The 72,089-nt window shown below is 30.7% G+C and overlaps 6 protein-coding genes and 1 non-coding gene across 10 annotated transcripts; 3 read left to right on the plus strand and 4 right to left on the minus strand.

The window, feature by feature from the left end:
- Positions 1-1,076: 1,076 nt before the first annotated feature.
- LOC8279634 (14 kDa proline-rich protein DC2.15) lies at positions 1,077-1,543 on the minus strand. Its single transcript, XM_002529731.2, has one exon. The coding sequence runs from the start codon at positions 1,476-1,478 to the stop codon at positions 1,077-1,079; it is 402 nt and encodes a 133-aa protein (XP_002529777.1). The 5' UTR covers positions 1,479-1,543.
- Positions 1,544-7,983: 6,440 nt separating this feature from the next.
- Positions 7,984-8,795, plus strand: LOC8279653 (lipid transfer protein EARLI 1). The gene has a single exon (XM_002529729.3). It carries the CDS (start codon positions 8,104-8,106, stop codon positions 8,521-8,523), a length of 420 nt encoding a protein of 139 aa, XP_002529775.1. The 5' UTR covers positions 7,984-8,103; the 3' UTR covers positions 8,524-8,795.
- A 17,743-nt stretch (positions 8,796-26,538) lies between these two features.
- Positions 26,539-27,284, plus strand: LOC8273012 (lipid transfer protein EARLI 1). Its single transcript, XM_002533253.4, has one exon. It carries the CDS (start codon positions 26,646-26,648, stop codon positions 27,045-27,047), a length of 402 nt encoding a protein of 133 aa, XP_002533299.1. The 5' UTR covers positions 26,539-26,645; the 3' UTR covers positions 27,048-27,284.
- Positions 27,285-34,223: 6,939 nt separating this feature from the next.
- On the plus strand, positions 34,224-35,144 carry LOC125370008. The gene is made up of 2 exons (XM_048373569.1): positions 34,224-34,403; positions 34,479-35,144. The coding sequence occupies exons 1-2, from the start codon at positions 34,224-34,226 to the stop codon at positions 35,142-35,144; spliced, it is 846 nt and encodes a 281-aa protein (XP_048229526.1).
- LOC112536902 lies at positions 34,587-34,693 on the minus strand. The gene has a single exon (XR_003080820.2). It is a non-coding gene; the product is annotated as a small nucleolar RNA R71 (small nucleolar RNA).
- Positions 35,145-42,517: 7,373 nt separating the features above from the next.
- On the minus strand, positions 42,518-46,308 carry LOC8273010 (transcription factor AS1). Of its 4 annotated transcripts, XM_048375045.1 has the most exons (3): positions 45,726-46,308; positions 44,476-44,601; positions 42,518-43,868 (listed from the first exon to the last, which is right to left on the minus strand). In XM_048375045.1, exon 3 carries the CDS (start codon positions 43,816-43,818, stop codon positions 42,769-42,771), a length of 1,050 nt encoding a protein of 349 aa, XP_048231002.1. In that variant the 5' UTR covers positions 43,819-43,868; positions 44,476-44,601; positions 45,726-46,308; the 3' UTR covers positions 42,518-42,768. The 4 variants fall into 4 exon arrangements, with proteins under 4 accessions (XP_048231002.1, XP_002533297.1, XP_048231004.1 ...); XM_002533251.4 differs by lacking the exon at positions 44,476-44,601 and having other exon boundaries at positions 45,726-46,307; XM_048375047.1 differs by lacking the exons at positions 44,476-44,601; positions 45,726-46,308 and adding an exon at positions 45,477-45,668.
- An 11,931-nt stretch (positions 46,309-58,239) lies between these two features.
- LOC8273009 (36.4 kDa proline-rich protein) lies at positions 58,240-59,334 on the minus strand. The gene has a single exon (XM_015727853.3). The coding sequence runs from the start codon at positions 59,176-59,178 to the stop codon at positions 58,417-58,419; it is 762 nt and encodes a 253-aa protein (XP_015583339.2). The 5' UTR covers positions 59,179-59,334; the 3' UTR covers positions 58,240-58,416.
- Positions 59,335-72,089: the final 12,755 nt, after the last annotated feature.

The raw sequence follows: 72,089 nt of genomic DNA on the forward strand, positions 1-72,089 counted from the left end.
ACTTAATGATATTCTTTGTACTAGATGAAATTTTTTTTATTTATAATTGGTATTATTTATATTATTTCTATTAATTTAAAAGGATATATCGATTTGTATGTTAATATATTAAATGGTTGTGTTATTTATTTAATAGGTTAAATGGGTAGTGTAAGGTTTTATGATCTACACACGACCCACTTAACTAAACGTATTATGTGTGTCGTATTCGTGTCATCCGTTAAAAATTTGTGTCGTATTAGGATTGAAATAAAATAATACGAATAATAAATGAATCATGTTCGTATTGACCTTAATCGTGTCATCTGAATAAGTCAACCCACCACGTACACGACCATTAACATATTTTGACACCTCTAACTTACTGACCTAAGCATCAGAGGAGTTTCTAGAGAAAGAATCTGATACATTTCTAATTTTCTTTGTTTTGCAGACTATTTGTGTTGGCACAGTCCACTAAAACGACATCATATAAAGCAATATATAAAAGATTCAATTACATTTTATTTTCACTTACAATGATTAACTTTGGTTAGATCTCGAATTTAATATTGAGATTCTGTTCATATTTTAATTGTCCTAAAATCAAATCTGCCTAGTAATTTTGACATTAAGCAGGACAGAGAATAAGTATTCAAACCGTGGTACCTTAATATTTATTTTAGTAGTTCTGACATTACTCAGCATTCGTTGCCTAGTTTGGTGATGATTACTCAAGTTGGAATCTCTTTCCTGGCCCCTTTTAGAAATGAAAATAAACTAATAAATACTCAAATTTTCACAAAATCAATGTGAATCCCATATAATATTCTGCCAGCTTTTTGTCACTACACAGAGACTAAATAATTCATGGATGCAATTGCTGTGCTTAACAATTTTGGAAAACAAGTCAATCCAAGTACTCTCAGTTACATTGAAAAAAATGTAGTCACAGTCTAAGAATATTGAACAGACACTTGTTACATGACATAACTCAAGTTGCTAGGCAAAGAAAATGGAAATTAAACGTAACTTAAATCAAAAGCAATAATATACAATGCCAAACAGAGACATATGAAGAAACTAAAATACTTGAATTAGGCACAAACAAAGTCAGATGGGAGCTGCTTCCCACAAGTGTTGATAAGCAAACTCAAAGAGATGAGAATATTAATGTTAATGATAAGAATGTTAGCTTTAATTGCAGTACAAAGGCAAACTGCTGCTTCAAGATCAACGAGGCCTTGAAGTACTGAGCAACAAGGTGTGTCCGGTGGGTTTCTAATAACTGCACCAACGGGACCATTGAGCAACTTAGCACAGACACCTAGCTTTAGGGTATCCCTTGGGCAGCTTTTCTTTGCGGAGTTTAGGTTAGGGGTAGGGGTAGGGTTTGGGATGGGCTTTGTTTGAACACAGCTGTTGCACCCACTTACTAGGGCGAAGAATAGAAGGTTGACAAAGAGGAAAAGGGCAGTTGATGAATTCTTGGATTCCATCTCCTTCTAACTTCACTCTATCAGTAAGTCGAGTTGTTTCGTCGAACATATGTGCATGGAAATATATAGAGTGAGTTGCTACAAATAATTTATAACAAAATTAAAAAATATTTCTGCAATAAATATTAGATTTTACAATCCAAGTAGAGTCCACTATAATTGAACCAATACTTTCAATAAAATATTGAATTAATTGAGAGAGGAAACATGTGAAGCAAGGGTGGCAATGGTACAAATAAGTAGGAGGGGTTTTTGTCATTTCTTGGTGTTGTATAGAGTAAGTATATAAGTGAAAAAGTTTTATTGGCTGGATCTTGAAGATTTGACCTGCTGCTGGTGGGTATGCTTTAGGGACTCCCGTGACCACATTCCTACCTTTTCTAACGGTTTTGTGATTGGTTTATGTGTGCAATTCACCTTTTTTTTTACAATACAACCAATTAAAGGTCGGCAATGTGCATGTTTTGGATCAGAGCATATGTTCTGTTTGTCTCTTGTGCTTATTTTTTGCCCGAAATTTGTAAAAATGAGGAAGGGAAAAAGACATGTCTCCTGTTGTTCTGGTTGGGATTCTTCCAGGTAACTTTACTCGTTACATCCCTAACCTCAAAGCTTAGTAGAATCATCCCTCATCACCCATCCATGTCTCTACAATGCCAGGATATGGTTCTTTAATCTCTTCAATTTCAACATACAAGTTCACCATTCCCCCCCATCAAATCCTCTTTCTGTTTCTTCATAGTAAAGATTTTCTCCCCCTCTCGACTGGATATATAAGCAAGAACATATTTTTACTTTCTTTTTTATATTTCATTTGAATACTATGATTTAAATTTGAAATGTATAATTTAAAAATATTTTATTCGGATGACAAAAATATTTTTTTTTAAATTGAACTTCACTTTTTTTTTTCTTTTTGTAGTTTGGATGAGTAATCTAGTAGTAAAGTGTATTTAATTTGGATCTGAATTCTGTCCATCAAGGTAAAGAAGGATTTGTAAAGCAAATTATGATTAATTTATCGACGGCCTCTGGATTCAGTTGGGCCATAATAAGTATTACAACTCAGTCCAGTTCAGAAGAATATCATACGCATGGCCTGAATTCTAAAATATATATTTTCAGGCTCAGCCCAAGGACTGATTCTTCTAGTTTTTGATGTTTCTATTTGATCCAACAACCCATACCCAAAATCGAAAGCCCCTAAAAAAATATATTAATACCCTTATGCTAGCCTAGTGTATATATACCACACCTAATAAAAAAATGACATATATATATGAATATTTTATATTTTAATAATAGATGATTGACACATACTTCATTATTTAAAACTAATGAATATATGTCAATCTATCAGTTTAGTGTAGAGGTAGAGACATACACCAATACGCTAATCCCAGACAAAATTTTTTTAACAAATAAAATCATTTTTTTAGCTACAATTTACCACATAAGGTTATTAAAACATGACATCTATCATTTTCTTATAAATACTAATTTATAAAAAGTAATTCTTTCTCAATCAATCTATAATTATAATAATAACAATTTTTTAAATTTAATTTTTTACATACACTTCTTTTATTATAATCTTAATTAATTATTTATTATTATTTTATTTTCATATGGTATCTCTTGGTATATTATAAAATTTTTTGCTTTAAATTTGATTATTCATTTCATTTTCATTTTTTATTTACTAATTTTAAGTTCATTAATGAGTTTTACATTCATTTTTCTATAATTTAATTACTTGTTTGAATGTTACAGCGGAAACAAAAAAGAGGAGATGCCTTGGGAAATTAACCCATTGATAGAGGAAATAGTGAAGCTTGCAATACTCATTTATTCTGTTCCTTTTTTTTTTTTTCTTTTTAAAACATACTAAGAGATTAGAATCGAATGGCTGGCTGGATTATTAAAGACTAAAATTTATCTGTAATTCTTGCTGATATGTGTATCCTTCTACTGATCTGAAAAGGCTTTTAGCAGCGGGTGTAACTTCTTTTAACAGTGCAATGAATTTGATACCTTTCTATTTAGAAAGAAGAAAAGAAGTAATCCCACATTGTCTAAAAATGAAGCTTTGTAATGTTTCATTCTAACCCAATTAACTAAAAATTAGTAGGACTTGTATTAGTTACTCCCTTTTGCCAAAGATATATTAAATACCAGTAAATTATTAAAAATAAGTTACCAAGGATAGTATCTTATACATCTCTCATCATGAGAGTCTCATATTTAATTTATTGTTTTTGGTGAAGTTTATATGACATATTAGATGCACACATGATTTGCTAAAGTCCTAAGTGTCAAGTAGAGTTGATTCTCATATATATATATATATATATATATATATATAAGAGTATATGATTTGTTGTTTGCTGATCATTTATTGAATTGAAAACTAAGTATTTAGCTTTCATTTTGTAATGATTTTTTTATATATATTATATTAATGGGTGTTAAGAATTTATATATATTCATTTCCTATTTTTTCATAATATTTTATTCTTTATAAACTTAATAAATTAATAGATACAATTTCTAATAATTGTTTAATAATTAAATATATAAATGGTAAGAGAGTAAAGTAATTTGAATACATCTGGCACCCCAAATAAATATTTATTTCTTAAAGCTGGGTAATTGGATCGTCTGAAATGAGAAGAGTAGAAATTCGTGGTGGTGGGGTGAGGGTATCTAGCCTGATGGATGGTCCAGTTTGGTTGGAAGAATGTTTACATCCTAGCATTTGAGAAGATTGGGCATCAAAGTTGGTGCCACCAAATGCTAATATTAATATGGAGCCCACATTTTTAATGGCAAACAACGCACACTTAAGGTCCCAGGGGGCTGCTACATTGTTCTTTCTGGTAGTTTGGGTGTGCCCATGTATATATTTTCTTAAATTACGCCAAAAGTAGCCTAAATTTGGAGGACGAATTCAACTATATCCAAAATGTATTTACTTCTTAAATAGTATGCGTACGATGATTGATTGAGATATGATATGCTAATCGTTTTCATATTAAATGCTTATCATTTTCTTTTGTGTGAACTGAATTTTTGGCTTTTAAGATCAAATACTCACTCTATGGAATATATTCCAAGTAAAAGAAAAAATCAAAATATTGTAACAAGAAAATGGAGATTTCATTCGAATTGAGAGTCCTGGAATTATGTATATATAAAATATTATTTGTTTAACGGTATTATAAATAATATAAATCTCCAACTGCAAATGAAACAAACGCTCAAGTTTTTCAGAACTAACAGGCAGCATGAAAGATGGCCGCAAGAGTTCTGTATGTTTAGATTTCGTCTCAGCCAACAAATATGTCGATTTATACAATTGAATTTTTATATACCATCTCCTTCGTTTTTCTGTTTACTGGTTCCTATTACAAAAGAATGTTGTTTGTTTCTCCAATGTCGTCTATTAACCAATGCCGACTCACCAACAACATGGCCGACACAACAATCCAAAACCTTACAGTGATCGCCAAGACTTCAAAACATGCTCGCTCCTGTTTGGAACTGATCAAAGAACTTCACAAGCGTACATGTTGTGCAGTAACAAATGAACAAGAAGTTTGTTGTACACAAACAACAGAATCGAATAAACTAACAACTGCCATTTCCGACAATTAAACATGCATCTTGTTAAATTTCTATCAACCGAGTGACAGCTTTACCTGCGATTCCTTGTCCACAGAATAGATTAATCATATGTATGAAAGATCAAGATGTAGTGTCTTGTGGAGGCCACTTAATCTTCAGTTGGCAACAAATCAAAGATATAATGGCTGTCAATTTCCTGTACCAAAAAATTAAGCCAAGGAAAAGTACTGCATGATTAACCATCTTTTTTGCGCATCAAACTTTGAATTTGTCTAACCACAAACGTTTTCATTCCAAAGTATAACCGGTACATTTTAATCATGTCTGGATGTAATGAGGTCAAATCATAACATTTAGAGGCGTAATAATTTGGTTTTTGACTTGATTAAGCAATGTTAATTTGTATGGGCGAGGGAAAAGATACAAGAATGGCTCCACACGGTGTGAATATAAAGAAATTTAGCAAATCATGACAAGGATTTCAGTTGATTTTTACTTTTCTATGAATGCATAATTTCGTACCAGTCTCTTTAGTGGAGCCCAACGGTAGGTTCTAGGTTTGCCCGTGACATTCTCTTCCAGCAAGCAACTTCCACCGAGCCAAATAAGCCAAGATTAGAAGTCTATTCATTGCCCCTAAACTAATGGAAAGGACCGAGTTTTATCACTTATTTTAGTACTAAATTAGCTCCATGCTTAAACTGGAAAAGTTAATTAACCTTTTCACTTGTTTTACCGCACTGCAGTGATTATTTGATGCTCAGGGGAAGAAGGATGCATATGTTTTCTGCTACTCTGAAAATTTTAAAGAGAGACGACAATTACTCGCATATTGAGTCATTATTATAGTTGGGCACTGCCGTTCTTTTTAATTTTATAAATTTTTTAATTTGTGTAATTTAAATTAGATTTTTTATTATTAACAAAAAACAAAATTAAATACATACAATAGCAATTAAATAAAAGCTGTATGTAGTATAATATAAGAAAACCTTATTTTTACTAATTAATGTATTAATTATATTTATGTAAGTTAAAATTAAAAACATTGTTAATATACCAAATTTAGGATTAAGAATATTTGCTTGATTAGAAAAGGTAACTTATCAATTAAATTATTGATTATATGCTATTTTTTAGAGTTAAAACTGTTATTTAATTAAGAGATAAAATATTAAGAATTATAATATTATTCATAACTCAATTAAACAAAAACATGACATATGATTATTATATCTATATATAAAAAATAATGATACGTATAAAAATTTGTATCTCAGTATATATATAAATAGATATTTATCTACTTTGAGTATACTATATCTAACGGTTGAATATGCGATAGCTATTAATTAATTATAGTAAATAAAAGAATTTGACAATCTCTGTATTATTCAAGTGTAAACGCTTGGAATATATATTAGTAATTCAACATTTTGGTGTCATACATATGAGAGTGCCTCAAGTGTATCGCAGCAGAAAGTTTACACGTTCTCCCCAAATTATTCTGACGAAATTCTTTTGAAAAACCAAAAAAACGCTGACGAAACGTAATAATTACATTAGCTGGTTTTATGACAATATTTTTGGACCTACTTAGTCATGGAGTATAGCAAAATAGTACGTGTTAATGTGTGAGGAAGGTTCTTTCTTTCTTTCTTTCTTCCTCGAGATAAATCTCTAAAAAGAGGAAAATCAAGGAAATGATTTAGGATATGCAAGTTGCGTGGTATGGATACCTATCAAGTAAAAGAGTGAAGACAAAAGTATAGCCTAAAATGTTGATTAATAAAGAAGAAAAAGATACGGTCAATAAACGAATATTTTTATATAGACTTAGTGTATTTTTTTATATATTAAATTAATAAATAATTAATATATATATTTATTAATTTTAAATAATAAAATATATATAAATATAATACATGTTATTTGTCTATTTTTTATAATATATATATATATATATATATATATATATATATATATATTCAGTTTATATAAAAAAAATTTCATACGTAAGACGTGGAAAGGAGCGAGTATCTGGATAAATTGAAAATTACTGAAACATTTTGTGGTCGGCCATTGTCATACTAACTTGATGATTTGAAAGAAACTGTAAGAGATAACCAACTTCCATATTAATTAATTAATGACAGCCGAGTAGAAGTAATTGATTATTTGAGCTATGGAAGTTTAGTTAGAAGACGGAGAAAGCTTTTAGGATTATATGTGCAATTAGCAAATTGCATGTTAAGTGAAGCAATTAACTACCCTATAAACACCATCATCCAATAGGGACCCACGTTTACAGATGAAGAAATAACTGTTAGCAGAAATTCAAAAGCAACATGCAATTCGTATCTTATATTTAGTCTTCGCCACATGTAATAATTCTTTAGTATAATATTGGAGAGCTCTAGATTTGAGAATGTGTTAATGCTGTCAAAACTTTTAGACATTGAAAGAGTTATCCACCAACAGATATGTCTCGTATTACAGTAAACAGCACTAACTCTAATAGGACTCCAACCGAAGAAAATATTATAAAATTAAAAACATCTTAAACTTAGCAATTCTGTGGATGGACACAGGATCGGTGGAATCATTACAGTGAAAGCAAAAATTTATGCAAGTATACAGATCCATGGTGTACTGATCGTATATTATGGGAAGGGATATAGCAATTTGCATATATACCCCACCACACAAGCATCCAAAACAAATTTCCCTAGAGCTCTGCTTTGTCTGCTGCCAGCTAAAATCCCAAGTGTACACATGGGCTCATGTCAATTTTTCTACTATTTGCTTTCAATTATTTCCCATGTATTAACATCAAGCTCACCATATACCCTTCCATAGCCCTATAAAAACCCACCCCTCCTTGCATATCTTCCTCACCCATCACAATACTCTTCTCTTAGCTACGCAGTGCAGTAGTATTACTATACCTTATAGTTCAAAGAAGCTACTAGCTAGCTAAGGTCTTAACTTTTAAGAAATGGAATCCAAAAGAACATCATCACTTGCTCTCTTTCTTGTTCTAAATCTTCTATTCTTTACCCTAGTAAGTGCTTGCGGTGGTGGCTGCCCTTCTCCTAAGCCTAAGCCAACCCCAAGCCCAAGACCAAAGCCAACACCAACTCCATCACCTTCCACAGGAAAATGCCCAAGAGATGCACTTAAACTAGGTGTTTGTGCTGATGTTCTTGGTTCTTTGCTTAATATCACCATTGGTAAACCTCCAGTTGAACCTTGCTGCTCTCTGATCCAAGGCCTTGTTGATCTTGAAGCTGCTGTTTGCCTTTGCACTGCCATTAAAGCTAACATCTTGGGTATCAACCTTAATATTCCACTTTCTTTGAGCTTGCTTCTCAATGTTTGTAGCAAGAAGACACCCTCCGATTTCCAATGTGCCTAAGCACGATAGATTTCTTTTCTATCATAGTCTCTGGTGGGTTCTGTATGTTGTTTTATAAGTATGATCATAAGTCTTTGGGACGTTCAGTCTGTGATTTAAGGTTGTAACAGTTTGTTTCTTTTCTATTTTGTTTAAATGTTCTGTTTGTTTAGTGGGGGGTTTACTATAAATAAGTCTAGTTTCCCTTAGTTATGTTTAAGAGGTTTAATGGGAAATTTTATTTTTACTCGTATAATCAATAAAATATTGTCCCAAATCTTATTTTTGTTGAATATGCTCTTCTTTTAAAACTTATGCGGTGCTGTCATAATTGCAAGTGAAAAACTTTTTTCTAAGCAATTTTCAAATTACTTGATTAGTAAAGACTAAGAACGCCATAATAAAAGGGATTTCATTGGATTGGCTGGCCGGAAAAGATTGTAATGAGTACTTCAATTTTTTGCTTTTGCCTTTTTCCTTTTTGGATAATTCCCTTCCCTTGATATAGAAAAAATAATGCAAAATTTGCATCAAAAAATCCATTATAATTTAAGCAAATGCAAAATCCAACAGTATTATATTATCATTTTGCACCCCAGCATATAAACTAGCTAATTGATATGTGTCACATAATTATCCAAAATTACCAAAAGGAAAAAGGTCTATTTTTTGCCCCTAAGCAAGGAAGCATATTTGTTCCTCAATTTTGTTTAGTAAAAATATACCCAAGAGTAAGGAATTATGTTGCTTTCGCCCCCTCAATAAATGGAGCTCAGAATCCACGTTAATGATTATTTGGCGATGTTGATGCCTGAGGTGTATGGGTGTCGTATTGCAGAAACATCATTTTTTTTTCTCATTTATTTGATTTTCTTTCTCTCTTTTCTCATTTCTGCCGCTTAATCTTTTTATTTTATTTTACATGACACAGTAAAAATAAAACTCTAAACTCTCAATTTCAAAATCAAGAAGAAATAAATTACTAATTTAGTCGAAATAAAACTTCTTAATAGCTTCATCATCATTTTTTATATTATTAGCCGGACATATTTTGTGATTGAATATAAAACTTTATTCTAAAGAAAGATCAAAACACTACAAATATTTAAAATAAAATTTTAAGGCGAACACTTTCATGGTGGACTTCTTATACAAATGATATATAGAAAGAAGATTATATAGTTATTCTAATTATGCAGTATTGTAAAATTTCATTTATTTCTTTATTAGTTGTGACATTCTTTTGACTTTGGATAACGGATATTTTAACTGAAATTGCAAGTCAATGCATGTGGATTTTTATAGTGGCGTGATGAGCCATTGAACAATAGAGCTAAGGATGTCATTACTGAATTGCAATCGGGATAAGGTAACGATATCTAAAAATGAAAAGCTAAAGAAACTGGAATAAGATTATAGTGTCTAATGTTTTATTGACGGATGTTAACGTATTGAAGAAAGCTAATGTAATAGAGGTTTAGTTGGCAAGAAAAAGGACTGATGAGGGCATATCTGTTCTTATTGTAACATTGTTGGTATTGTATGTACTTGTGCAAGTAATTACTATTAGTAGCAGCATGTTTTAATGTACGAAACTGTGATGTTAACTTTGTAATGGAAGTTAATATTAATGATAACATTTTGATGTGCGAATACTTTTGTTTACAAATTAAGTCATCGAGATTAGTAAAAGACACATCAATTTTGTAAGCTGGTTTCTTACGAAGTCAAATGCATAAGTTATTGAGGAAGATACCAACAATGCATGTTCATGTAATGGAACATTGCCTTGCCAAAAATTAGTGCCATCCGAAGAAAAAAAAAAAACAAAATAAGTACGTTGTAAGCATCTACTGTCGTTGTTTGCTTGTATGTTTGCCTCTCACATTTTCTATTTGCTCTAGCAATTAAAGTGCAGTGATAGTTAGACTTTCATTTTATTGTAGCCCTGGTGCTTAATATGGGAGGTCGATTCCATATGTCACCTCTATCATCCTAAAATTTATACTTTAATTACGATTTTGAAGCAATTAGCAGTAGATTTGACAAAAACATTAATGCATTTCATAAAACATGCTAACCTAGTTAAATCTAAGCCTTACAAATTATTTTAAATGCTAACCTTAATTTCTTAATGCACCCTATTTTTTTGCTATATTTTTATCGATTTTTTTACTGTGAAAATTAAAATTTATACAACAAAAAAGAAAACACATATATAGCATTTCACATGAAAACAACAATACAGACATGTCGCATCCATCAAAAAACGAAACCAAACAATATTAAATCTTACATGAAAGTGCTTTTTCCGTTTCTTTCACTTAATCCTCTCAGTACACAATAGCCACCTCCAAACGTGAAAATTAGGCTCCATCAATTTAAGACTTTCTTTATAAATCTATCATTTTATTAGGGAATGAGAAAAAAATATAACATTGTGACATAACTACCCAAGCCAATATGCTAAATTATTTACACCCAAGATCCTTAATAGCACAATGTTTTGTGAAGAAACCCCAAGAATAAGAAAATCACGCATCATGAAATATCTTATATATTATAGAACCAAAATGAGCAGTATAATGAGAAAATCACGCATCATGAAATATCTTATATATTATAGAACCAAAATGAGCATATAATGAGCAAATGGAGCAACAAAATCAACATTGTTGTCTACTCGCAATCAAGAGGCAAAAATACCAGAAAACCAGCATTATTCTATCCACACAATGAAGTTGCAACTTTAGAATTCCCTTGCTTGATTAGACAATTTGCCATAGCATTATTCTTTGTAATTGTGTAAACTTATTTAGGATTTAATCCTGTAAATTTATTTTCTAAACTAATCAAATGTCATTTAGGGTTAGAGAGGAGGAAATGAATTTGGAATTCTTTTACCCTCTACGAGGTGGCTGAGTGAAGAGCTTAAACATGGTAAAAAGTTTTACTTGAGAAGTGATAAAATGAGTGACGTGCTTTTCTATATGGAATTTACCTTCTTATTTTAATTCAATTATACGTTATGTGACATAAAACTCAATGGCTCATTAACATCTATTTTGAATTCTGTCTAATGAGCGGCCAAAAGTAATATATTTTTCACTTTTAAATATCTTTACACAAATAAAAATTAGAGAGCAAATGTGCTTCTCCCGAACGTTAAGAGGAAAATGCATCTTTGCCAATCAAACGTTAAAGAAAGGTTACCTTTTAGAAAAGCAAAAAAAAAACTATTTACCTATTCGCTCGAAGGCCATTGGGTTATTGTAATGACTCTATTCTTTGCATGTGTAAAGAAATAGAAAGCGCAAATATAAGGAGAATTTCTCTCCTTTTGGTAGAAATATATATATCATCCACATCTTATATATCATTGACAAATCTTTTTGTTTTTGGTACATAGATATCATTGACTATCTCTTTCGGGTACACAATATATCATTCGCAATTTGAGATGGTCGAATTGGAATATAAGGAAATTCCTATTTTATACAATACTAGAAACTTCTAGAAAGAGGAATATATGAAAATGAATTTCTTTAATCCACCAAACTAACTCAATTGGTAAAAACGCTGAATGCCTCACCATAAATCTCCACATATAAATTTTTGAAATATAAAATTTTTTAAATATTATTATTTTGATACATAAAAGTTTTCTTTTGATATATATTTCCACATGTATGAGATTGATGTTGACGTATAGTTTTATGAGATTTTTATATTAATTTATTAATTAATAAATTATTTTTAATTAAATAATAGTATTTTAATTTTAATTTTAAAATTATATTAACTTATAACTTAATTTTTTAATTAATTTATTATTCTGATTTACAGAGAATAGCCTTTTGATATATAGTTTCAATACTATTAATATCAATTAATATTAATATTATTTACTTTCTATATAATTAATGGATCACTTAGTAAGAAATTTATAGATAGTTTTAAATTATTGTATTCATATAATTTTAAAATTTTAGAAAACAAGAAATTTAGAACACTTTAAATGGTTATTATTTTTAAAAATGTAATAAATAATTATAAAATATAAAAAAAATTATTTGTAAATTCATTTTATATTATTTATTATAATCTAAATAATAAAAACAATCGTATAATATTTAGATAAACCATAATTAGAGTTGAAAATGTGTTTCGGTTCTCCTCAGCAATAAGAATTTGTATAAAATATTGTACTATATGAAAGTAAAACGATGAGTGGGCGACCATACTAACCTTTCTAAAGTTTAGTTACTATAACAATAATCAGTTCCGAGTAAGGTTTCATTATACAAATATAATAAAATATTCTATCTATCTTAGTACTATCTATTGATGGAGAGAAACTTTATATTATCTATTAATAAAACTAATTACATATTTAACTAGTATTATTTATTAGGTATAGTATTTTATATTTATTGCTTTTAATCATATATAGTATAAATAGTAATAAATAATTCGATCAACATAAAATATATATGCGTAATTATTTTTATATATCACGTGATTTAGAAAAAAATAAATTACACGTTTATATGTGATTTTTTATGTTAGTATTTATATTAATTAATTTTTAATTATTAATAGTTAATAATAATAAATAATTCAATTACTGTTAAAATATTACACTTAATAAATAATATGACATATAAGCATATAACTAATCTTATTTACGAATAACGTGATAGATATATAATTACAATTGTTTATAAATAACATGATAGATTTAATTATCATATTATCTATCGAAGAAACTAGTTGTATATTCACATATAATATTACTTATTAAATATAATATAAATTAATTTTATCTATAAATAACATTATAGATTAAAAGAGAAATTTCATTAAATAAATGTGTAGTTTTAACGTATTTTTATTTTAGGGTATATATAGTTTACTTTTATCAATTTTAGTAACTTGTAAATATCACTGTTAGTAAATAACAGCTAAATCGGCCAGCACCGTTACGTGGCAATTGAAAAAATAGTGGCTATTGCGTGTAATATCATAAAGCAATTTGTCCATTATTTACAAATAATTATATTTATAAAATATTAAAGTGATAAAAATAAAAATTATGAATTTTAAAAGAAAAACACAATAAATCACGAACTAGTTTAATAAAAAAATTTCGGCACTAGATTTACTTAAAATTGGTAGAAGGCGGACAAAAATATCAGAAAGAAGTGATCACAACTTCCAATTGCCATTAAATAGAAATCAGTCCCCTCGGTGATCGAAAGCTCGAGGCTACATCAGTGCTGCAAACAGCAGAAAGTAAATCCCTATCCCAAGTGCACCGCAACCAACACATAATACAAATCATACAACACTCACATCCCAAACTTTATTATATTACGATTACATGAGTTTACTTATTCTTCTGTACTCTCGTCATTCTTTCTATTGTCAATTTTGGCATATATGCAAAAGAATCCAGAGAGTGATAACTAAGAGTTAACCCAATCTCTTAATAAATAAACGAGCAAGGCCTAATGAAGCCAAAACCATGCATAATTTCTTGGGTAACTTTACTGGAATGCATACATTTATCTTAAATTGTCGTATTTGTTAAGGATGTGATTACTAAAAATATTGAATACAAATCTCTTCTATTATAGATGATAATTAATTAATCTTACAATGAGAATTCTTTAAAAACTATGTAATAATATATAGAATCTATTTATCTTTTTGCCTTCTCATAACTGAAAGAGGAGAAAAGAAACGTAACATTTACCTCAACTTAGTGATTCCGCATTAATGCTACATATTGACGGATTCAAAAGAACAAACTTTATTATAATCTATATATAGATAAAAACTGGTTTTTCAAATTTCTGACATATATCAATTATTTAACATACATGCACAGCAATGACGCATTATTTTTGTATTTTTATATTATTAATTTTAATTTATATTCATTAATTAATTATTCTAACAATTGAATAATGATTTTAATTCTTATAATAATTGATGTGTCTAAATTAATATTTGCAAGTGTACGAACCAAATGATAGTTCAGACAAGTTCATCGCAAGATAGATCTCACAAAAAATTATAGAGAATATATTATAAAAATCAACTATCACACAAAATGCTGAAAACAAATATAAACACTCTAAGCTAATGTCTTGAGAATAATCTTAAAATTTATAAAAAAATTAAATAACCATAAAATAAATATACAACTAGAATGATTAATGTGAACTATATGATAAAATAGCATTTAGTCTAGCTTATACTTAGTAATCCCTTTATTTTTCTTAAGTCCAAATCTAATAAATAAGATGGTAATATGCATTTTTCCTAAGTTACTCAAGCTAATAATGTAACCTAGGTTTCTTATACTAACATAGATTAAAATAAAGTTGATGTTTCTAATACTTTTAGCATAAAAATCTTTACAACAAATATTACTATTAAATTAATAATGATGGTCAACCAATAATAATAGATGAAACTAATACATATATGAAGGTAAAGAAATCATTCATTAAGTTCATAATATATAAAGTTCATACATAAATAAAAAGTCAAACTAAACATTTATATAACTTAGCCCGCCATACTTAATCCAATGATCAATGTAATTAAATAGAAAGACATAAGATACATAAAACAGAAGATTAAAACTCTTTCGAAATTCAAAGGCCCTTTAAGTAATGAAGAAGATTGATCATCTCTCTTCACGTCTTTAAAAAACTTCTTTGATTCTTGAAAAAATAATACAATAAAACTAATTAGATGTAGAAAATGATAAACTATAGAAATTCATGCAGAAAGAATAGTAGTAGAAGAACTTCCTTGTTTTAATTAACCTCTACTCCTTATAGAGATCACTTTTCAGAGTTTTTCTCTCAGCACATAACTACTATAGTTATTTCTTATTGTCCTAAACAAAATAGATAACTTAAAAAAATAATTATTTATAAATTACATCATAACTACTTAATATTTCCTTCTTGGGCCTTAATGAATTCGGCTAGCCCCAAACTATTAATAGCCCACGCATCTGATTTCCAAGTCTCTTATAGCAGTCCACTTGAAATCTATCAGTGCATTTTTAGCTCAAATTCTCTTTTTTGACGATTATTTTTTAAATTTAGATAAAAAAAATTAAAGTGAGATAAAAACATATATTTTCATCATATTATATATAAAAATATACTACTAAAACTTTAAAATACCATTAATATCTATATATAATTTAGACCGATCATAATATATTATAAAGTTATAGTCATAAACATAATTAATATATTGATTAAATTCTAAAAGTACTGTATCGATTATGTTTTATTACGAAACTATAAATGTAAAACAATTCACTAATTATACTAATAAAATTCTAATAATTGTAAATCAAGAAAATGTAAAAATAAAAAAGAAACACAATTATTTGTTAAATTTTTTGGAAATAAAAAATAATAATTTCGTAACGCTCGGTATTGGAACTTGAAATGGGGGTGACGATTGATGGGATGAAAACATCTGGAAAGGTCAACAGCTTAAAAGTGAGGGATGGCTGAGATCAGCTAAACCAGATTCTCAGATGACAACAGTTAAGTCTTCTTCTATTCCCTTTGGAATTTTTCTCAAGGTCTAACTTCAACCACACACTACTGCCATTCTTTTATTATAAATACCCATTTTTAATGGCTGAAAATAGTAATAAAAGCAAAAGTCAATTATGACCACCATCATTGCCTTAGTCCGTGACTTCCGAACTATGGCGTCCGATAATTTGCATCCTCACGTTTTAAAGGCAACGACTTTAATCAAGAATTGTATAGATAATATGGGATTTTTCAGGTTTAATTTTGAATTTTAATTTTTTTAATAATTTATCTAATTATCTAAAAATTATAATTTAAATTTATCTTTAAAAATATCTTTTAATAATAATTTTAACAAAAAATAACATGACAAGTGAACAGTATTTATTAAAAAATATAAAATTATAATAATAAAATAAATTTAATATATAATACAACCATTAAAATCTCATATATATATTATATTTTATATTTAAATACAATAAAACCTATTATTAGACTAATTTTAGATACATATAAAGAAAAAACACAAGAAAAAAAAATTATGTTTTCCTTCTTAAATTAAAAAGGGGTGGAATATTAAAAGTTGATTTCATTTACCGATTCTATGATGTGTTGAAGAAGTCAATCATGGTGACCACCGATCTTACCTGATAATAATATGTCTTCGACATCCCCCCCTTTTGCATTAGTGGGATATTATTTAACAGACAAAATATTAATATTATAAAATGAAATATTGTTTTTTCTTTTTTTGATGAAATGCCATGCGCTATTGTTAATACTGTTTTTTCATATCATAAATTCTAAAGAATAAATAGCATCCAGGATTGCGTATCAACCTGATAAAATTGGTTAAGCTTCAATTATTACTTACCTTTTCCTAGTTTTTCAAACAGCTAGTTGCAACTTGCAAGTTTTTAATATGTTGTCATATAATTTTTTTGGTTTATTTTTTATTTATGAACAATTATTATAACTTATATAAGAAAAAAAAAATCATTTTAAATATATTTATAAAATGGTAAATAAGTGAGTTGAATAACACTCGAATAAGATCGTTTCAGATTTCGGGTCATTGCAAATTTAGAACAAATCATGTTCAGATAAAACTTAGTTCTAATTGCTTTGGTTACAAATCAAGTTTTGGATTAATTTATGGAGATCAAATTAAATTATAAATTTATTTATTTGATTTTATTTTTTAATTTTTAAATTTTATCCAATAAAATTTTATATACTTAATCTTTTAAAAAATTTCTAGGTAAAAGTTTAGAGTTCAAATTTTTTTTTTGTATTAGCGGTGAATCATTTTCTGCCTCATATCTGCATGGTCCTCTCTTTGTTAACTATCATTTTTGTTTATCTTAAATTTTTTTTAAAAAGTTAAGAAAATAGATAAAAAAATTATTAATTTTAAGAATAACTAACTTCATTTTAATTTATTTATAAAATATTTCGATAGATAAATAAAAAAATTAACTTTAAAATAGTATTAGTATCGAAAATTTATTTAATTATTTTTTCATTATTAAGTAAGTTTTTCTGGTCTTTTATTAAAAAAATCAAAGATTTTAAATTTAATTCTTTACTAAAATTGTAATTTTACTTTCATATTCAATATTTTCATAAATATAATATAAAACAATTTCACCTTGTTTTCTTTCTTTTAAAAGAAAATTAAATGAAAATTAAACCAAATTACAAAATAAAAAATTTAAAGATCTATTTCTTAACTTCAGCTATTTTATTTAATCACTTTTAATATTTTTATTTTTGATATTATATATATGTATATATTCAAATAATATTTTATTTATTGATTAATAATATCTAAAATAATAATTTTAGGAGATTGAAATTCTAAAAATGATATTACAAAAAATATATTAACAAATTAATATCAAAAGTTATTATATATGATAATTAAATATCAGTAAAATGCTATTTTTGTTTTAATTAAATAGTATGTCTCATATCATTTGTAATTTTAAATTGGATTATATTGGTTCTAAATTTGGGTACGTGTTTCAAATTGTTTCAGGTTTGGATTACTATTCTTTTTATATTCTTTTATATTCGGATTATCTTGATCTCATCTCACTTAAATTTTGAATCATTTCGCTCTCGAGTTGTTCCAAAGCTAAGTCATTTTGAATTTCAGGCGATTTTAATTTTAATCATTTCAAGTTCAAATCTTTAATTTTATATTAAAATTCAGGTTCACTTTAGACAAATCAGATTGAATTTCTACAAATAAGACTTGCCATATTTAATACTTACTACGAGGACAATAATTCACTTTTGGTCGTGATGAAGATTTTAGTATTTTTTTATTTATTGATATAATTTTTAATTTTTTTTTAATAATATCTAAAATAATATATGTTTCTAAATTTTTTAATAAAATGCCAAATATCCTTCAAAAATTGATGAAATTATTAGTTTCTATTCAAATAGAAACCAAGGCAGAATAATAATGATGTAAGGAACCTTGAATCTTCTTTTATTTTTCTATACAAAAATCAGTCTCTTATTTTCGCGCTGGTTTATAACACATTTGAGACATTGTAGCAACATCTGCTTTTGAAAATATTTTTTCAAAATCTTAAGTGAGGTTTTTTCCTATACGAAAAATATAAAAAAAATAAATTATTTAAAGGCAATAATTTATTATAATAATTTACATCTAAGTAACTTCTTGACCAACTGTAATTCCTTTGGTATTTTAAACAAAGAGATAGGTTGCATATGTAATATAAGAATTAAAGGAGACAGTCAAAGCAGGTATTGATTGCCACCAAAAACCACTAGACAGGTACCTTTCCTAAGCCATTTGAAGCAGACAGACAGGGAAAATGACTAACCTGTAATTCGAGATATTAATTTATATTTTATTAATTGTATTATTTTTATTTTTATTATGCAATCTATTTTTATTATTTTTTTATTATATATAAATATGTTATTATATATAAATTTTAAAAATTATATATAATTGTCATACTGTTATATCTCCACATTCACATATTTATTATATTATATTACAGGTTTTTTCTTCTTTTTTTTAAATTTTATTATTAATATCATTATCAAAATCACTTTTTTAATTTTAATTTTATATAATAATTATTTAATATATCCTATCAATTATTTAATTTATAAATGATATAACAGGAAATAAAAATCTCCAATTTTATATTTATTATTATGCAATGACAAATCTTTTTGTATCCAAACAAAAAATATTTATACTCTATAAATATTTTATTCTTTAAAAATTAAATAAACAGATGGTTAATATTAAACGATATATTGAAACATAAACAAATAAATAAAACACATTAAAGGTAAAACACCTGTGTCGTATATATGATGAGTTCGAGTTTCATTCAGTAGACACTCAAACCATCTCACTTAAAAAAGTTAAAACTTTCTTATTGATTTCCATCGCTTTGTTCATTTTGTTATCACATAATCTTTAAATATTTAAATGTTTAAATAAATGATTAAAATTTCTGTAGCTTCGAATTGAATTATAATAATTATTAACCAATTGGAATCCCAATTCGGATGTATTATTAAGAGATGTGGTCAACAACCATATACCCTTTGTTTGCTCCCGTGAACCATACTTATATACTTTTTTGGAAAAAGAATAAAGAAAACATAGTGTATATATCGGACAAACAAAGTTGATGTTACCACAACTGGAGCTAGATCATTAACATAATTATTTTTAATTAAAGAGAAATATTTTTTAAATCATTTTATTGAATTATATGAATTAATCAGATGGCTAGCATTTCCAATTTTATACAGTTCTTTTTTATTTTTTTAATTTATGGGTGGTTCAACCATCTATACACTATATAACAAAGAGTACTTATTATAAAAGTGCAATCTCATTTAGTAAAAGGGTGGTATCTAAATGCAAGATCTCCACCTGTCTAAGTGTTTCTTTTTTCTTTTTTAATTAAATTCAAGGGAAGAAGACAGCATTCAGTTGCATGTGAATGGTTTCCTATTTTTAAAACCATGTATAGTACATAAAGATTACTATAATAATACCACTTTTTATTCGGTGATCCGTCACATGGCTTTCACAATCCTTCGAGTTCTTCTTGTTGGAATTAAATATTTGGGTGGATTAGTGTTTAATATTTCATTTTTCACTCGTAATTGACTATGTAATATTATTATTGTTACCAATACCTATTTAGTTAATTCCTTCTAGTCTATAATATACCATTAAACATTTTAAGACATAAACATCTCGATCTAAACCGTAAACATATCTGATATTTAAAATTGACTTCTAATTTGTATTTTCTTGCATAAAATTTCATTTAGCAGCATTTTATGAAATTATATTGTATAATTGTTTATTGAAGAAATAGCGTGTAGCTTTAACATGACATGCTCATATAACAATTAATTCTAAAGACATAGCGAAAAGTTAAATGTGACATTAAATGCATAATGAATATGATAAAATTTATAATATTTTTTTTTTTGAAAGTATGGATTATTATAAGCATATACTCATTGTAGTTACTATTGTAAATCTTTTTATTGTATGACAAAATACATGTTTACATTTATATATATGTAAAAATTAAAAAAATAGTAAAAAGTTTATACCTTTGCTGATATTTCTCGAGAATAATAAGAAACAACATGCATATAAATATCATTCGTAATTAAATGTTTTAATCACTGTATTATGTCATTCATGCAACTCCCCTGATGTTAATAATATGTTATTGCATAAAAATCCTAGCAAAAGATGTGGAAATATGAAATATCTTCATCATTGGCATTTTGGGTCGGTAAGCATTATTTAACAATGTATGAAGTGGTTCTAAATGATCCACCAATATCATGGGTCAAAATGGACCTATCTCACTCTAAATCTCTACTATCACAAAAAATCGTTGATGGAATTTCTCTCTGGCTGTTACTAGAAGCTATAGATTTTTGAATCCATATCACGAGAAAATAATAACCAGAGACCAAGCTGTTCACAGACATTGTAAACTGAATATGTTGACATTAGTAATGAAAGAGAGCTTTCGTGGAAAATGATAATCTACTTGCTTCTCCGTTACATCGGATGTATGACTTAGAAATTAAAATATAATAAGAAAAAGTCAATCAAAGTGTATACTTTAATGACAAATATGTTATATAGTCTCCAAGTCGTAGCGCTGCTTAGAAAAATAACTCAACAAATCCTTAGAGATGCCGCATCTTTTAAGGAATAAGAGATATATAAAATTTATAAGGGTTTTAGTCATTTTGGTATTAGTTGTACTCAAACTCAATTAAAACTAATTATATCAATAGTCAACTAACTTACACTAAGTTTCACTTTAGTCATATAATTATTATTTTTATTTTATTATAGTTATTTAATTTTAAGCTGGGTAATAAATTGATCATTTGTCTAAAATCTGATGATTTATTCATTAGAAAAGAAAAGAAGGAAATATCTAAATATCTTAAATCTACAATATAGAATCTCTAATGCTATAAAATGAAATTTCCAATTCTGAAGCTTTGAAGCGAAATATTAAATTCTAATTCTCAAAAATCAATGGACTGGCGTCATAGAGAACTAGAAGAAAATACATTTATATACATCGAGTTCCACATACTCCTTATTTTGTAACTAGCATTCAGATTTAATTAATTTGGTGGTCAGATACTCGTTTGATATTGAAATTTTAATTAAGCTGAAAAGAGAGAACGTTATTATAACAATAAATAAAAAGAGAATAGAAGATGAAAAGAAAAGAAAAAAGAACAACAACCAAGATTTATTATTAAAAATCTAGAGGATTTTCGAAGCCTAAAATTGGATATGGTTTTGGATTAAATTAATAGTTTGGTTAAATGGTTTGATGATTATGATAATGGCTTGTCAATTTTGAAAATTTGTATTAGTCTAACGTTGGATGCTTTAAACATATAATTATTCTAGCAAATTAAACCACTAGATCTTAGATAAGTGATTAATCTACTACACAATTTAAATTTAAATGAATGTAATAAAATAAAAAAATAAAAAGGTATATGACCAAAATAAAACTTAGTGTAATTCTAATAGTTAAACTTTAAACACACTCATTCATAGTTTCCATTTTATTAAAATTAATTTAAATTCTAATATAGTATAAGAGCATATCTAACCCGATTTTTTAATTTTCAATTTCAATTGCTAGAGCGTTAAAGTTAAGTACTAGCTGCAGTTGAGAGGGGTGTTAGACATCCCATATTACTAAGGATCAAATAATTTACTCACTCATTCACTTAACGCCCACCTTAATCAAATTAATTTCAATAAAAACCTATTCCTTCACATATATTAAGAATGCTGAAAATCTAGAGTGAGCACGGTTTAGGAGAATCTGAAAAGTTGAGAATCTCTAAAACCATACTAAATGTCAGGAATTTCAAAATTGGATTTCCAAAACTATATCATAATATAAAAATTATTATCCCGAACTATAGCAATTTTTCGGGACAATTCGATAAGAAAATTCAGGTCTAATGAGACAGTTTGGTTCAGTACGAGACGACACAATGGAGATTCATAAATTTTCTATTTTTAAATAATTAAAAATATATTTTTAGCTTATATTAATTGGACTAAAATTAATTTAAAATTATATAATAAAAAATAAAATCATTACAATTACATTATACTTATATTCAACAACTACATAATAAAGAAGTTTATTTTCAATCCACAAAGCTAAATAATCGCAATACTTCATTATCCAATTGATAAATATATTTCATCTGACCCCTCTAATATAATATATTATTATTTTATTAAAAGACACATTATTAATAAGAATTATATTATGAACACGACTAATATCTTATTAACACTATATCATCATAAGTTAATAAACTAATTAGTTTGGTACCATAATAATTTTTCATTATTAAGATTTTAAAAAAAATTAAGTCCTACATTTCTTAATTAAATGAATGATTGTAACTTTGATAAAAAATCAAGATAAACTTAATGAATAATTAATATTGTAATAAAATATAAAATTTAGTACTTCTATTTTAGTTAATAAGTTTAAATTTTGTTAGAATAAAATTGTTAAATTCGTATTTAGTAAGATATTTTATACTTGATTTTAAATTTAAACTTAAGAGTTGAACTTATTTATTAAAAAATTATCACATATATATAAATAAATAAAATTTTAAATTGATTTTAGTTTTAATTTTTTATTTTAGAACAATATGAGATGGTTCAGTATGTTCTCGATATATAAAACTAAAGAGATTTAGAACTATACCAAAAAGAAATTTTAGCATAGTCTGGTTTGAAAAATATCAAATGATCGATCTATATTTTTTATTCTGAATATTTTCAATTTAATTTTTTGTTACGGTTCGAAATCTTGGTAATCAGCCATATTAAAAAGTGAACGCGGCAATATCATTCAAAGCACAAGCAATGACTTTTGGAAATTACATTAGAAGCATAATAAGAAAAGGAGAATACCGCAATGTTTGGAAACATTAAACTGGGAACATATGCACTTAGCTAAAAGTTAAAATTTAGAGAAGATGTTTATATTGTTTAGTCGTGCATGATTACTAATACATGGATGATAATGCTCCAAAGATTATTCTTCTTTTATTAATATATCAAGTGGATTCATATATGGCCAAAGAGAAGGCAAAACAAATTGTTAGCCAGCGTATTTAGTTGACAATTTAAGAGTTTTCGGTTGTTCAATTTGACATAGTTTATGTGGTTTCTATACTAATACTATTTAACCTTTTTTAGCTTAAATTTTATTTATTAAAATTTATATTTAAATTGATAAACTGCAAAAATTGACTAAAGTGATAAATTAAATGTTTATTGTTGCTATGATTGTTAATATATTTGTTTGAGAACATAACTGGATGATAAATTAAATAAATAGACAAAATAGTAAAATTAATTTATGTGATTCTGCATGTAAATCTAAATTTATTAATGAAGATGGATAAAGTTTATCAATTTAATTGAAGAGTACAAAAACAGAAGATGTTGAATAAAACTCAATCCAATCCTAAAATACATTGAATAAATTTACTTTCCTAAATGTACATAATAAAATAACAAGACATTATTAATTCAACAAATCAATGCAGTTAATAACTGACAGTTAATAGTTGATATTTTTAAATATATTTTATTTTATTTTATTATTTTTAATAATACAAAATTAATAAAAATAATTTATATATATACTTAACTTATCCATCTAGATGTCTGGAGATATAGCCTTTTTAGATGAGTAAAGCGTTTATATTATAAAAAAGTATGTAAAAACAAATTAGATTATGTTTCCTCTTCTTTTTATTTGATTTGTTCATAATGTGTCTCCCTTCGATCAAAAAGAATGTTAATTCTTCATATATAATAATTTAAAATATTATAATTAATTTTATTTATTGTGAAAATATTTATAAAAATTATTTTAAAATAAAATTAAATATAAATTTCACTAATAAGAAATTTATAATTTTAAATGTTATAATGATATCATTATTTAACTATTAAATATAATTTTAAATTAATAATTATAAGTTAAAATGAATTATTATTGATAAATTTAATAAGGATGAAGATGTTTAAATAAATAAACAAAATCAAATAAGATATTAATTTATAAGAAAAAAATTCTAAAATGAAGTTGATACAATCAACAATTGATTTAGACTAAATTAACTATTAACTGTTAATTTTTAATTTTTATCAAACACTTCAAGAAGTGTTGAGTGACAAATAATAAGATATTTATAAAAAAATTCACTCAATTTTTTTTATGTGCTACTCTCTTATTCAATATTGTCAGGGATTTCTCACTCATGTAGTCTCATGTGCTATAGTCTAATGACTTCTAAATCTAACACCTGTGCCTGTAATAGTAGATTCAAAAGAAAAATATATGCAAACAGAAAAGAAAGAAAGAGTTATAGCTTTAAGAATCATTGAAGATCCACCAGTAAACATATTCTGCACAAGCAAATTGTTCAATCATACTGATGTTCCATTTGGAGTAATCTAACAAATTCATTCCACATTAATCAATGGATTTAGATTTACTCCTACTTAAAATATAACTATTATCACTTATATAATGATTCATATAGGTAAAAGAAGTAATTTACTTTATTCTTTATTATTAGAATTGTGAATTATACACATATTTATCAAGCTTTCCAATCAGTATTATTCTCAACCTTTCCTTAAATAAAGAAGAAGATATCTCTCAACTTCTACCTTTATTTAACTATGCAATTTTAATCATTATTCTTCTATTTTTAAATTATTTTTCTTCTTTTTTGAAAAAGTTGCCTGTAATTTATAGATTCAATAAATAAAAATGCATGAATATATAATTAGTTTAAATGTTGTAGCAACACAATATAATGATATATATCAACACTATTATGTTAAATCCAATTATACATAAAATTCATACAATGAACTAGGTTATATTATATATTTATGTTAAAGAAACAGAAAAATTGTAAATGGTGTAAAAATATTTGTATGCAATATTAAATTATTGAGAATTAAATTGTAAATTGCGTCAGATTGTGAACCTTACCTTATGGTTATGGATAAGGAAATGGGGAGTAAAGTAAAATAAACGAGCATTTACATTGTAGAAAACAAACGTAATAAATGTTTAAACAAATGAATAAGAACTTTAATAGGTACTAATTTTTTGATTAACGGTCATGATTTATCATGTCATATCGACAGAAAATAATAATATAATATTAATATCATCGGACGATGAATACCTTTATATATTCTTTTGAATAAAAATTATAAAATTTTATATAAATTTATACAAAATATATTTTTCCTTTAAAAGTTTATGTAAAAATATTTTAATATGTAATTTTATATAAAAATTATATATTAAAATATTTTATATAACTTTTATAAATTTTTATAAATAAATATATAAAAATATTGGAAATCGTTGTAGGTACGATGCTCTAAAATTGACCCTCGCAATAAATGTATCCCCGTATGTAAATAATAGTTTAAAGTTTTAGGGTCAGCCAGTTTTTAGACAACAAAATAATGCGTAACCGGAAAAGAAAAATAATAAAATAAAATCTTAATATTGGCAATTCTGCGGATGGAATCGTTACAGTGCAAGCAAAAATCTCGCAAGAGTAGACAGATCCATGGGAGTGCTGATAATGGCAAGGAATATAGCAATTTGCATACCCCACCACACAAACATCCAAAACAAAATTTTTCCAAAAACTCTGCTTTGTCTGCTGCCAGCTAAAATCCCCAAGTGTACACATGGGCTCATGCCACTTTTCTGCTAATTTCTTTCAATAATTTCCCATATATCAACATCAAGTTCACTTCCACAGCCCTATATAAACGCACCCCTTCTTCCATATTTTCTCCACCCATCACAACACTCTTCTCTTAGCTAGTCACTTCTACTATAGTTCGAAGAAGCTATAACCTAGCTAGCTAAGCTTTTTAACTTTTGAGAAATGGAATCCAAAAGAACATCTTCACTTGCTCTCTTTCTTGTTCTCAACCTTCTATTCTTTTCCCTAGTAAGTGCATGCGGTGGCGGCTGCCCTTCTCCTAAGCCAAACCCAAACCCAAAGCCAACCCCATCCCCTTCCTCTGGAAAATGCCCAAGAGATGCACTTAAACTAGGTGTCTGTGCTAATGTTCTTGGTTCACTGCTTAATCTCAACATTGGTAAACCTCCAGTCGAACCTTGCTGCTCTCTTATCCAAGGCCTTGTTGATCTTGAGGCTGCTGTTTGCCTGTGCACTGCCATTAAAGCTAATATATTGGGTATCAACCTCAACATTCCACTTTCTTTGAGCTTGCTTCTCAACGTTTGTGGCAAGAAGACCCCCTCCGGTTTCCAGTGTGCCTAAACACATAGAGATTTCACTTCCGTCATAGTTTCTCGGGTGGGTTTTGTTTGTTGCTAATTTAATAAGTATAATCCAATGTCTTCTACGTATTATCAGTTTGTGATTTAAAGTTGCTTTTTTAAATGTATTGTTTGTTTAGTGAGAGGCTTTACTATAAACAAGTCTACTTTCCCTAAGTTATGTTTAAGAATTTTTATGGGAAATGAAATTTTATTTTTACTCGTTTAATCATTAAAATATAGACCCAAATCTTATATTCTGTTGATTATTTCTTGTAAAATACTGAGATGCTGTTATGATTTGTATCTCTCACACGTGACCATATTTTAGTTTCTTTTTCCCTAAGAATATAGAAGAATGTCAAATTTACATTGTAATGAATGCAAAATGGTTTTTCACATTCTTCTATTATTCCATGTTAATATATAAACTAGCTACTTGATGTAACTCATAACCCAAAATTGCTGAATAAATATACAAAATGAGAGATAATAACTACTAGCTTGTTAATTTCGCCAAATAATACTTATAAAATGAGAGATAATTATTAAAGTATTAGCCATTAAAAATAATCAATATAATTACTTTATAAATAAAACAAATTATTGATAAATCAAGATTGTCTAAATCAATTAATAGTAAAAGAAACAAATTATTTTTCTTTTAAATGGAGGGGAGAGAGAAAGGGAGAGATTCATGAAAGTGCATTAACAAAACGTTAACTATTAATCTCTTTATGAATTAACTCCTTAAAAGTCTTAATCCCTTACCCTTTGTTTAGAAAATAAGGTTAGAGAAAATTATAGAACATAATATCTATTTTCTTTTGACTTATAAAATTAGTATGTATATAAGGATAATTTTAGAAGTTAATATAAATTGATACAAGCCTGTTATTTATATTTAAATTATAAAATAAAATATATCTATAATATATTAAATATTTTGTTTTAAGAATTAACTTTTTATAACTAGAAATCATAAGAGTGAAAAATATTTACTTATTCAGTAGCTTGTAACCAATTAATATGTGGCAAGTTATTATTTTATAATTATTAAAATAATTAATATTTTATAAAAAAATGATAACTTTTATGAAATTTAATAAATTATAAAAGAGTTGACAAATTTGTAAGAAATATGAATTTTTTCGTAATCACGAAATATATTGTTAAACTACGAAAAATGACAATCATCTTCATATTTTTCACAAATTAAATTAATCTTTTGTAAGTGTTATTACTTACGAAAAAACGAATGGTATTACGAAAAGATAATTACTTTTACGAAATTTAATGATTTATGAAAAAATGATAAATCTATGAAAAATATTAAATTTTTTCTAATCGTGAAATTGTTAAATTACGAAAATTGACAATCTTTTTCATATTTTTTATAAATTATACTAATTTTTTTTATAAGTGTTACTAGTTACGCACAAATGATTGATATTACAAAAAAAATAATTACTTTTGTGAAATTTAGTGATTCACGAAAAATATTAAAATTTTTGAAATTACAAAATATATTATTAAATTATAAAAAATGACAATTCTTTTCATTTTTTCTATAAATTACATTAATTTTTCATAAGTAAAAATAGTTATAAAAAATAAATAATATTACAAAAAATTAATAATTTTTACAAATTTAATGATTTACGAAAAAATTGGTATATTTACGAAAAGTACTAAATTTTTTCGTAATTGCAAAATTTATTATTAAATTATAAAAAATGACAATTACTTTTATATTTTTTCACATATTAAGCTAATACACTAACAGGTTAGTAAATTCTTTTAAAAAAGTTATATAAATTGTCATTAATCTCATTGGTGAGTTAAAATAAAGTATAATTACTTTTTTGATAAGAAAAATAACTTCATTAAAACTCAGAAGAAAAAACATGATTTAAACACGCAGGAGGGACACTACTCCACTCCATAAGATCTTACCAAAAAATAGATGCCCTGCCTAAACAATGGGCGACCTCATTCGCAGACCTTTTGACAAAAACAACTGAAAAGTTGGTGAAGACAGAACTAAATTCCCTATAATCATCAATAACCAACCCAATACTAGAACAGTCCACATCTTTACTGTAGAAAGCTTGAACAACCAACAAAGAGTCCAATTCAAAGATCACATTATCCCACCGTTGTTCACGAGCCCACCATATAGCATCCCGAAAAGCAGTATGGTTACTTTATTCTAAAACAAAATTACTATAAAATTTCTCATACATATACATATTAGATGTACTAATGGATAATTATATTAATTTTTTTTATTTTTAAGTTTGTTTACCTTACTGTGAAAATGGTTGATAATAATATATTATATTATAAGGAGATTTGTCATTAACTCATTTAACAGTTTACTTCTGTTGCCTGATAAAATGAAGAATAAAAAAAGAGAGCACATAGGGGAAAGAAAAGAGAGAATTAAAGAGAGAGGAAATGAAAATTCAATTATAAACTTCACACCATGCAATGATTGAGCAGCTGCAAAATATCCGTTGCAGGCTCTATCCACTACCAGCTAATACAATAACAGAATATCAACAAAAGAAATAGGAAGCAATGGTCACCCTGCACGTGTGACACCCAAAATTAGTGACTACCACTGTCAATAAAGACTGAACTATATTACTTAACAAAAGCAAAACGACAACGACAAATATTTTCCCACATAACAATCCATCCTCCTTAAAGAACCTTGTCCACAAGGTTCACTTGTGGGAACCTCTCCTTAATATCGAATAGATATTCCCAAGTAGCTTCTTCAGGTTCTCAGTTTGACCATTATATCAAAACCTTTGTAGCAGCGTTATTTCCCCTTTTTACCAGCTTTCTGTCCAGAATAGCTATAGGTACAGGTGGTAAAGTTGGAGGAGGGGGAAACTCCAATGAAGGGGTAGCATAAGAAGGAACTATCCTCCTTAGATGAGAAACAAGAAAACTGGGTGTATGCTAGAATTAGGAGGCAATTTGAGTTGATAAGCTACTGTACCAATCCTATCTTCAATACGGAATGGACGAAAATAGAGAGGAGAGAGTTTGTTGTTGTGCCTACAGACCATACTTTGCTGCTTGTAAGGCTGTAATTTAACATAAACCCAATCTCCAATGCTAAAAACTCTATCAGAACTATAGGAGTCTACTTGCTGCTTCTTGTGATGTTGAGCTTTATCCAAATGGTACTTCATCAACTATAAGGCAAGCTTTCTATTTTGGAGGCATTGGTCAACTGCCGCAATTCTGGAATCACTAGGGAAGTAAGGAATGTGCAGAGGAGGTGGGATTCCATAGACGATCTCGAAAGGAATGGTGTCAATGGTAGATTAGTAGTTAGTGTTGTACCATCATTCAGCCAAGGCAACCATTTTACCCATTGCTTGGGATTGTCTACCGTCATATATATCAAATAAGTCTCTAGACATCGATTCACAATCTTAGTTTGTCCATCTGTTTGGAGGTGATAGGTAGTGGATTTATATAGTTCCACCCCTTATAACTTGAATAACTCGTTCCAGAAAGCGCTGATGAAAATAGGATCCCTGTTACTTACAATTGAATTTGGTAAGCCATGAAGCTTGATGATATTATCTAGGAAGAGTTGTGCCATAGTCACTACTATATAGGGTGGCTCAGAGCTAAAAATTGCACATATTTGCTATATTTATCCACAACCACCATAATGACCTCCTTGCCACTAGATTTGGGTAAGCCCTCCATAAAGTCCATACTCATATCATTCCAAATATGACCAGGGATTGGTAGTAGTTGCAAAAGGCTTAGAGTACTCACATTTTCTAGTTTGCAAGTTTGACATGTAGTGCAGCCCCTCACATAATTCCTAACATCTCTCTCCATTCCCTTCTAATAAAAGAGTAGTTGCAATCTCTTATAAGTGACTTGAACTCCTGAGTGCCCTCCCATTGGTGAGTCATGTATCAAGGAAAGTAGCTTCCAAGTGTATCAAGGAAAGTAGCTTCCAAGTGTAAGGACTATTACTTAACTTTCCTTGTTGAATGGCCTGTATGACCCCTTGAGTATTAGGGTCCTTGCTCTAGCTAGCTTTTACCTCAAGAAGTAAGCTATGTATTAGAGTAGAAAGAGTTAAACCATCAAATTCTAAGGCTGAAAATCTTGAGAGTGCATTAGCTACCACGTTCTCTTTGCCCTTCTTATACGAAATCTCGAAGTCATAACCAAACAATTTGGCTATGTATTTTATTGAATGCTGGTGGTAATTCTCTATTGTAATAAAAACTTGAGACTTCTGTGGTCTGTCTTAATTAAAAAGTGTCTGTATGCTACATAGTGATCCCATTTCTTGATGGCATACACAACTGCCAAAAGCTCCTCCTTGTAAACAGACAAAGATTGATGTTTAGCAGCCAATGCCTTGCTGATGTAAGCAATTGGATGACCTTCTTGCATCAGTACTGCCCCAATCCCTATTCCACAAGCATCAGTCTCAATTACAAACTCCTTGTCTACTGAAGGTAATGCCAAAAATGGAGTTGAAGTAAAGGCACTCTTCAATTAAGTGTCCACAGAAACACATCCTTCCTGAGCAAATCAGTGAGAGGTTTGCTAAGGACTCCATGATTCCTTATGAATCTCCTGTAATACCTAGACAACTCTAGGAACCCTCTCAATTGACTTACATTAATAGGAACATGCCATTTAAATACTGCTTCAATCTTTTTAGGATCTGTAGCTACTCCTTCATTGCTTATAATGTTACCCAAATATTCAACTGAGGAACTACCATAGGTGCACTTGCTCATCTTGGTAAACAATTGATATCCTTGGAGCTTAATGAACAGAGAGCTTAAATGCTGTAAATAGGAATTCAGGTCCTTACAATATACCAAAATTTCATCAAAAAACACCAGGATAAATTATCGAAGGTAAGGCCTGAATATGTCGTTTATTAAGCTCTAAAAGGTAAATGTCATTGGTTAGCCCAAAAGGCATAACAATGAACTTATATTTCCTTTTATGGGTCCTAAAGGCTGTTTTATGGATGCCAGGGGTGTACATCCTAATTTGGTGATAGCCCAAGGTTGAGGTCAATTTTAGAAAAGATCATAGCTCCATAAAGTTCATCTAAAAGCTCTTCTATTATTGGACTTGGGAATCTATCTTTAATATTTTTGTTGTTGAGGGCTCTGTAATCAATACACATTCTCTAGTTATTGTCCTTTTTCTTAACTAGAACCACATGTGAGAAATTTGGGCTAACATTATGTTGTATCACACCACTATCCAATAGTTCCTATACCATCTTCTCTATCACACCTTTTTGCGAAGAGGAATGTTTGTAGGGTCTAACATTAATAAGTTTAGCCCATCTTCTAAAGTAATACTGTGATCATGAACCCTATAGGGATGCAATTGGTTGGGCTTTCCAAACAAAAATTGAAATTCAACCAGCAGATTATTAAGCTCATGATATTTTACCATTATGTCTGTTATTTGTTTCCTAAAATGCCCAAGGTTTGCAACTGATTGCACCTATGCTACTGATAGATTATAAATAGTTATACTTATTGTGTTTAATTTCCTTACATTTTGATTGGATATTATGCTTAATTGTGAAAATTGTATTTATTTTAATCTAGATGAATATCAAGGATTAAGTAGAATTCAGTCTAAAGACATGTTTTAAGGCATCACTTTTCAGAAACCAAGTCTTTTGGAGGAAGAGCAAAAATTTGGGTAGAAGATCATTTTCAATAAGGCGTGACCACGCGTTACAATCTGTGAGCTGCTGGAATCTGCAGAAGAGAATTTTGAATTTTCAAGATAAATTTGTGGTGGACCCACTTTTATATAACTTTTTTTATTTATGAAGTGCTGGATAAAAAGAACTTACTCCCATGTATTTAGGATTTTAATTTGTTTAGATTTCCCTTTATCTTATCCTTCTTTATAGGGATGAGATCATATAGGAAGTTTATTTATTTTTTATAAGGATTATCTTATTAGGGTTTAGGTTTGATTTCCTATATAAGGAGGCTAGTTCTACCAAGTAGAGGACGGTTGAGAGTGCCTTGATTATTTATTATTTTTCTTCTTTTATCTTCTTCTATTCTTTTCTTGTGAAATTTTATTCCACTATGTGTGGCTAAATTTTTAGTTTCTGATTCAAGAGTGAATAAATTCCAATTGTGATTTTGTGAGGCTTTGTGCTTAATAGAATTCTTCTTTAATTTAAGTATTTTTTATTTCTTATTTTTATTATTTATGAATTTTTTATATTGATTGAACTGACGACTCAATTTTGATATTGATTTTTCTATTGCTAAACTTTGAGTTTGTGATCCGTAATTGTCATGAACGATTGACACAAGTAGCAAGGAGCTGGCTCATGTGTGTGTGATTGCAGCCTTTTCGAATTACATAGCTTACATGATAGGCTCAGGGAAATAAAGGAACAATATTAATTCAATTGCAGCTATCTCAATTAATTAATATTGGTTTAGTCATTCTCACTATTCTTAATGCTATCATTGAGTTGATATGGAACGCTATCGTGCCCAATTGACTAATGGTAAGTTTTAATTTGGATGCTGGGTTTGAGTCAATTATATTAGGAGAATTTAACTTATTGCGGCTGTTCTGAATAAGTAGACTAATTACTTGAATAGAAAAATTGATATTTTAGCCTATGATCACGATTACAATTGGATGGAATTAGCACTCTTGAATTGGAAGTTTGTTAAAATTGATTTTTTATTTACTTTAATATTCAGCTTTCATTATTTTTTGTTTATTTATAATTTTGGTTCAAACATTCAAAATTTCCCATTTTTATTCAACTTTGAGAAGCTATTCACATTGGTTCCTTTGGGACTTGACCTGGTTTCACTATTTCTACAAATTAGTTTAGAAAAATCAGTAATTTATTTTAAAGGGCTTAGATAACCTGTTCAAATTTGGCGCTGTTGTTGGGTAGCCTATTTTAGTTTCTCATTGTTTAATTTATTTGTTTATGCCTCGTCCTTCTCAGGCTATTGATTTGCAGTATAATTTTGAAATTGAGAAGACAGTGCGTCGATTAAGAAAGGAGACTAGACAAAGAAAAAGTTATCTCATAGAGGAATTGAAGATAGATCTGGCTATTGGTGACACATCTATTTTTCAAGAAGTTTCCGAAAACATGGCGAACAGAACTCTCAAAGAGCTAGCCGCGCCGGATTTGAATCAACAATCTTTATGCATTACATTTCCTAATATTGCAGTTGATTTTGAATTAAAATCTGGCTTAATTCACTTACTCCCTTCTTTTCATGGATGTGCAGGTGAAGATCCTCATAAACATTTGAAAGAATTCCATATTGTATGCTCTGGAATGAAGCCACATGGTGTGACCGAAGAGCAAATAAATCTTAGAGCTTTTCCCTTTTCTTTGAAGGATAAAGCAAGAGATTGGCTCTATTATCTACCCTCCAGTTCAATAACAACATGGAATGAGATGAAAAGATTATTCTTAGATAAGTTTTTCCCTGCAACAAGAGCTGCAAACATCAGAAAAGAAATTTGTGGCATAACACAGTTCACTGGAGAAACATTGTATGAGTACTGGGAAAGGTTCAAGCAATTGTGTGCTAGCTGCCCACATCATCAAATTTCTCAGCAACTCTTAATCCAATACTTCTATGAAGGATTGTTGCCAATGGATAGGAATATGATTGCTGCAGCAAGTGGTGGAGCTTTGGTAGACAAGACACCTAAAGAAGCCAAGCAATTGATTTCAAACATGGCTGAAAATTCTCAGCAATTTGGTACAAGAGCTGATGGAGCTATAAGGCGAGTTAATAAGGTAAGCACTAAAAATCTTAAAAATCAAATTTCTGATTTAACTGCTTTGGTTTGTCAAATGGTTGTAGGGCAATTGCAAATGGCAAAAGTTTATGGAATATGCTTAGTTCAAGGACATCCCACTGATATGTGCCCAACATTGCAACAAGACTTGATGCAAGAGGCTAATGCTTTAGGCGGGTTTACTAGTCAACTTCAAAGGAAGTATGATCCCTTTTCTAATCAATATAATCATGGATGGAGAGATCACCTGAATTAAGCTATAGAAACCAAGGAAGACAACAAAATTATCCTTCCCATAATTTCATTAGACCACCTCAAGTTCTCCAAAAACCTCAAGCTTCAAATTTAGGTATGTCTTTGAAAGATATTGTTAAAAGTCTTGCTAACAATGCTCTTCAATTTCAAAATGAAACAAGGTCAAGCATTCAATATTTAGGCGATCAAATTACTCAATTGGCTACCTCAGTTAGTAAATTGGAGGCTCAAAATTTTAGAAAACTGCCTTCACAACCAGAGATAAATCCAAAGGAGAATGTTAGTACAATTTTTCTAAGAAGTAGAAAGGAGATTCCTTGAAGGTCGATTCCATTTAAGAAAAGTGAACCGAACAAGGAAAAGAAAGAAGAAGCTTCCTCTAAAGCATCATGTGGGGTAAAATTCGATCCTCCTCTATCTCTTTCATCTTACACTCCATTACCTCCTTTTCCTAGCAAATTAGTTAAGCCAAAAGAAGATGAGCAAGAAAAAGAGATCTTGGATACATTTAGGAAGGTGGAGATAAATATCCCATTATTGGATGCTATCAAGTAAATTTCTAAATATGCAAAGTTCTTGAAGGAATTGTGCACAAACAAAAGAAGGATGAAGGAAAAGGAGAAAGTGGTGGTAAGTAAGAATGTGCCGGCTATCTTGCAAAAGAATATATGCTAGAAAAATGCAAGGATCCAGGTATATTTTCATTACCTTGTGTTATTGGTAATACAAAAATTGAGCGTGCCATGTTAGATTTAGGAGCTTTCATTAATGTCATGCCATTTTCTATTTATCAAGTGTTGAAACTAAATAACTTGCAAAAGATCGGTGTAGTGATTCAATTAGCTGATCGTTCTTATATTCATCCCCTTGGAGTTATTGAAGATATTTTGATGCAGGTTAATGAGCTCACTGTCGACTTTTACATTTTGGAAATGGATGGTGATTCTTTATCAAAATCAACTTTGATTTTATTAGGATGACCATTCATGAAAACTGATAAGATAAAAATTAATATAGATGAGGGTACTCTCTCCGTAGAGTTTGATGGAGATATTGTTAAATTTAATATTTTTGATGCAATGAAATATCCTAATAATGTACATTCTCTTTGCCATATTGATATAATTGATCCAATTATGCAAGAAGTATTTGCAAAAGAAAATGTTGGTAATGAGCAAGAATTAGATGCAAAATCTAATTTAGAAGGAATTGATTATGAGATTGGTCAAAAAGTATTATTATATAATTCTCGATTGAAGCTTATGCCTGATAAATTTCGTTCTCGGTGGATCGGTCCATTTTTTGTTACTAATGTGTTTCTCTATGGTGCAATGGAAATTAAAAGCTTGGATTCAGATAAAATTTTCAAAATGAATGGTCATAGATTGAAGATCTTCCATAAGGGTGAAATTGCTCCATATCTCATTAGTTTTCCTTCGGATCACCTCATTTATTTGGATGACTCAAATGTTTCATCATTCCGTCGAGCACAACGACGTTAAACAATTGCGCTATTGGAAGTCAACCCAAATGCTTTCTTTATTTTTATTTATACTTTTTATTTCCTTTCATTTCATTTAGTTTATTTTGTTTTTAGTTTTTAGTTTTTAATTTTTTTTGGGCAGGAGACTAATTTCGATAAGGCGTGACCACACCTTTTTACAGCTCTCCCAGAAGCATTAACTGAATTTATTCTAGAAGCTCATTTCTTATAAGCCATCACCAAAACTTTCTATCTTCACTGGGCGGTTCTACCTCCTTGCCCACCATCACCATTAACCACTCAGTCCGAGTTGCTCGCAAACTAGGGGAGTTTCATATTTCTTTTTATTTCTTTTGTGAGCCATTTTCTTTTTGATACATTAAGGATAATGTATAGTTTAGGTGTGGGGGAGGAATATGATAATTACATGATTTTCTTTTCTCTTTGAAAATATTTTTTATACTTAGAATTAAGTATGCTTTAATTCATATGTGCTAATTCTTTTTTTTGCAACATTGAGTTTTGTTTTGATAACCTAGAATACCATGTAAGTTAGAGACACATTTTTTGTTTGAGTTTTAATGCATGAAAGGGATAAGCATGATTAGTATTTCTTTAAGATTATCTGATGGTATCTTATTAGTTTATTGATTGAAAAATGCACAAGACTTGATACAAATTTAAACATTCAAGTGAGCTTTTGAGCCTAATAGCAGTAAATTATATTTTACTCTAATTATTTTTGTTGAGTGTTATCAAACTTAGTATGTTTATTCTAGAACTTGCTTGTAAATGCATGTTGAGACCACATCTTTAGATTGATGCTTTAATATGATAAGGGCAATTAGGATTAACCTATTCTTAGACTCTTAAAAGACCTACCTTGTTGATTTTCTTTTTAGTTAGCCACTTTGAGCCTATTTTCTATTTTCTTTTTCTTATTTTTAACACATATTGTTCAACCCAAAACCTTTCGTTTGCTACCCCTATTTTTTCTATCCTTGTCAAGACAAGAGGAAAAGTGTTGCATGGTATAAAAAGAAACAGAAAAATACAAAAAAAAAAAAAACAAGAAAAGAAATCAAAAAAAAAAAAGAAAAAAAGGAAAGAAAAATTTGATATTTATTCCTTTCATGAAAGAGAATAATTGGAGAAGTATTCATTAAATATATTGAATTGAATTGTTAGATGTTATTTCTCCAAAGTTCTTACGCTAATATAAGATGTGGGAATAAATTTCAAAGTTTTTGTAGTGTGTTTTATGGTTATGTAGCATAGTTATCATTCAGGTAACTAACCTTTTTGTCTTGATTGTGAAACACTTTAATTTTTTTCTTTTATCTTACCTTTTTCTAAGCCCTATTACAACCCTTGTAAAGTCCCTTTGATTTTTGCATCTAATTCATGTGTAGTGGTGGAGACTTGATTCATTAGTAAGCTTATGGTAATAACATACTATGATTTGATTCTGAGAGTAAATGCACCCTAAACACTTTGAGAGTATTGAGTGAAACCATGTTAGAGTGTTAAGTCTTGTTGCTTTGATTTTGATGAATTAGTGAGATACTTATTCTTTTTATAAAATTTATCCTATGAGTGCTACTCTCTTGATTGTCATTATGATTCAACTCATTGATGTATGTTTAACTTATTTGGTATTTTTGAAAATTAAAAGAGATGAAAAGGAAGTAGAAATGAGAATTGGTATGTTGAATTGAGGTATGCTTGAGGACAAATATGGATTAGGTGTGGGAGAATTTGATAGATCATAAATAGTTACACTTATTGTGTTTAATTCCCTTACATTTTGATTGGATATCATGCTTAATTGTGGAAATTGTGTTTATTTTAATCTAGGTGGTGAAATATCAAGGATTGAGTAGAATTCAGCCTAAAGACATGTTTTAAGGCATCACTTGTCAGAAACCAAGTCTTTTGGAGAAAAAGCAAAAATTTGGGCAGAAGATCATTTTCAATAAGGCGTGACCATGCGTTACAATCCATGAGTTGCTGGAATCTGAAGAAGAGAATTTCGAATTTTCAAGATAAATTCGTGGTGGACCCACTTTTATATAATTTCTTTTATTTATGAAGTGCTGGATAAAAAGAACTTACTCCCATGTATTTAGGATTTTAATTTATTTAGATTTTCCTTTATCTTATCCTTCTTTATAGGGATAAGATCATATAGGAAGTTTATTTCTTTTTTATAAGGATTATCTTATTATGGTTTAGGTTTGATTTCCTATATAAGGAAGCTAGTTCTACCAAGTAGAGGACGGTTGAGAGTGCCTTGATTATTTATTATTTTTCTTCATTTATCTTCTTCTATTCTTTTCTTGTAAAATTTTATTCCACTATGTGTGGCTAAATTTTTAGTTTCTGATTCAAGAGTGAATAAATTCCAATTGTGATTTTGTGAGGCTTTGTGCTTAACAGAATTCTTCTTTAATTCAAGTATTCTTTATTTCTTGTTTTTATTATTTATGAATTTTTAATATTGATTGAACTGATGACTCAACTTTGATATTAGTTTTTCTATTGCTAAACTTTGAGTTTGTGATCCGTAATTGTCATGAATGATTGACACAAGTAGCGAGGAGCTAGCTCATGTATGTGTGATAGCGGTCTTTTCGAATTACATAGCTTGCATGATAGGCTCTAGGGAAATAAAGGAACAAAGTTAATTCAATTGCAGTTATCTCAATTAATTAATATTGGTTTAGTCATTCTCACTATTCTTAATGCTATCATTGAGTTGATATGGAATGCTATTGTGCCCAGTTGACTAATGGTAAGTTTTGATTTGGATGTTGCTTTGAGTCAACTATATTAGGAGAATTTAACTTGTTGCAGCTGTTCCGAATAAGTAGACTAAGTTCTTGAATAGAAAAATTGATATTTTAGCCTATGATCATGATTACAATTGAATGGAATTAGCACTCTTGAATTGGAAGTTTGTTGAGATTGATTTTTATTTACTTTAATATTTAGCCAGCCTTCATTATTTTCTGTTTATTTATATTTTTGGTTCAAACTTTTAAAATCCCTCCATTTTTATTTAACTTTGAGAAGCTATTCACATTGATTCCCTTGGGATTCGACCTGGTTTCACTATTTCTACAAGTTAGTTTAGGAAAATCAGTAATTTATTTTGAAGGGCTTCGACAACCCATTCAGCTACATATGCAGTAGTAGGGTTTTGTTGAATCAACTTAAGCATATTACCTTGACGAATCTTCTTAACAGAAGTAGCCGTGACTGCCTAAAGCTGATGCACAACATTTCCAATCAAGTAGGACATTTTCAATGAAATTCCTGATGATATCTCCTAGAGTAGCCAGCCATTGGATTCCAAGCACCATTTCACATCCCCCTAATGGCATTACCAAGAAATTAGCAACCAAACTATGTCCTTGTACCTCCTAGTTGAATTGCTCACAAAGATGAGTACAAATGATTTCTTGTCCATTTACTACTGTGATGTACACTAGGTCAATGATTTTCAAAGGGCACCCCAATCCCTTCACAAGTGCCATGTCAAGGAAGTTGTGAGTACTTCCTGAGTCGATCAGAATGTGTACTAGTTTCTTTGTATAATAGCCAATTACTTTCACAGTCTGATGGTTAAACTCAACTAGACCACCAATGGCATTGAGAGAAATAGTTGGAGAGTCTGAGGGCTCTTCGTAATTCACGAAAATTCCTCAGTATCTTCTATGTCAGGGAAATCCTGCACTACAGCCATATGGAGTTGTTTCTTCTTACATTGGTGACCTGTGGAATTTGTCATCGCACCAGAAACATAGGTTCTTAGCTCTCTTATTATTGATTTCAGCATCTTTGAGCCTCCTAGTTCTAGGTATAGGTAATAGTAGTGGTAAGGCAGGTTTGGGCTGGTTTATTGCCTGAGTAGATGATGATGGTAAGAAAGTTTATTGTAGTAAGATTTTTTGGTTCTTGTTGCGGTGAGGTATGATTCTTGCAATCGAGCGAGAGTATATGCTTTTTGGAGGGTCTTAGGTCCAAACATTCTCAAAGGTATGCATATTTCATCCTTGAGGCCACAAAGGAAACAACTAAGGACATAGTCCTCAGAGAGAGTTACCTTATGTGATAGAACATCAAACACTTCAAAGTACTCTTGCAATTATCTAGTTTGTGTGAGGCCCTTAAGGTCAGCCATCGGGTCCTTGTAAATTCTCTCTCCAAATTGTCCCTTGAGAGCTTCAACATATTCCTCCCAAGGAGGTTCTTCGAGTTTTTCACTGTTCTTTAGAAAGGATTAATGCCATTGAAAAGTTCTTCCTTCCACATGAATGGCAGCCAGCTTGACTTTAGCATTAGCAGGGGTAAAGTCAATTTGAAAAAATCGGTCACATTTAAAAAATCATCCGTCAAGATCTGCACCGTCGAACCTGGGAAACTCGATCTTAGTGAATCGAGTGGCCAGCTGGTAATTGGTGTTTTGGGTATTTTGAGTTGCTTGGCTCTAGTTTATCGGGTTGATATCAATAAAGGTGTTTGGATTAATGGTTGGTTGGGGTTGATGGGTAAATGGATTTGATGGGTTGGTGGAGTGAACATTTGTGGGTGTCGAGGAAGAAAAAAGAGGTGCTTGTGTCCCAGGTTGGAGGTAGATAGCATAGTTTTCATTTCATTAATCATGATAGCTTGTTGCCTATTCATCAACTCAGCGAAGCTCTGTTTGTGTTTCTTACTATGCTCTTGCAGCATTCCTTTAACCATATCTCTAATGGATTCTTCAAACTTTTTCATTTCCTGGAGTCGAGTGTTCTCAGCTACTGCCATGGTGCAACCAGAGTTTTGGATATGACGGGATGATAGAGAAGGATCACAACTGCTCTAATACCAAATGTTGCTTGATAAACGAAGAAGAAGAAAAGAGAGCACACGAGAGAAAGAGAAAAGAGAACTAGAGAGAGAGGGAATGAAAATTCATTAACAAACTTCACACCATGCAATGATTAAGCAGCTGCAATATATCTGTTGCAGGCTCTATCCACTACCAGCTAATACAATAACAGAATATCAGCAAAAGAAATATGAAGCAATTGTCACCTTACACGTGTGGCACCTAAAACTAGTAACTACCACTGTCAATAACGGCTAAACGACAATATTACTTAACCAAAAGCAAAACGACAATAGTAAATACTTTCCCACATAATAACTTCTTAATGAGTCTGTATATAAAAAGACACTCGTGATTGTTAGATATTTGGAAAACAATAAAAGAAATTGAATTTGGATTCGTATTTGATAAATCTTTATTTAAATAACAAATAGATTTGCTAATTAAACAATAACTTTTATCATAATATTACATAAACATAAAAGAAATACATTTGGAGTTTGATTTTTAACTGTTTTGTCGGAGTGTTATAGCTTTCAAAACTGTTGATTGAATTACTGAATAAGAAAAGATTGAACTAAGAAGTTGCTAAAAGGAAGATTGGATTTGATTGAAGCGTAAGAATGGTCGAATGTTGATTATTGGAAATTGCAGTTTTTCTATGAACCCATTACAGAAAAACAGTTTTTAAGTCACTAGAAGCTGTCATGGAGCACTTGCGACTGAAAACAGCAATAGACATCCAAACTCGCACTCATGTAATTAAAAGTAACTAAATATATCCAAGAAGACCCCCCAAAAAAAAAGACATTGCAGGATAGATATTGTTTTCCATCAATTTTACTTGATCAATTTATGTATAGCAACACCTTAACCCTTATGGAGGTTATGCCATGTATCTAAAACAATTTGTTTTCATAAAATGACACTGGCAGCTTTCAATCTATGAAGTAAACCCATAGTAAACTAGATCTTCCTACAAACAATCAACCACACAATCTCTTGTCTTTTTCAGTTGGAGGCCAAAATTAGTTTCAAATAATAGTTGGCGTCAAATAATGACATTTTTCGTAAAAGAGAATGCACAATATAGAATGTTATGCTAATTGTACCTTAGTTGACCCATAAGCAGACAATAATAAGTAGACATCTATAAATAGAATTTTCCTAAACGTTGCAGCCTTTGTGAAACCGGACAAATCAGGCCACAAACCTAGTGCAGCTAGATAGAACCAATTTTATCATCAGCCATTAGGCTCTGCAATCCTAGGCCTGCACGCCAATCTGTTCAAGAAACTTGGAAAGACGCAACTGCTTTGATGCCCATTGCTCGGCCAGTTTCTGCTCCTTGGCTTCTGCATCTCTTCTTAATTCTGCTAATTGTTCCCTGTATTCTGCTTCTATCCTATCAAGAGAAGCCTTCTCTTCTTCCCTAAGCGCCTTGATCTTCGACTCTATCTCTTCCATTTTCTCCCTCTTCCGGCAGGACTTCTCTGATTCCAGCTGCAATTGTACTCTTCTGAGCCTCCAGGCAGCTTCCTTCTTATGTGCAGCCCAAGCACGATAGCCTTCTTCCAACTGTCTGCAACAATCCACTAACTCAGATACCACCAAATTCTCACCGCAAGAAGGGACTGATCCATGAGGTGGCAAACTGCTTAAAACAAGAGGAGTGTTATCTAGTAGTCCCTCAGTTTGCAACCAAGGGATAGGAGGTGGTGCTGCAACTGCCGAAGATGAGAGGCTTAGAGTTACAGATGGAGAGGGTGGCCTGACAGCAGATATGCTGCTAGAAGTTGATAGCCATGGGGGAAGCGAAGTTTGTGCAGGTGCAGGTGGATCCGTATGAAGAAAGCCCCCATTGGAAGTAGCCATGACAAATGCTGGAGCAGGGCGCTCTTTCACTAGCTTTTCTGCAAAAGTCTCAAGAATCCTGTCGTACTTGCCCTCCTCAATTGGTTCGACCGTCTTATTGTTTTCCTTCTGCTCCCTCTGCTGCTTTTCTTTGAACACTTCCCACCACTTACCAAGTCTCTTTGCAGTACGACCTGGAACTTCAGCAGCAATTTTCTTCCATTTGTTACCGTGTTTGGCCTGAAGTCGGATAACAAGACGCTGCTCTTCTTCAGTAAGGGATCCTTTCTTTATACCAGGCTTGAGGTAGTTCTTCCACCTTTCTAAGCAGGATTTGGCATCCCTGTTTAGGGGTGTGTTCATGCGCTGTGACACAAGATTCCACTCCCTTGGACCATATTGTTTAACGTATGCACGTAACAAAGCATCCTCTTCAGCTCTCCAACGCTGCCTCTCCTTCATTTCCAAGTGCAAGCACAACTGCCCATTGTCTTAAACTCTTCATGCTGCATCTGAAATTATTCATTTCAAAACATTAGTCAGCTTTAACCAGAAATAATTCAATAAATCACTCTAATAATATGCAATCACATAAATAAGGAATGGAGACAGGATTAGCCAAAGATGGACATATAATGAGCAAAATGCAGAGAAAAGGTAGTTGCTGCTTTGTATATGTTTAAAAAATGAGAATAAAGATATCAAACTTAAATTGCTAAAAGTGCCATGCACCACACAAATACCACCTAAATACCTAAGAGAGGCATAAATATAGAATATTTAACCTAATAATAGAATAAGCCAGCTAACAAATTTGTTAACCAAAGATTTTAACTAGGTTTGTGAAATCATAAAAAGTATATTACAGAAAATAACTACTGAACATAATAAACATCCAACACTCCCAATCTTCCACTTCTATCTTTGGTACAAGCCTAAATGGATTTATCCCATCGGAACAGAAAATAATAGCAGACCAAGTAACTCATGCATACTGATGTTTGGATTTTCCAACATGTACAGAACAAGATGACAATTGAAGTGTACGACAATTATGAAGTTCACAAAGAATCAACAATATAACATCATACACGGATCGGGATAGTGAAAGATTATTACATTGTGATATTAAGTTTATTTCAGTCAATACTTCAAGCATTAGTACGACTGCGCATGGATTATGCTGGCAAATCCGAGTGCACGATAGACATTACTGAGACTTTACCAATTCAAATATATGTAAACCTGAAATGATTTAGATGTAAAAAGGGACAAGGAAAAGGAAAGATGAAATTCACAAAAAGCATGAATAAATAAGGTATTAACTCTGTTTCAGACGTGCTATCAATGTATCAATAATGCAAGCAGTAGAAACCAGCAATTCAATGAGATAACATAGATATGGCCAACGCTTCAAAAATTAATACAAAACCAGCAATGCAATGAAATAGCATAGATTAAGGCCAATGCTTCAAAAATCCAAGACATATTAAATTTGCTCAGAGATAATGAATTCAAGCTGTCCCTGGATCTAGTATCCCTAATATGTAACTGCCATCATATTTATAATGTAACCCCAAATTGGGGAAAGGAATTGCTCTTGGTGATATTACAACCCCAAATGAATGAAAAATTGATTTTAGTAGCAAGCATTTGTGATTGTAGGCCTAGCAGCATAACTAATGAAACCAAAAGAAAAAAAAGGTTAAATTTTGATTTCATCAGAGACGAAGTTTTGCAAGAGAGAATAATTGCCATTTTTAGATCTAAAATTAGAATTACTAAATGAATAATCAACAGATAATTAAAAATGATAATAAATTTATTACTGACCAAGAATGTCAAAATTGGAAGCAAATAGCCAATTATTCGGAAGATAACAATAATAAAACTCTTCATCATCTGAGACAAACATATTCCAAACGTGGATTTTGTTTTCTTAACTTTAAAATGAGACTCAGACCCCCACCAAGAAAAAAAAGAAAAAAGAAAAAAATGAGACTCAGACCAAATACAACAACTTTCATTATCAGATTCTCTCAAAAAGAACAATAAACAAGTAGAAAAGTAAAGGTAAAAAGAAATAAAAGTAGAATCTCCTTAGTTGCTTTAGAGCCAACCTTAACTTTCTTAGCTACCAAATTATCCATATACTTGTTCAACTTTGACAATCAGTACAGATGGTTTATATACTTGTTCAAGTTTTTCAAGATCACCGACACACCATTTATTGGCAGGCTTTTTTTTTTTGAAAGGTCAATGTGAAAGCTCTAAAATATCACTTAATTACATGCAAGAAAGAAGATGAAAACTAAAATTATCTCTCGGCAAAATGAACCAAAGAAAAGGAAGGAAGAAAGAAAGCTTACATTTATTTTCTTTCATGGAATAATAAGAACGGAGATTCTTCGTCGATGCATATCAATAATAATTCAAAACGAACTAATAAAACCAATTCAGAAGCAGAAAAAAAAAAAAAAAACCTGGGTAGAGAGAGAAAGAAAAAATAACTGAGCTAGAAAGACCAACAAAGATTAGAGTGGAGAGGGAAACATGTAAACAAAATAAAGAAAGAAACAAGGTCAGAGGCCGAGTTGGTGTCGCGGAGGGGACTATAGTCCGGGTTTCACGGCACAAGGAGACGAAGGTGATAGCGACGGGACGTTCTGGTGCCGCTTGCAGTATTGTCAGTGATACGTTATGTCCTAATGGTGGCCTTTTTTTTTTTTTTTTTTCCTTTTGAATTTCTGAGTTTCACAGTACCAGTTGCTACTCTTTCCCTTTCGTTTCACCCCTCCAGTTACCATTATATTACTGAGTTACCCTTTTCGTTGCAAGAAGTTGAGAAAACTAAAAAATTTTAGTTGCATAAACAGAGTGAAGAAGACAGTCAAAAGAACGAAAGAAATTAGCAAACGAGCGAAAGAGGAAACGAGAGGTAATATGCACAGCGTAGGCTCGATTTCAGCGCCTAAACTGCATCCCCCTCGTTTATGTTCTTTTTCCTTTTCGGAGGGAAAGTAAAAACTCAAAAACACCACTTTTGTTTGTCACATGTGTTTCTATATAATATTTTTATAAAATTATTTTTAATTTTAAAATATTAATAATAATGAGAATAATAAATAATATAATATAACATATGGGCAATAACTGAAATAAAAATAAATAAATAAATGTAACATTTCTATAATAGAGTAGTGCCATTTTCTTTTTTTAATTTTTCTATAAAAGTAAATCATTTAGATTAATTCAATATAATTAAAATGAATTTAAATTAGGTAAAAAGTTCAGCTTGATAAATCATTAAATCAAGTCCTTTATGCATTCAGGAACTAACTTATAAACTAATGCGTTATAATTTGAGATTTAAGTAAAATATTGTTGTATATTTTTATTTATATTAGATATAAAATTTTCCATCTAAACAATATTACTGGAATGGAATTCTAAATGTTACTAAATATATTATATAATTTTATACAGATTTTTCATTTTTTTTCTAATAAATTAGTGAAGGGGGCTTGGCCTCCCTCCCTAAGTTGGGTAACTGTTGAAAGTAGTCTTTTGTTGTTCTTTTATAAAATTATATTTAGTTTAAATGCTATAGAGTTTGACTTCTTTTTAGAATATTTGTCAAATGAGGTCTAGTTTAACTTGATTTAATAAACTTCTAAAGAATGTATAATCTTTTTAAATTTTAAATAGAAAAAGTTTATGCTTTCTAAAATTTAAATAAAAAACTTTTCACTAAAAAATTATAAAAATTATTTAATCCAAAAGTCATATACAGTCGATAGTAATGTATTCGGTTATATAAAAACACAATAAAAGAAAAAGAAAAAAAAAAAAAGGCAGTTAAATTATAGCCGTCAGAATCTCTGGCATTTTCTTAATAAGGTCAATGTTTCATCAAAGACATTCCAAATAATGAAATGGGAGCCGCTGGATAGCTCTCGGGATAGAATTTGGCCCATTCCTAACATTATTTATACGGGAGCGTGCGTACGCGTACGTGTCAACTCCACTCGCTTGATAATTACTATTTTACATATAGGGAATATCCATTTCAAGTCCCTAATGTTTGTCTTAATAGCCATTTTCATCCTTATTGTTTTAAAATTAAAAACTTCTCATCTATGTGTGGACGTTTACCAAAAGCCAAAAGAAGAGTACAAAAGTGCTTGTTCAGGTAAAATCTGTTTTTGGGTTTGAATCCTACCCGAAGAAAAACGAAAAAAGTTATTATAAATGAAATTCTTAAATATAAAAATATAATTGAGTTAAACTCACATTTCTAGACTTTTTTTTTTATTTCCTATTTGTTATATATATATATATATATATATAATGATTGTAACATGCAATTTATTCTGAGATTGGCGAGATTTAGATATTATAGTCCATTCTTTAATAACCTCAGTTCATTATTAAATTAGAGTGAAACATATAAATTTTTTTTTTAAAAAAAAAAACCACATTGTAAATGTTGCCCAATGCGTTTTGATATCTTAATCTTCTAATGGTTTTACATCTTACAATATAATTGGGCCAGGCCACTTCCATTGGATCTGTCCTAATTCTGGAGTTATATGACTGGACAAGAACCCCTATTGACAAACATTAATAATCGGGCCGATTTATAGACCGAAATTATGTGGATGTCTGTAAAGAGTAAAAAAAAGAAAAAGGAAAAAAAAAATAAATAAGGACAGATGTGCTCCTTGTAATTAACTTTACGTACAACGATATACTGCAAACAAAAATGTGCTCTTTATTATTGAATAATCTTTTTAACTAAATTCGGAATAAATTGTTCAACCAGAATCATTCAATTACAGAAGCCAAATCAGTCAGCAATTGGTCCAATAACTAATGTTTTTATCTTTTTTGTATAGATATTGTTTCTATAATTTGGCAAAATGATTCTCTTTATTTTAATATTCTATTTTTAAAGTTCACTCTCTCTATCTTTCAATCCACTTCTCATTCTTTTCCAGCTTTGATGCAAATACTGTGAACATGACTGTATATGAAAATTGATAAGAGAGAAACAAAGGAAAATAGAATAGAATCACAGCGTATTTATGACAAACATTTATATTTATTCATCTAATTGTCCAATTTGAACAAGATTGTGATAGTGCTCCCCTTCATCATCTTTCCATGCAGTCCTTTTTCATTTAACCTTTTGCTTTGATGAGTCCCAAGAAAAATCTTGATGCTGACTAAGGACGTCACAAAGAGACGAATAGGACACTCTGATAGTTTCTCATTGATCAATGTAAGCCATATATACAGATATAGAAGGCCAAATACATTTTGACCAAAAAAAAAAGTCAAATAAATAAATAGCTTTTTGAGTTTATTTTATTTTTTGGAATTTACTCCTTTAACTGAAGTTTGATTCAATTAGAAAAATATCCATAATATAATACTTAGATAATACATTTTTTTTATAATATGTAAGAAAAAGGAAATTTAAAAAAGACTCTCTTATTTTCCCTCCGTAGTATATGCTTTGAGAAGACATATTATAATAACAATATATACAAAGTGATGATATCTAAATGAATAGTCTGGTATTAATTTAGATAAGAGTAGATTTTCACATTAAACTATATATCTATTTAGTCACAATAAAAAATAACTCAGCCTTCCTAATATTATAATGAGGTCTCCTTATATTATGAGGAATAGAATTGGTAAGTGATAACTCGGTCGACAGAGGGCAAATTATCAACAATGATCTTCGAAGGTTGATTTTAATTTCTGGCATATTTGCAAGGATAGTTAGAAAGTGTCGGACGAAGTTTTCCGACCACTCACTCCGATGATAAAGTTAGTAATATACAAAAACGTGGCTAAAGTGTATGATGGTGTAAGATAACATGTATCTGTAAGTGTGGTGACCCATTCTTTATATAGATATTGAAGGTCTTTTAGTTCTTTTAGAAGAAAAATTCCACATTTGTAGGTCAACCAAATCATATTAAGATTTGTACTCTTGTTTATTAGCGGAATTTTTGGTTGCATCAGACTCTATAACTAGAGTCCCCTTAAAACACGATCTCTTAGCCAGTTATAGTGGGATGTAATTTATGATCAACTCTGCCTTTCTCGAGTGGGACATACTGGCGTTATGGTACTCGGTTATTAGTAAGGTTATATAAAGACTCTCTCACGTAACATCATTCATTCAATTCAATTTACTACTACTATCTTTTGAGATAGAAGAATCAAGCTTAACCACGTTACTTTCTTAAGCAAGTCATCACAAATGATAAAAAGGGTTTAAATTGTCGCAATATGAATAACTTTCATATTGTAATTTCATTCTTAATCAGGTGATTAGTTTACAATTCGCTGCTTCCACTTAAAACGTCTCTTAAAATCTTCACTTACATTAACTATATTTATTAAGGCATATTTATAAATAGTTTGAAGCCAGCTTTTACATATCACACACCATTACTATCATTCCTTCACTAACTAGGATCATAAAATCACAACTACTACAATCAATAAAATGAACAATTTTGTTGAAAGCAGAAAGGAAGTAGGTATGGCCTCAGATACTGCACAGGCAGAAAAGCCTGTGCAGGGCTACTCATCATAGGCCCTAGAGAAAGGGAGCAACCATCCCTATGACAGGGGAAGGCCGCTCCAACCTTTCCCAAAAAAGAAAGGGATATTGGACAGAGATACCAAGGCAACCAAATAGAATAGGCTACCGTTGTATATGTTCATCATTTTTATTTTTCACATGGTATCATAGCAGGTTTAACCTGTACTCATCATCTACCAATTCTTTTTTCACTCAGCCATATCTCAAAATAACAAATTAACCAACATTACACTTAAAGGAAATTTCAATTATTTCAAATGGTCAAAATCAGTGTACATTGACCTCGGTGGCAGAAGAAAGCTGGGGTGCATCACTGGGACCAAGCAAAAACCAAAATTAGAAAGGCCAGAGGCCCCAACAGAGGAAGAATTAGAAAGAATAGAGGAGTGGCAAATGACTGACCATTTGGTCATGTTGATACTTACCAACACTATGGAAACCCAGATTTCCAGACTCTGCATTTTAATGGAGTCATCAAAATCAATCTGGGAAAAAATGAAGAGCTTATACGGCCATCAACACAATTTCGCCTACATATTCAGACTCAAGCAAGAGTTATCACAAATCACACAGGGAACCAAAAATTCCTCACAATACGCAATATAAATACTCACAAGATGGGAAGAGTTGCAGAATTACCTTCCGCCATCAAACAACCCAGACGAGATACAGAGAAGAGCGGAACAGGATCTGGTATACACTTACCTTGGAGGTCTGGACTCAAGCTATGAAGGCTTGAGATCGCAGATCCTCATCGCGTCTAAACTCCCTAAAATCGACGCTGTAATAGCGAACATACAGCGCGAGGAGACGCGGAGAAGCACCATGAACTTCGTCCCGGATCTCACAGACAGCCAAGCCTACAACACTCGACGAGAACCAGCCCGTCAGAGGGGAAGACCGAGCGCCATCGCGCGCTGTGACTACTGCCAAAAGTAGGGTCACTCCCGCGATGGTTACTGGCACCTCTACCCACATCTGCGACCATCTTGGGGGTGGGAAGGTCCTAGGGGTGTGAAAAGAGGGGGCAGATGAGAGAAATGGGGTAGCAGCAGAAGAGAAAACCCTAGAGAAGGGTTAAATGTAGTAAGTAGTGGGAGCGGGGGAGAATATGACGGGATAAGGTTAAAAGAATGGTCGAGTGCTTATACCGGGTCAGAAAGTTATAAGCAAACCCGACTCGACTCCATGACCCAACCCGCCCTCACAGCCACCCAACCCTACTTCATGACCCGACCCGACTTCATGACCCAACCCGGTGCCGACCAATCCGACCCAACCCAATTTTTCGCTAGCCTCAACTCTGACCCGACCCACCTCAGCCATGGATCCGACCCGACAGTCTCATTTCAACTCAATCAACTACTGTCTCAAATCTAGGCTCTGGTTCAAAATCAACAGCCCAGTAGGTCAGGTTCGGTATCTAAATCATTTAATTATGTTTCAACAAAATTAAAACACTGCTCTAATGATTGGATTATTGATTCCGGTACCTCTGATCACATGACATGAGACTTAATGAAATTACAAAATTTCTCTCTCGAAAAAAATTTCCAACATGTGACAGTCGCTAACAGGCACAAAACTCCAATCCAGGGTAGTGGTAACACTATATTACTTAACCAAGATCTAAATAATGTCTTATTCATTCCTGATTTTAAATCTAATCTATTATCCGTTGGTCGAATCACTAATGAATTAAACTGCAATGTTATTTTTCACCCTCTTCTGTCATGTTTCAGGATCGCACTACAGGAACGATGATTGGTGAATGATATTATGATAATGGTCTAAACTATCTTAAGAACTCCACCAATTGATGTTTTGTGTCAGCTAAAGTCATCGATCAGGGCATGTTAATGCATTTACGTTTTGGACATCCGTCCGACTCTGTCTTAAACACATTGTTTTATTATAATTTAAATTCCAGTCAATGTGAGACTTGCAAATTTTCCAAACACACACGTCTCCATTTTCCTCCCTCATCTCGCACATCTGAAAAACGATTTGAATTAATTCACTCTGACGTTTGGGGTCCTGTCCCTGTTACTTCTTATAATCATTTTAGGTATTTTGTCACCTTTATTGACGACTACACTCGCACCACTTGGATCTATTTATTAAAAGACAAAAATGAAGTTTTCTCATGTTTTCAAGAATTTTTTTCACTTTGTTAAAACTCAATACACCGATGGCATTAAAATTTTTTGTTATGACAACGGTGCAGAATATATAAATCAATACTTTAAAAACTTCTTTAAAAAGGAAGGCATTCTTCATCAGACTACATGCATTAATACCCCCGAACAAAATGAGGTCTCTGAAAGAAAAAATAGGCATCTTCTTAATGTCACTCGCACCCTGCTTTTTCAAAATAATGTCCCCTCTATTTTTTTATCAAATGCTCTCCTTAATGCCACCTACCTTATTAATTATCTTCCAAGTGTCAAACTTCACAATCTCAGCCCCTTAGAAATTCTCAAAGGCCGAAAACTTGAAATAGGGCACATTCGTGTTTTTGGTTGCACTGTTTTTGTTCATATTAAGCATCTTCACAAATTTGAAAAAAGCTCTGCCAAAACTATCTTTCTAGGTTACTCCATAGGCAAGAAGGGATACAAATGCTATGATCCTCTCACTCACAAAGTCTATATCTTCAGGGATGTCTCCTTTTTGGAACGAGAATCGTATTATAAACCGCATGAATTTCATAATGCTAGTCCTAACCACACTCATGGGCCACATACATTATTTTCGCATAATTTTTCTTTTCCAGATCACAGCAGTTCCAGTCAAGACACTCACCCAGAGGGGGAGCATCCTCTCAACTTAAGGCCAATCCCTTTAGGGGGAGAAATTATCACCAGAAGCAAGGAAATTGCATCTCCACAGGAAGAGATTGCCTTAAGAAGATCCACTCGAATAACTAGGCCGTCTGTCAGGTTAAGGGATTACATATCCCATAAGGTATCATATCCAATTTGCAGCTTCATCACTTATGATCACATGTCTCAAAACTATCAAGCCTATCTAGGAAATCTCATGGCACACACAGAACCCACCTCATTCTATGATGCCAACACTAACCCAAAATGGTGTAAGGCCATGGAGGAAGAACTATCTGCCCTAGAAAAAAAATAACACTTGGGAAATTGTCTCCTTACCATCAAATAAAAAACCTGTAGGGTGTAAATAGGTTTACAAGATCAAATTTAACTATGACGGGTCAATCGAGCGATATAAGGCCAGATTAGTAGCCAAAGGGTTTACTCAAACATATGGCGTCGATTACCAGAAAACCTTTGCACCTGTAGCAAAAATGAACACTGTTCGCATTTTATTATCTGTTGCCACTAACTCAGGATGGAGTCTATTTCAAATGGACATCAAGAACGCTTTCCTCCAAGGAAATTTAGAAGAAGAAGTCTACATGACTCTTCCCCCAGGCCACAAGTCCACATCAAACCCGTCATTGGTATGTAAGCTAAACAAAGCAATTTATGGTCTAAAGCAGTCTCCAAGAGCATGGTATGCCAAGCTAAGGTTTTTCCTTCTAAATATTAATTTCGGTAAATGTACTTCAGATTTCTCTATGTTTGTAAAACACAATCACTCATGCACTATTATTATCTTAGTATATGTTGATGATATCATCATAACCGATAACAATAACAAGGAAATTGAAAAGGTTAAGCAAAAGTTAAAAAGGGAATTCGACATTAAGGACCTAGGTCAGCTTTTATATTTCCTTGGAATAGAAATATCCAAATCACAAAAGGGCTTATTTCTATCTCAAAGAAAGTATGTGCTCGACCTCTTAAAAGAAACTGGGAAACTAGGAGCTAAGCCTACGTCCACTCCAATGGAAACTAATGTCAAACTTAATTTAGAAGATGGAGCTTCATTAGATAACATAGGGCATTATCAGCGCCTAGTAAGAAAGTTAATTTATCTAATTGTCACTAGACCTGATATCTCCTATGCTGTAAGTATGGTAAGTTAGTTTATGCATGCCCCGCGTACCATCCACTTAGATGCTATTGATAGAATTCTTAGATATCTCAAAAGCACTCCAAGTCAAGGTATCTGGATGAAAAATAACAACTCTAACACTGTAATTGGTTTTCCTGATGCAAATTGGGTAGGAAGCAGTGATAGGAAGTCAACAACAGGTTTTTACACCTTCATAGGAGGAAACCTAGTAACATGGAAAAGTAAAAAGCAAAGCGTAGTGGCAAGATCAAGCGCAGAGGTAGAATATAGAGCCATGGCATCCACAGCAAGTGAACTCACTTGGATCAAACAAGTGCTTCTCGACATAAAAATTGATTGTAAAGAACCTATGTTGATGTACTGTAATAATCAAGCAGCACGACATATCACATCCAATCCAGTATTTCATGAACATACTAAACACATTGAGGTGGACTGTCACTTCATCAGAGAGAAGGTACAATCAGGCGAAATTAAAACTCCATTTGTCAGGAGTCATGATCAGCTAGCTAACATATCCTTAATAAAAGTAGGCACCAAACCATCCTCAGCAAGATGGGTTCAATCAATCTCTACGAACCCAATTTGAGGAGAAGTGTTGAAAGCAGAAAGGAAGTAGGTATGGCCTCAGACACTGCACAGGCAAAAAAGCTTGTGCAGGGCTACTCATCACAGGCCATGGAAAAAGGGAGCAACCATCCCTGTGACAAGGGAAGGCCGCTCCAACCTTTCCTAGAAGAAATGGACGTTGGACAGAAATACCAAGGCAACCAAATAGAATAGACTACCGTTGTATATGTGTATATAAATACTAGTAGAATCAAATTGTAAAAAGATCAGAATCAATATTATACAACCAATTCATCATTTCTATTTTTCACAAATTTCCTCCATTTGGTAGCAGCTTGATGCTTTACAAACTCTTCCTATAACTTTTTGCTTTCTTCAATTAATAAAACAACTCTTCATGTCACGTACTACTCTCATTTTCTTTCTTCTACATATAACAATCTCATCATATCCGTTGGTTTTTTTGCTGCAATAGAGGGATAAATAGACAACACCTCTAACAAGAACTCCATCAATTCAGTTAAAAAATATATATGGCTCACGAGCAAGATCTTCAAATAGTGCATACTCTCGGAATTCTATCTTATTTGTAGGAGTTTGTACACTCTAACATGTATGTACACACCACACTTGCATTTACAAAACTTGATTAATGATAAAGATAAAAAGAAGTACAATCAAAAAGTACAAATATAAATTCTCAATTGAATTGTAAAAATTTATATTTGTATTGTTCAATCGCGCTGAGAGAGCTCTTCTAATATGCAACTCTATTCAGTGGATATATGAAACTATAAATTGATTATTTGGTTTTTATGTAAGTCCAATTGCAAGAACATTAACAAAAAAAATTTACTACTAACACTTCAAATCTAGTAGATTCTAAGAACATTTTCATAAAGAAAATATCAAATATCATCATTAATTCCACAAAAGAAATCAAATACTCCATGAAAACAAGTTCTGAAAATCCTAAGAATTAATAATAATAAGACAGATATAAACAACATGTATTTATTGAATCATATAGAGTAATATGAAATATAAAAAGTAAGGAACTACAGCTAATCTAAAAAATAATTGACTGTGAGTTAAAAATAAAGAACTTAGACCAATAACAATAAGAGAAGAAAAGAACAGTAAGAAAAAAGGAGAAAGAAAAGACAACTAGGTTTTTGGAAACTGACATATCTTTAATATACAAAGTATTAAGCTAAGTTAGTGTAGCTTTTAATTGAAAGAGAGAAACTGCTAACCAATTTTGCGAAGAATACTTAGGTGTACGCATTACCACATTATTAGAAAAACACGTTCTATACAAGTAAACCTATCAATTAATTATATAATATTATTTTAATATATTATAAAATCAATTATTTCAATTGATGTAGCATTATTAATTGATATAGCTTATTATTAATAAAAGTGTTTATAGATTATATATTACACGAAGTCTATCTAAATATCTCTTTTCAATTTGGCTATACTCTCAAATCACATGTACTAAGTTGATATTGCCAACTATCATATACCCTTATTTGATCCCGTGAACTATTAGCTACGTGATTACATTTAATTAAAAGGAAAATTACTTGATTTGGATTGAATCCTCATATAATAGAATTAGATGACTTAATCGGATGACCCGCTTTCTAATTTTATTTTTATTTAGGTTCAAGGAAATTAGGCCAGCATGCATGGAACTGCCTGTGAGTGCTTCTGTTTTTAAAACCATATCGCTACATGAATGCTTAAAACATTACTATATTACTTTTGTCCTTCGGTTATCATGTCGCATGACTTTCAAATTTCTTTGATTTTGCATTTTGTCGGAATAAAATATTTGGAAGATATTAGTGTTTGATATATCATTTGTCACATGTAATTACAGTAGACCTCTTTACATTTCACATTTAATAAATTAATAATGTAGAAGAAAATAATAAGATTGAATTTGTATTTTAAATTGTATTTTACAATGAGAGTGCTAGTGTCTATTTATATACACATCTTTAGCTAAAATAGAAAAACTAAATTAGTACCTAATTAGGCAATAGGAGAATATATGAAAATATAGTAGAATATACATATCATCATCCCCCCTCAAACTCAAGATGGATGAGAATCAAAAAGCTTGAGTTTGGAAATAAGATTGCGAAACCAAAGAAAATATGCGGAAATAATAAGATCTGAATCAAACCGGAGATAAAAAGTTTGATTTTGACAAAACAGACCTCAAAAAAGGATTCAGAAGGGAATATACTAGAAGTTTAGAATATGTAATAGGATAATATACTAGAATATATGAAAATATAATATAATATACATATCATCAAATAAATTTTTAAGAAACCAACTTTAATTCATATATTAATATTTAATAACTCTTTGAAAAATATCTTTTTATTATTAACCATTAGAAAAAAATATATATATGTAAGAGAAATATTAAATATTTTTCATACCATCTATTGTAAATTGTACATGTTGCACCAAATTTAAATTTCTTACTCATTAAAAAAAAAAAGAAGCAAAGAATAACTGGGGGACATGTAAAAGAATTTCTGATAGGAAAGGCCGGAACCACAATGTTTGGAAACATTAAATTGGAAACATATGCACTTATTCTTTTTATATATATATATATATATATGTAAGTACGAAAATATACAAGTTGATGAAAAGAGCTATAGTTGAAATTGAGACTTAAAAATATGTTCATAATTAATCATTAATGCATGGGCAGCGTATTTAATGGCCACTAGAGTTTTCGGTTCTTCAACTTGACATTATTCATCTTAATTTTTATTAATTGTATTTCTATTTGTTTAGGTTTTGAAATTCTTGGCATAAGAAAATGTTAGTCATGTGGTTATGGATCCTATATGTCTAATAAGGGCTGGGTGCATGTGCTTGGTAAGCCATCTGCAAGGTCTCTTCGCTTTTGAAAGGATTCCTCAATATTTATAGTCATTTTGCTGACTAAATTGAACCACTTTACCATATGCAATTAAACATTTACATGAATAAGAAACGCTCGAGATTGTCATTTACTATACTGAATAACTTCATCAATGGCGTGCCCGAAAAGGTTTCAAGTTTTCATTAAAAGAGTAATGATTTTGCCACTTAACCCAACGATTAATGGTGTCCCCTACGGTTTTAATTGGCCAAAGATATATATGGAAGAAGATATTCTTCTTATTTTCTTTTTAGCCACTCCCTTCATTCCTTTCAATAATTCCCCATCTCAGATCTTCTTTTTTTTCTTCTCTAACTCTTTGACTGTCTGGAATTTCCTAACTTGTATTCTTCTTCTTTTTATTCTTATTATGTTCGATCGTTATTTCTTTTACAGTGGTTTTTACTAGTATTTTGTTTTAAATGCCTTTGATTTTTTTAATTTAGATTTTATCTATTAAAATTTATCTATTAATATTTAAATCTATAGATAACTGATAATCTGTTAAATTCTTTTATATTTTTTATAAATATGAAAATAATTAATATTTTATAAAAAAATTGACAATTTTCTTCATGGGAAAAAAATGAATGATATTAATTAGTTTAAGCCCGATAATAATAAATAATTATTGATTATTTCATATGACTCAACACTAGAATATATATATATATAGCATTACTATCATCATGATAATTATTATTTGGCTAACGAGGTTAAGGGTGTTACATCCACACAGAATGGAAGCCAATCAATTAACAGTTGACAAACACACAGGACCAACCAAGCCCTAAATCGAGTGACAAATACACTTAAGAAATGAAAACCCTAAAAACTAAAACAAGAAACATCAAACTTTAAAACACACAACTAACCTTATTAATAATGAAAAGCACAACGCAACTAATTAAAGAGGTGGACATACAAAACCAGGAGGGGGAGTCTTTCCACAAGTAATTAACACCTGAAGAGCAAGAGGAATGAGGATATTAAGGTTAAGTAGCTTAAGTTTTATAGTAGTGCAAAGGCAAATAGCTGCTTCAAGCTCTAGCAATCCTTTAATTACAGGGCAGCAAACATTCTCAACAGGATTCCCTAAACCGACATGCACCAAACCACCCAGCACATCCACGCAAGCTCCTAGCTTAAGTGCATTGATTGGACAAGTTGGTTGAGTAGGAGTAGTAGGTGGTGGATTAACTCCCGGAACATTACCACCACCACCTCCACCTCCTCCTCCACCACCACCACCTCCACCGCCTCCGCCTCCACCGCCTCCGCCAGAAGGTGGACCACCAGTGTATGGTGGGTATCCTGAAGAAGGTGGTGGTGTTATAATTACTGGAGGGTTTGGTACGGGAGGTGTTATTACTGGAGGAGGGTTAATGATTATAGGTGGCAGTACGACTGGTGGCATTGGCGGGTTCTTTGGATGGTGGCCGCCTCTCCCTCCGCCACCTCCTCCGTGGTGTGGTGGGGGCTTGCTGAATGGTGGGTGAGGATGTGGAACTGTTGGATGGGTTGGGCGGCTGCCGCCTCCGCCTCCGCCGCCGCCATGTGACGGTGGATGTGGCTGAGTACAAGGAGTGCAAGCATAAATTGGTGGTAATGAAATAGCCATGAAAATCATGAAAATGAACGACATGGCTGCAACCTTAGGCGCACCCATGATTGAATGAGTTTAGGTTTCTGACTGAGTTGAGTTGATCCTAGGATTATATAGCTGAAATAAATGACGACCCGTGACTAGTGTTTTTTTTAGGACATTCATAAAAAGGAAGAGAAACTAAACTGGGACTATTGAAACCACGTTGTTGTATATACGAAAAAGAGCACTAAAGGTAGAAATCCCAAAGGCCTTTAAAGTGAAGTTGAACTGGAAATTTTGGAGTTTTGTGTTATTCTTTTGCAAATTCCAATGCCCAGTCCGTGAACCTGTTTAATTGCAATCCGTGAACGTGTTTGATTTTAGAAACAGTCAGTTTGCTACAGAACAGAATACTACTAACCCCTCTCTCCTCCAACCTTGTTTTTTTTTTTTTTTGTTCAATTTTCTCTTTCTGTTAATTGGAATTCTAATTGGATACAATATTGCAATCCTAAGTACAACTTTAGTATCAGTGAATCAAATTCATGGATTTTAATTGGATTTCAGCCTTACAATTCTGAGTACAATCAAGCTAAAGCTCATCAGTCATCACTTCTTTTATGGTTGCTTTTTTCTTTTCTTTTTTTTCCATTTTCTATTAGTTAGTATATCACTTCTCTTTAGGAATAACTATGTACTGCTCCTTTGATGGGTTTATCAATCTTTTAAATTGTTTTCCTTATGGAAATCTGTCCTTTAAGAACGACATAGCACGATAATGGAGTATAAGTTACATGGTTACAGGCAGGCATGGAGTGTTGTTTTTGGTCCATCCTCTATTATTTCTGTTGGCGGGTAGGGAGATCCTGGTCGTGGGATTCTCATCTGATACAGCTTTAGGGTTTTTGCATTGCAGGAATTGCATTATTATTATTATTATGTGTTCATTTCACGAAGTAAACATGTGAACTGTCCCTGTATATTTTTTTGTTTTCTTGCATTTTAACACGTCAGTTTTGTGTAATTGAACGACTTCTTCCTAATATTTATTTGAAAGGGATTGAATTGAACTTATTCCATTTCCAAATTCCAACCAAAACAACGTACAAAGATAGAAGACTAAGACTACTCTTTTGTTCCAGGTTGCAATTTGTTTGTTCCAATTTGTTCCACATTGCAAAGGGTTCAGAGTAAAAACTTGAATGTAATAGTTATGGTTGAACGTGTCTCCTAAAACATTTCTTTTATAAGGGAAATAACATCATAATTCATTATATGTATAATCATCTAATCGCTAATTAAATATTTGTAAAATAAAAACGGAAACAACTTATTTTATAAAAAAAATTAATGATTTAATTAGTTATTACATACTTGTTCATATTATAAATTATTATATATAATTTTAATATTTAATATTAATAAATTATAAGTAATAATTAATGTGACCTTGATAACGTAAACAATAGCTTAATAAAGAAAAACTCAAAAAACCTTTTACATTTTTATTATATGAGAAAGTTCTTCTTCTTTTTTTAAACATTATATGAAAAAGTTCTAATCAATGTAGTATTGGGAAAAGTATAAAAATCATTTATCACGTAAATCAAACACATTATAAGATTGTACATACAACATTAACTAATAAAAAAATAACTCTCTATAGAGATTTTTTTTTCCATTTAATAAAAATAGATTTATGATTTCCAAAAAAGTTGAAATAAAGTATTAGGTGAAATCTCAAAAACTAATTCTATCAATTAACATAATAAACATATGACGGCCAAGTATTTAATTACTTCATTTTATAGAGAGTATATTAACAGGCAAGAAATATAATTGTTTTGGCTAAAGGCTATATAGTTGCATTTATTAATGTAATTAGTAATGGCTTAGTTTGAAAACAGCCACGAATAATCGCAATTCTTATAAAGGTTGCAGCCATGAATTAATGGATCATTTCGCATCTTCTCGTCCCAAAGTCACCGGTCAATAGTATGCCTACCACATATATCACAATATAATATTTCCCAAAAAGAACAGGGAAGAGACTCAAATATGACCCTCGTTTTCATTTTAATATTCACCTCAGCTCCTTATGTTTCGGACAAATATAACGCAATAGTTTATAATGATTTAGTTTTTTTTTAATATTTGTATGAGTCTATTTGTAAAAAAATAAAATTAGTCTTATGAAAGTAAAATGGGGTAGTTAAATAGCAACTATTTTAATGTGATAGTTAAATATAGTAGTTAAATTGCTGTTTTTTTTGTAATGTAATAAAATTTAAATAAAATTTGCATTAAATATTTTTTTTTAAATAATTTATATAAAAATTTTAGTATGTAAAATTTATAAAATTTTATACAAAAATTACATATTATATTTTTTATATGAATTTTACTTAAATTTTATAAATTTTTATTATATATATATATATATATAAGCATTCAACAAGCGTTGACGTTATAAACTATGAAATTTTAGAATTCATTTTTCTTTTTCTCAATGACATAGGACAATCTTTAGGACCCACCACTAGACTTGTTCATGGGCCTGGGTACAAGAAATGTCATACCTAGCACTCGAACATATGACTTTCAGCTTATAATTAAGTGCTATATACCACTTAGCTCCTTATTATTTTTATTTAAAATTTTATTGTTATTAATAATATATTAAACAAAACAAAATCCTAAATCTAAATGTAACTGCAATTTGGGACAGGTTTAATAATTGGCCGGGCCGGGCTTTTCAAAAAATTTCAGGTCCAGACTTGGGCTCAGAGATATTAAAAAATTCTTGGGCCTGGGCGGGCTCGAGCTTGTCCAAAATCAAGTCAGGCCCGGCCCGAGCCCGCCCAGGCCCGGCCCAAGAACAAGTCTATCAACCACTCTATCCCAAATTCTAATGTAACTCTAAATTATTATATTTCTTAATTACCCTCGTATTCTTCTTTCTGAGATGTACATAGTATTGATATATCCATCTAAGATGCAATCGTTTTACTTTATGAGCACTTTTAAATTCAAAACCTTTACGACCACATTTCCCAGCCCAATTATTTTCTGGGTTTGGGAACATTATTCCTCATGATATACGTTATATCAAAATGTTGCATACATCGTGTTTAATAATTTTTTTCTTTCCTACTCCTTTCTTTTTAGCGGTTTCGATGGAAAAATAAATTAATGAATTCTTTAATTATGTTTAAGTAATTATAAATATCATCCAATATTAATTAATATTCGAGTATTATAAGTTAGCCTGTCCCACCTTACAAAGGCGGGGTTGATAAAAAATTGATATCCACTATGACTGGGACTTTAAGAGAATATATTCTGACAAGACTAGTCATAAAGTCCAACCCGATCTAGAACTCTAAAGATGAACAAGAGTATAAATTCTAATACAATTAAGACAACCTAGACTAGAAGACATTCAGTGTCTATATAAGGAATGGGGACATCACACTTAGAGGTACATGCAATCTTATACACTTATATACTTTAGCTACCTCTAAAGAAATTATTGACTTTATCATTGGAGTGAGGGTTGTCCAGAGCTTTCTAACATTTCCTTGCAGATACTCCGGAGATTGAGGTCAGCCTTTGAAGATCCTTGTTGATAGCTCGTCTCAGTTGCCTAGGTTATCAATTGGCACTATTTATGAGAAATTTCATGCAAAAGCCTTGTTTCCCTATCCAGTCAAGTTAAATTGCCACCAATCAAGGTTAGAGTGGAGATGTTCGTCCAATAAGAATTACGGATGGAGCTAGTAATTTCTCAGCTGGACCCCAATTTTCTCTGCGGATCAGTCAATCATCTTTAGGTTCGCCTGGACTTGTCATCCCGACCTCCCAACCTCAAAGGAGAAATATTTTCATCGACTTCATACTAGAGAAAATTTTCAGTGGAAATTACACTTGGAAGGGTCCATCTCTAGTCGAAAATCTTTCTGCTGCTTGGCAAAGGGAGATGGGACAAAGGTCGCTAACACCTTTTTCTCAAGCTCCGATCTTCATTTCGCCTGTCACGTCTCATAGTCAACCTCTGACCCAAGTCTTCCTCAAAGTCCTTAGCAGCCATTGCCAGAGGACGTCGTCACTATGTATAAAAAGGATAAAAAGGTATTATGAAAGTGTTCTCGCTCAGACACTTGCAAGGCAGCCTACGCCAATAAGCACCAGCCACATTCCTGCAACAACAGAGCATACCTTAGGCATTAGTATGCCACTGACATTACATATCCCAAGAACGACAAATACTTGGACAGAGGATAACAGATTTGAAAGAGAAACAACCGAGTTAGAGACATAGAAAAGAAGAAAGTTCTAGTTCTCAAACCCATGATTTTGCATGGATTGAGGATACTATCAATAAGAAAATTAACGATGCCCTAAAGAAGTATCGTGCGGGAAGGATAATTAAAGAAGGGGTCATCTTTAAGGCAACTCTTTTTGCCCGAGCATTCTGGCAGAGAATTTTCCTGAGAAATTGAGACTGCCGCCTTTGGATTCTTATGATGGTTTGAGAAATCCACTAAGCCATGTTAATAATCTTAATATTAAAATGGGATAACATAATGTATCAGATCCTATCAGGTTCATAATTTTTCCTACAACCCTAAAAGAAAGAGCTCAAAAGTGGTATCAGAGCTTGCCAGATGGCTCTATATATGATTTTGCTACTCTTGCTGAACTAATTCAAAACTCGGTTCATCACTAGCATTCCTCTGAAGAAGAGGTCAAGTGATCTGATGAAGTGTATCCAGAGGCGTGATAAGAGTTTGAAGGATTTTATGGAAAAATTCAACAAGGAAGTTTTCCAGGTAGAAAAACTCGACCAAGATACAACTATTGATATAAAGACCGATAATACCTGTATGAACAAGTTCAAGGACTCGCTAACTGTCGACCCACCAGAGTCACATGCCGAGCTCATGGACCGAGCTCATAGTTTTATCAGACTAGATAAAGATTACAAAGTAGGAAGGAGATCCGATTATGATAATCGATCAAGAGGCAAATCTGACCAGCCTAAGCAGGAGTTTAGAGATGATATAAGGAGGAGTGACTCGAGGAGCATCGACAAAAAATACTTTATTCCTCAAACATGTCAAGGACCAATATCTTGATATGGGTTCAGAAGAATAAGGGCCACATTCGGTACCCAAACCCTATGAGGGAACAGACTGCAGACCTAAGGAACAAGAATAAATTCTGTAAGTTCCATACTGGTCATGGTCATGACACTGAGGACTGCATTCATCTCAAGAGGAGATTGAAAGGTTAATTGAGAGAGACTATCTTAAGAGGTAAATTACAGAGGGAGAAGGCCGGTCTGACAGAGATAAAGGTTTTAGGGGATTCAGAGGATCAAGGGATAGAAATCGGAATAAGTCCTTAGAAAAAAGAGACGGAGAGAGAGGAAATGTGAATGTGATCTTTGGGGAAGCTATGTTTGTTGCTTAAAAGCTCCAATAGAAAGAGGGCCTAGGTTATGATGACTGAGCATAACAAGCTCCCAAATATAGTCTTCTTAGAAAAAGATGGAGAAGGGATTGAGATGCCTCACCAAGACGCCCTGGTAATCTCGGGATTCATTGAGAATTACTGAGTAAGGAGGTTGTTTATTGATCACGAAAGTGTAGTCAACATCATGACTCTAGAGTGCTACAAGGCCATTGGTGGCGAAGTAATGAATTTGAAACCTTGCATGATACCACTTCTAGGCTTAGGTAGCCAAACAGTGTAACCTTTAGGAATTGCAGAGTTGACTGTAGAGCTCGGACAGGAAACTGGAAAGGCGGACAGAATAAAAGGGCTAACTAAAAAGTAGCAAACTTCGTTCATGATAATCGACATTCCATTCACGTAAAATGTAGTCTTCGAATGACCTATGCTGATGGAAACCAAAGCAGCCACGAGCATTCATTATTTGAAGCTAAAAATACCGACTTCTAGAGAGGTAATATCAATGCTTGGCAATCAAAAGATGGCAAGAGAATGCTACCTTACCGGGTTAAAGGGATCATGTCAAGCACTCACTGTAGAAGCTACATTACATCCAACCGATGAAGGTCGGGCAAAGGCAAACGAAGGTCGGTCCAAATTGGCACTAAACTTTTGGAGTAAATAACTCGGAGTATAGAGCAAGTGGTTACAGAGAAAAAGTACATATTCGCCAGCTCACCCTCTGAGATAGTTGGTGTAGATCTGAGCATCATCTCCCATCAGTTGAATGTGAGCCCCACCTCCAAGCCTATCAAATAGAAGAAGAGAAGCTTTGCACCGAAAGGCAGATCGCCATAGCGGAGGAAGTTAATAAACTGCTAAAGGCAAGGTTCATCAAGCCAGTGATATATCCAGACTGGGTAACAAATATGGTATTAGTAAAAAAGCCAAACAGAAGATGGAAAATGTATGTAGACTTCACAGATCTAAACAAGGCTTGACCAAAGGATAATTATCCTCTGCCTAATATTGATCAGTTGGTACACTCCACCAGCAGCTATAAGGTTTACAGTTTTGTTGACGCTGCTCAAAAGTATCATCAGATTAAAATATTCAAGTTGGATAAGGAGAAGACTTCTTTTATAATAGACATTGGCACCTTTTGCCATACGGTTATACTTTCGGTCTAAATAATACTGGAGTGACATACCAAAGATTGGTAAACAATATATTCAAAGACTAGATCGGTAAAACTATGCAGGTTATGTAGACGAGATGATCATCAAGTCAGCAAGGGTCGAGGATCATGCCAAAGATTTAAAAGAAGCATTCAGCATCCTGGAGAGTTACTAGCTTAAACTAAACCTTGAGAAGTGTGCTTTTGAACATATTCTTTAACAGCTTCCTCGTAACTAGATAAAAGAAATGACATCTCCGAATATAATCCGTCCTTTTTAGCTTTTACTTCTCATTAACCGTAGTTTGATCAGCAAATTTAGAGGAATGGAACACACATTCTAATTCTAACTCGACAATATGAAGATCGATGTTTCTTATCTCGGCCATGATCGAGCTGAGCTGAGTAGTAGTATTTTTAGCTTGGGCATTAGCAGTGTGAAGCTCGCCTTCCCACTTTCGCTCTTGAGCAGCAAATTCCTCAAACTGTTTTTGGAGGATATGCTCGAGGTTCTTCGCTTTAACACGACCATGAGAGGCTTGCTCACTCAGCTGTTTTAAAATTTTTCCGAGCATTTCCCAATGTCATAGCCCGTAAGGTCGACAATATAAAGATCGACGTTTCTTTTCTCAACCATGATTGAGCTGAGCTGAGTAGTAGCATTTTCACCTTAGGCATTAGCAACTTGAAGCTTGCCTTCCCATTTTCACTCCCGAGCAACAAATTCTTCAGACTATTTTTAAAAGGATGCATATTCTTGAGCTCCTTAATATCAGCTTTGAAGTTGATTTGGCCAGCGAGCTCTTCAGGGTTGTCCAACCACTCACTCCAAAAGTTGAGGTCAGCCTTTGAAGATCCTTGTTGATAGCTCGTCTCAGTCACCCGAGTTATCACTAATAGTCATCCAACCGCCTATGTTTAGAAGTATGGAAGCTACGCCACCTTGTTGAAGTGGGTCTTACACTAGAGAAACTGTACTCTGGTATTCCCTGTGGCTTAGGGAGGGTGATGATGATATAGTTGTAGTTAGAAATAGAGAATGTGTCTGTTAACTTTCAGCATTATTAGGGGTAATTTATATTGGATTCTGAATGTTTCTTGGGAGTGATATGTGTCTATGTTAGGTGGGTCCTATCTGGATGCCATGTCAGCTAAAATATACTTATAGTTTGTTCGATATTAAAAGCTCTGAGGCAAGATTGCAGGTGAGATGATAAAAATCTTCTCTAGTTTAACTAAGATTTTAATTTCAAACTTTGATATATATGCAGATGTATTAAAATTTTTAAGATAGTATTTTACCATCCATAGAGATCATATCTGATATTTTTTAAATTATTTTAAATTAATAAATAAAAAAATATATCAAAGCTTCTCTTTCGAGGTTTTAAGAATACAGAATTTGATCCTATTCTTTAATTATATATTAGAACTCTTTGAGATTTGGTTTAATATATAATGTCGCTCTTTATTAAAATTTAAACAAATAATACATTAATTAAAGCATATTTATATTTTATTTTTATTTTTAATTTATATTTGAAATGATGCATAATAATTTTAATATGATGTAGAATCATACTAATTTATCCTAGAAAAATTTTACATTACCTCAAGAATCAGGAGTCGAAATAATTTACTCCATAAAAAAAAAAATGCAAAGAGGTGATGTGACTATTCTGGCAAAAATGTAAGGTGTATATGAGCCTTAACCTTCCCAAAAAAATATATTTATATAGTCGTAGTGGATGTGTTTATTTATATATTAAATTAATAAATAAATGATATATATGATATTTATTAAAAATTTATATTATTAAAAAATAAGAAATATAAACATCAACTAGTTAAGTAGTTAGTCTTAGTCATTTTAATATTAGTTGGATTCAAATTCAAATCTATTAATTGGACTCTACACTGTTCCATTTGTTCAACTCATTTTTCAATTAATTAATTCAAATTTTTAATAATATTAATATTAAATAATTAAAATATATATTAATTATTAAATATCTAAATATAAAATTATGTGGTATTTAAATATAAAGCATTTATTTACTTATCTATTATCAATAATAAATAAGTCTAACAGAAGAAAGGAAAGAAAAAAGTCGTTTCTTTAAAAGAAGAAAAAATGGTTTGGGGAAAAGATCATACAAATAAGTGCATCTTAGAAATAAAGTCAATCATTCAAGGGGCAGATTTATTTTCTTATTTGTCGTTAAGTGCGTTGCATCTTCTGTTTCACTGAATAAGTATAAAGCTGATCTCCATTTTTCAGCGGTCCTCTTCCCACGTTAGGAAATTAATCACATACTGAACCCCTAAGCAAATGCTATAATCTTTGTCTTATTTCTTCCTTTAAGATAATTTAGCAAATTGTCCTTTGATACTAACTTTATGACGTCTGTTTTGTTAATTAAAGTTCTTATCTTTCCTCTAAAAAGAAAAAAGAAAAAAAACTTTATGATGTCTGTGTAAGGAAACCCTTTTTGTAATTTTATTTCAATGTTAAAAGTGTTAGTAATAATATATAAATTATAAATAATATACTAAAATTAAAAATTAAAAGTAAACAATAATTACTAAAATTATAAAGGCAGTAATATAAAGTAATAAAATAGGATACTGATGTAAAATATATAGGATGTCAATAGTCTGAAAATTTCTAAATTCAAAGAGAGACATCAAAATATAAATTTTAGTACACCAGTATAACGAGATCAAGATAACAGTGAAGAAAAATTAGGACATCAGAAATATGATCCTTGTGTATTATACAATCTCTTTAAAACAAATTCGCCTATCACCATTGGTATTTGAGGATGATATAATGTCTATTTCCCATGATACAGCGGATTAATACAGTTGATGAGCACCACAATAACTGTACCAGCGAATTTGAAGCAGGTTTAAGTTTTATCACACTTGAAAGCAAAGAAAAGAAGAGAAGATTATCTTTTTCACGCTTTAAATGAAAGAAATATGGATGATATATATAGGGAATGATTAATGTAAGGAAATGATATTTGACATATTTTTGAGACCTTTGATATATCATATGATTAATTCATCATTTATTCACGACTTTTGGTATATCATTGATTAATTCATCATTTATCCATAACTTTTGATATATCATGATTAATTCATCATTAATACATAACTTAAAACATATCATATGACTTTTGGTATTTCATATAATTTTTTCATGTTAACATTCAATGAGTATCAATTTATCATTCATGCATAATTCATTTTGAATAAATTTTTTTCAAAATAAATTATTATATGTCTCACTTATATTACCAAATTTTCAATAAAATATAAATTGTCAACAAATTCTAAAATTGGTCTAATTTTGTACAAATGAATTCAAATTCTTTTTCAATTATTGAGTCCTAAATAATATGCATATAATACTCCACTTCGTCCTATCAATCAATACTTAAAGGGTAAGTTTTATTACATTATAATTCTTATGTACCTATAAAACCTCTTTTTTCTTTTTTGAAAAAGTTTCAGAGAGGTCACCAATTGCAATACGAACATATGCATTATTGCAAGAAAGACGGATAGTTTTCTTCTATGTACACAATGTAATAATATATATAAATATAATATTTTATTTGACATAGTTTTATATAATATAAACTATTTTAACAGTATATATTATTAATTAATCAGACTAGATTGGGCCGATTAAGCTCTAAATAGGTCTATTTACACCCTCCACGTAATGAGCTAATGATAAAGTCCTTAGATACTTGAAGATATTCAAATTTAAAACCACTTTAATTTTTTTTTTTTAAGTGAAAAACCATTCTAATGCTTAAATCTTTTTGAATTACAAATGAAAGGAATAAGACTTAAAACTTAAAACTTTACTCAAGTTGATATATGTATTTACTATTAAAATGAGTGCTAATTCTTAAATTAAAAAAAAAAAGAGGTGAATAAATAAATAAATAAAATGTAAAAATTTAATTTAATAAAAGTTGAATCTTATTGAATTTGAATTCAACCATTATCAAATAATTAGTAGTAGCTATTCAGTTAATTACATCTTAACACTTATAAAATCTTTAAATTATTTAAATTTTAGCAACAAAGTAGCTTATTTTATTTTACTACATGGAAACGATGGATACGGAGATATATGGAACAAAGCAAGAATCCTTCTGGCCATCAAAATAAGAATGGCAGTAATTGAATATAAAAATTATTGTTCATGGAAGCATCATTAATTCGCAAGTATTATTATACCAAGCAATAAAATTATTAACTAGAAATTTAGGGACTGAATTATGCGCATTTAAATCCCTCTGGTACTGTCAGAGTACTTAAGCAACAATCTCAAGTCAACAGGAAGGTTCCAGTTAATGCCCAAGACACTAGCTCTGACGGTAGTGAGAAGGCAAACAGCGGCTTCAGGATCAACGAGATCGCTAATAGGGCTGCAACAGGGGATCTTTTTGGTGGTTTACCTATTATAACAATCAATAAATCCTTGAATAAATTTGCTTTGGGATATCTTTTAGGCATTTGATAGGCTTTTATGATGGCACTGGTGATAGATATGTACAATGAGGTGAAGGAACCTTTGGCTTTGGTGATGGTGGTGATGGGAGAGGAGAAGGGCAGTGGAGGCTACAGTTCCTTGAAGCCATTTCTCAATAAAATCTTAAAATTCTTGGATGGTTTTTGAGATATAATTGTCCTATTTCTTTTATAGTTTTGAGATGCTGATGAAATTGGTTATGTGAGTGGAGGATTTTATAGATGGAGATTAAGTAAAAGATAAAATAATTGTTTTTATATAAATTACTTTTAATACATATTTACCTAAATAGATTGTCTCGAGCGAACTATAAGCTCACCAAGTTATAAATAAATAAAGAAAACTTATAAGAGATCGCCTGTATATTCAAGATTGCGAAGATGTGGCATGACCGATCCATAACTGTATACTTGTCCAACAACAGGTTCACCACTCCCAAGAATATATTAGCCATTCACTCGACTACTCTCACCCACGTAGGTACTTTTCTTTGTTCTAGGTTTATGATTATTGGATTGCTACTTTTCTTTTTGGGTTATTAATTTTGGTTTTTTGCGCGTGAAATCATAGGACACATTTTATAATGTGATTGGCCTGGCATTCCAACTCACCATAATTGCTATTCTTCTTTTATTTCAATTTTATTGTACTGCTTACTTATGAACAAATTGAGAACTAGTAATTAATTATGTGTACTTAAAATAATATTATTAATTTTTACATATTTATTCTTATAATAAGTGTATACCTCAATTTAAATATAGTTTTATATCTGAATTATCTCTTCACTTATAATATATAAGAACATAATATTATTAAAACTGTTAAAGTTTTATGAATTCATTGGCACCGGAGAACATAGCATTTTAATTAATTTGCAGTGTGGAAGATGCATGATCTTCTAAAGATATTTCAAATAAACTTGTTTAGTTTTACATGAAAGAGGATTCATACTTAAGATTTTCTTTAACCCAATAAATATAATCTCTGAATTTCCAAATTCGGTTTGAAATAAAAATATTTACTTTTGTTGAATTTGTAATGAATCAGACGCAGGAGACTGGATAGAATCTTTTGAAAACTCCATTTCTAACCCAACTAAATAATTAATTGAATTACTTTAATAATAACGTTAATAGAGCTTGATTTTCTAACTAGTTAATTGCACAAATTGACAGAACGATAGTATAAACTGTACCAATGGAATTAAAAAATAACAAGAAACTACAAAAATGCTAAGGTGTTATTAGAAATTGGAAAATCACAGTGCTTTAACTTTTTTTTCTATTTTAATGTTTAAGATATTTTTTTTGTTCAATTAAATATTCAACCTGCTAAAAATGTTTAATACAATATCTTACTTTATAGGTTATAACATCTACATGACTTGTTTTGAGCAATAAAATAATTTAAATATACTATTTTTTAAAATAATTTTATTATTATTTTTTTCGTTTCTTTTGTTTATCTAATATCAAGAGTTTTTTTTTTAAATATTTGTTTATTTCTCAAGAAATTAAAAGAAAAAATAATACAATTTCATTTTTTATTTATCGGAAGATTATTAAAAAAGTAGTTGTTATTCTTTTCATTCTTTACATGCACCTAAAACGATAAAAATAAAATATATTCTTTCCCCCTTAAAAGATGAATAAAAAATGAAAAAGAAAACTTAATTCAATTTTTTTTTGCATTTTTAGTGTTAGAAAAAGATTTAATAGAAAATAAATAAGAAAAAGAAGAAAAAGGAAATAGAATAAAAATTATGAGTAATAAGAAATAAGGATATTGAAGTCA

Source organism: Ricinus communis, chromosome 5 (genome assembly GCF_019578655.1).
Source record: "Ricinus communis isolate WT05 ecotype wild-type chromosome 5, ASM1957865v1, whole genome shotgun sequence".
Lineage (NCBI taxonomy): Eukaryota > Viridiplantae > Streptophyta > Magnoliopsida > Malpighiales > Euphorbiaceae > Ricinus > Ricinus communis.

Bases quoted from the DNA above. Each gene is read 5' to 3' on its own strand.
- LOC8279634 (XM_002529731.2), bottom strand. From the start codon at position 1,478: ATGGAATCCAAGAATTCATCAACTGCCCTTTTCCTCTTTGTCAACCTT.
- LOC8279653 (XM_002529729.3), top strand. From the start codon at position 8,104: ATGGAATCCAAAAGAACATCATCACTTGCTCTCTTTCTTGTTCTAAAT.
- LOC8273012 (XM_002533253.4), top strand. From the start codon at position 26,646: ATGGAATCCAAAAGAACATCTTCACTTGCTCTCTTTCTTGTTCTCAAC.
- LOC125370008 (XM_048373569.1), top strand. From the start codon at position 34,224: ATGGCGAACAGAACTCTCAAAGAGCTAGCCGCGCCGGATTTGAATCAA. The intron at 34,404-34,478 runs GTATGCTCTGGA...TTTTCTTTGAAG, and splicing joins ATTTGAAAGAATTCCATATT to GATAAAGCAAGAGATTGGCT.
- LOC8273010 (XM_048375045.1), bottom strand. From the start codon at position 43,818: ATGAAGGAGAGGCAGCGTTGGAGAGCTGAAGAGGATGCTTTGTTACGT.
- LOC8273009 (XM_015727853.3), bottom strand. From the start codon at position 59,178: ATGGGTGCGCCTAAGGTTGCAGCCATGTCGTTCATTTTCATGATTTTC.